The sequence below is a fragment of the Capricornis sumatraensis genome, chromosome 4, assembly GCF_032405125.1.
Source record: "Capricornis sumatraensis isolate serow.1 chromosome 4, serow.2, whole genome shotgun sequence".
Lineage (NCBI taxonomy): Eukaryota > Metazoa > Chordata > Mammalia > Artiodactyla > Bovidae > Capricornis > Capricornis sumatraensis.
In genome coordinates this window covers 88,424,646-88,496,486 of record NC_091072.1, presented here as the reverse complement: position 1 = coordinate 88,496,486, position 71,841 = coordinate 88,424,646, and the positions used below count along the sequence as shown (strand labels likewise).

General features: G+C 39.5%; 3 protein-coding genes and 1 non-coding gene across 4 annotated transcripts; 2 read left to right on the top strand and 2 right to left on the bottom strand.

Annotated features, from left to right (window-relative positions):
- Positions 1-12,522: 12,522 nt before the first annotated feature.
- Positions 12,523-24,662, top strand: FRS2 (fibroblast growth factor receptor substrate 2). Its single transcript, XM_068971649.1, has 6 exons — positions 12,523-12,591; positions 18,805-18,896; positions 20,490-20,676; positions 21,920-22,078; positions 22,427-22,590; positions 23,712-24,662. Exons 2-6 carry the CDS (start codon positions 18,831-18,833, stop codon positions 24,660-24,662), a joined length of 1,527 nt encoding a protein of 508 aa, XP_068827750.1. The 5' UTR covers positions 12,523-12,591; positions 18,805-18,830.
- On the bottom strand, positions 19,214-19,341 carry LOC138079414 (small nucleolar RNA SNORA25). The gene has a single exon (XR_011144886.1). It is a non-coding gene; the product is annotated as a small nucleolar RNA SNORA25 (small nucleolar RNA).
- Positions 24,663-38,097: 13,435 nt separating the features above from the next.
- On the top strand, positions 38,098-54,025 carry CCT2 (chaperonin containing TCP1 subunit 2). The gene is made up of 16 exons (XM_068970296.1): positions 38,098-38,162; positions 38,877-38,951; positions 39,056-39,121; positions 39,850-39,961; positions 40,770-40,846; positions 40,973-41,085; positions 41,902-42,104; positions 43,670-43,770; positions 43,972-44,099; positions 44,427-44,530; positions 47,055-47,174; positions 47,542-47,670; positions 47,854-47,957; positions 48,256-48,355; positions 49,198-49,339; positions 53,378-54,025. The coding sequence occupies exons 1-16, from the start codon at positions 38,160-38,162 to the stop codon at positions 53,406-53,408; spliced, it is 1,608 nt and encodes a 535-aa protein (XP_068826397.1). The 5' UTR covers positions 38,098-38,159; the 3' UTR covers positions 53,409-54,025.
- Positions 54,026-59,181: 5,156 nt separating this feature from the next.
- On the bottom strand, positions 59,182-60,021 carry LRRC10 (leucine rich repeat containing 10). The gene has a single exon (XM_068969796.1). The coding sequence runs from the start codon at positions 60,019-60,021 to the stop codon at positions 59,182-59,184; it is 840 nt and encodes a 279-aa protein (XP_068825897.1).
- Positions 60,022-71,841: the final 11,820 nt, after the last annotated feature.

Here is a 71,841-nt window from a genome sequence, read left to right as displayed (position 1 = left end):
AGTCTAAAATACATAGCATGTGATAAGTCACTAACAACAAAACATAAAGTGAGAAATGCACGTTAGAATAATGTGTACTATAACCACATTTATTTAAAAATGTATTCTAATAGCAACTGGCAAATTTCAGCAATGCAAAACTGCAGTTACTTTTTACTAATCTAATAGTATGCACTCTTCTTAATTTGGATTGCCCTTGCCCTAGCAAACTCCTATCTCTCTTCTGGGACTTGACTTAGTGGCTCCATGATCACTTCTGCCTTTCCTTCTGCTCTGAGTTAAATGTTCACATGGCACAGTTGCATGGATCTGTAACTCTGCCCTGTATTCCTTTCCTTGTCTGCCTCCCTAACTAAATAGTATATTTCTTAGAATCAGGGAATACGTATATCATCTTTATTTCCTTAACATTTAACTTGGTGCCTGGCAAAGAGAATTGGTGCTCAGAAAATACTTGTTTGATGCTTTATTGTATAGATGGAAAAGTGAACTCATTTTTATTGATAGCTGTTTACAATCATTTTTATTTACTAAGTAACTTCTTGTTACCTTAATTAAAAAAACTATGTCTAAAGAAATAAATGTTTCTTTATTAATATTTTAGATTTATCCTTAGTAAAATCAGTCTCTGGCTGTTCAAATATGTATAGGCATGTACTTCATCTTTTTTGACAGTCCTGGTTTTACTTGTCTCTTACAGAGAAGACTGAAATGAGAGGAATCTGATTTAAGTTGCAATACAAGGAATTTAGATTAAACATAGGAGTTTCCAGAAAATAAAGTACTAGATATTGAAGTGATTTTTAAGTAATGTAATTGACTCTTTTGAGAGTTAGAAAAGGGAATGGTTCACCAGCATTTCCCTTAGTAGAATAAAAAACCTGAAGAAAATTTAGAGTTATGCAGATACAACCATATTCATGTATAGATACTTAAAAATACTTGAGAACTTTTTTGTTTTACTGTATACATGTATATTTTAAAATTTCAGCTAACCAAGGAAACTGTGTTGGATGTATCCTTACTTTTTACAGAATGGCTCTGGTTTAGTGACTAGCAGAATGTACTGAGAATCTCCTTTCTTAACTTTTTTTAAAAAATTTCTCTTTATTAATGTAAATTTAAAAAAAATCCTTAACAATGTTAAGAATAAACAGATAACTAAGGTATATCAGTACAGAAAAAAAGAGGGACTTCCCTGGTGGTCCAGTGGCAAAGTCTTTGTGCTCCCAAATGCAGGGGGCCCAGGTTCAACTAGAACCCACCTGTGACAAGTAAAAGATCCCACACACTGCAGCTAAGACCCAGCACAGCCAAATAAGTAAATAGATATTAAAAGAAATAAAAATGATAACAAAAAAAGACCTACCCAGTAGTTTAAAAACAGTCAACCAGACCACCGACACAAAGAATACGGTTTTTTAATGCTGTTCTGATTGTCTTAATGTAATTATCAATAAATAAGACAGTTAGCTGTGCCCAAAATACAGTTATATTGTTATGCTTCTAACTATAGATATTCTGTCATGGCTGTACTTGAACATAACTACTGCAGTAAAAGCCAAGTTCACCTTCCATGCTAGTGAACCTAAAGAGCAAATATATCTTGCTGAGCAACAAATGTATAATCATGCTAATGAATAGAGTTCAGTGTTCTCTTTCCCTGTCATTCTGCAAGAATTTATATTGAAATCATTTAAGACAGCTTTACTAGTTATTACTGTAACTTCTGTTACAAGGATGGTGCTTAAATTCTGGGCTTTTGTGTCTACAGTGCAAAAGGCTCCTTTGTGATATGAGACAGGATTTTACATGTAGTGGTGATGTAATAATGACTGTCTTTTTAAGCACTGTATATTTTTCTAATGTCTTTATAGCCAGAATTTATTTGGTTTTCAAAATTACTTTGTGAAATAGGTGTCCTAATCTTATGAATAAGAAATTTTAGGCATAGAAATTTTGACTGAGTGCCAAAGGCATACAATATTGTGTTATAATAAATTATTATTATTATTTCAGAAGCTATCATTTACTACACGCTTACTATATGCTGAGCTCTATTTTAAGCTATTTACATATATTAATTAGAACCTGGACTTTGTAGTTAGATCTGGCTTCAATTCTGGCCTTTCCTCTTATCAGTTGTTAACCTTGGCAAAGCCACCTAGCCTCTTCAAGCCTTGGTTTCCTTATTTGCTTCACAGAAATAATGGCAGTACCTACCTCACAGGGTGGTCCTATGGATTGAGATAATCCAAGTGAATCTATGTCTGGTATAAAGTCAGTCAGTCAGTCGGTTCAGTCGCTCAGTCATGTCCGACTCTTTGTGACCCCATGAATTGCAGCACAACAGGCCTCCCTGTCCATCACCAACTCCCGGAATTCACCCAAACTCGTGTCCATCAAGTTGGTGATGCCATCCAGCCATCTCATCCTCTGTCGTCCTCTTCTCCTCCTGGCCCCAATCCCTCCCAGCATCAGAATCTTTTCCAATGAGTCAACTCTTCGCATGAGGTGGCCAAAGTATTGGAGTTTCAGCTTTAGCGTCATTCCTTCCAAAGAAATCCCAGGGCTGATCTCCTTCAGAATGGACTGGTCGTATCTCCTTGCAGTCCAAGGGACTCTCAAGAGTCTTCTCCAACACCACAGTTCAAAAACATCAATTCTTCAGTGCTCAGCCTTCTTCACAGTCCAACTCTCACATCCATACATGACCACTGGAAAAACCATAACCTTGACTAGATGGACCTTTGTTGGCAAAGTAATGTCTCTGCTTTTTAATATGGTGTCTAGGTTGGTCATAACTTTCCTTCCAAGGAGTAGGTGTCTTTTAATTTCATGGCTGCAGTCACCATCTGCAGTGATTTTGGAGCCCCAAAAAATAGTCTGACACTGTTTCCACTGTTTCCTAATATATTTGCCATGGAGTAATGAGTCCCTTCTAAAGGAGATCAGTCCTGGATGTTCTTTGGAAGGACTGATGCTAAAGCTGAAACTCCAGTACTTTGGCCACTTCATGCAAAGAGTTGACTCATTGGAAAAGACTCTGATGCTGGGAGGGATTGGGGCCAGGAGGAGAAGGGGCCGACAGAGGATGAGATGGCTGGATGGCATCACCAACTCAATGGACGTGAGTTTGGGTGAACTCCGGGAGTTGGTGATGGACAGGGAAGCCTGGTGTGCTGCCATTCATGGGGTCACAAAGAGTTGGACATGACTGAGCGACTGAATTGAACTGAATGGGACCAGATGCCATGATCTTAGGTTTTGAATGTTGAGCTTTAGGCCAACTTTTTCAATCTCCTCTTTCACTTTCATCAAGAGGCTTTTTAGTTCCTCTTCACTTTCTGCCATAAGGGTGGTGTCATCTGCATATCTGAGGTTATTGATATTTCTCCCAGCAATCTTGATTCCAGCTTGTGCTTCTTCCAGCCCAGTGTTTCTCATGATGTACTCTGCATAGAAGTTAAATAAGCAGGGTGACAATATACAGCCTCGACGTACTCCTTTTCCTATTTGGAACCAGTCCGTTGTTCCATGTCGAGTTCTAACTGTTGCTTCCTGACCTGCATACAGGTTTCTCAAGAGGCAGATCAGGTGGTCTGGTATTCCCATCTCTTTCAGAATTTTCCACAGTTTCTTCTTATCCACACAGTCAAAGGCTTTGGCATAGTCAATAAAGCAGAAATAGATGTTTTTCTGGAACTCTCTTGCTTTTTGCATGATCCAGTGGGCTTTGGCAATTTGATCTCTGGTTCCTCTGCCTTTTCTGAAACCAGCTTGAACATCTGGAAGTTCACGGTTCACATATTGCTGAAGCCTGGCTTGGAGAATTTTGAGCATTACTTTACTGGCGTGTGAGATGAGTGCAATTGTGCAGTAGTTTGAGCATTTTTTGGCACTGCCTTTCTTTGGAATTGGAATGAAAACTGACCTTTTCCAGTCCCGTTGCCACTGCTGAGTTGTCCAAATTTACTGGCATATTGAGTGCAGCACTTTCACAGCATCATCTTTCAGGATTTGAAATAGCTCAACTGGAATTCCATCACTTCCACTAGCTTTGTTCATAGTGATGCTTTCAAAGGCCTCCTTGACTTCACATTCCAGGATGTCTGGCTCTAGGTGAGGTATAAAGTAGGGGCTTTAAAACCAGTTTATTTAAAAAGCATGTTAGTGGACTGTATTTAGTGTAACTTTTAGCTCTTTGATAATTTTTCTGGTAAAATCATTGTATTCCCCTTGAGTATATGTGTGTGTGTGTGTGTGTACATAAACACATATAGAACTATTCTATAGAAAAATATCCATGTTACAAGATTATAGCTCTGTTTAGTAGCTAAACTACTTACTACCTCCCAATCACCTTTCAGTTCTAAGCCTTCTGCTAGTCAGAAGAAACCAAAGAAGATATCTGTGGCATCCACGTTCCAAAGTCAAAGGCAAGATACCCTCTGTCTACTCAGTGTGTTCATTCCAGGAGTGCTATGTTATATCACTTGTTTGGAACTCAGAATGTATTTTTTTTATAGGGTGCTTCCCAGGTGGCGCCCTTTGTAAAGAACCCACCTGCCAGTGCAGGAGACATAAGAGACATGGGTTCAATTCCTGAGTTGGGAAGATCCCCTGGAGGAGGGCATGGCAACCACTCTAGTATTCTTGCCTGGAGAATTCAACAGACAAAGGAGCCTGGCGGGCTACAGTAGTCCATAGGGTTGGGAAGGGTTGGACACAACTGAAGCAACTTAGCACAGTGCACAGCACAGCACATCCTTTTATATGAGGCACATAAAGTCACTTAATTCCTGATATGCTGCACATTTGCACTGAAAAGCATTACAAAAGCAAGCAAAAAAGTCACAATATTTGGCACTGCTAGTAAAGTAATTTAAAACACTGAAGCTAAATAATATTGATCCCCAAGAAGAGCCCTAGGGAGGATTCTGGGAAGCTAGAGTAGGAAGCATCAGGAATCTGTCTCCCCACCTAGATAGGAGAATCTGATGCAACTGTTTTGGAACTATGGAACCATTGAAGGCTGCCAAGAAAAGGCTCAGATGTAAAATTGTAGCCATCCTCTTTTGCCACCTTTGTGCAGCTTTTCATACAGCTTTCGGAAACAGAGTAGGCTAAAAGTGCCCTCTTCTCCAAATATCAGCAATCTGTAATTAGGTCAGAGATTGTTGCTTCTAGTCACAGAGGTGTAGACAAAGGTGAGCATCTGCTGTTGTTGCACATACCTCATTGTTGCAAGCCCCTCCCCCACCTCCTAAAGTGATATCCAGAAAATTTACAGGAGTGGCACCCTTAAAAAATCTAACAATCCCATTCCTGGACATATATCCAGAGAAAACTACATCAAAAAGATACATGCACCTCAATGTTCATAGCAGCACTGTTTACTATAACCAAGATGTGGAAGCAGCCTAAATATCCATTGACAGATGAATGGATAAAGAAGATGTCGTGTGTATATATACAGTGGAATACTGTTAGCCATAAAAGGAATGAAATAATACCATTTGCAGCATCATGAAATTCTGGAGCTGAAAAGTACAGTAACTAAAATGGAAACTTTAGTATAAGAATTCAAAGGCAGACTCGAGCAGGCTGAACAAAGATTTAAGATTCCCAAGGAAAACATTAGAAAAAAACAAACAGCCTGAGAGACCTATGGGACACTGTCAGACAGACCAATGTACATTCTGTGGAAGTCCTAAAAAGAAAGGAGCAGAGAGAACATTTGAAGAAATAATGATTGAAAACTTCCCAAAGTTGATAAAAGACATGAACATAAACATCCAAGGAGCTCATTTCACTCCAAGAAAGATTAAAAGAGACATAGAACAAGACACATTATAATCAACCTTCCAAAAGACAAAGGCCAGAAATCTTGAAAACAGTGGGAAGAAGACAAGTCACATACTACAAGGGATTCTCGATAAGATTAGTAGCAGATAGCTCATCAGAAACTATGGAGGCCAGACAGGAATGGGCTGATATATTCACAGGGTGCCAAAAGAAAAGTCTACCCATCAAAAATCCTGTTACCTAGCAAAACTGTCCTTCAAAAGTGAGTGAGAAATTAGGATATTCCCAAATAAACAAAAGCTGAGGAAGTTCATTACCTCTAGACTTGCCTTGCAAGAAATGCAGAAGAAAGTTCAGCCAGGTGAAACAAAATGACCCTGGACAGCAACTTGAAGTTGTAAGGAGAGATAGAAATCTCAATGAAGGTAAATACAGAGGGAATTATAAAAGCTACTTCTATTGTAACAAAGATTTATAACTATACTTTTTATTTTCTACATGATTTAAAAGTTAATACATTTAAAGGAAAAAATTATTAGCCTAAAAGCTCATATTGTTTTATCTTTGGTTTGTAATTATTTTCTACGTAATTTAAGAGATCAGTGCATTTAATTATTAGTTTACATTTTGGGGCACATGGTGTATAAAGATGTAATTTTGTGACATCAGAACTGAAAGAAGTGGGGATCGAGTTGTAATGGAGTAGAGTCTTTGTATGTTATTGAAGTTAAACTGGTGTAGAACTGTTATTCCTTTAGTATGTTAAATGTAGTCCCCATGGTCACCACAAAGAAAATAACTATAGAATTTACACAAAAGGAACTGAGAAAGGAATTTAAACATTTTACTACAGCTTAACGCATATAGAAAGCAAACAGTAATATGATAGAAGTAATACCTGGTGGCTCAGCAGTAATGAATCCAGCTGCCAGTCCAGGAGCCACGAGTTTGCTCCCTGGGTTGGGTAGAGCCCCTGGAAAAGAAAATGGTTACCCACTCCAGTATTCTTGCCTGGGAAATCCCACGCACAGAGGAGCGTGGCAGGCTACAGTCCACAGGTTCGCAAAAGAGTCTTGGACACAACATAGTGACTAAACAGCAACAATAACAAAGCTCTCCTTATCAGTATTAAAAGACAGATTGGCAGAATGGATGAAAACATGATCCAACTATACTCTGTCTATAAGAGACTCATGTGAGATTTAGTGACAAAAAATGCAAAAATGGAAAAGATATACATGCATTTAGTAACCAAAAGGAGGGCAGGTGTGGCTGTATTAGTATGAAACAAAGTAGACTTTAAATTTTAAAAGGTTACAAGAGACAAACATATTACATAGTGATAAAATGTTCAGTAGGGCAAGAATAGTGGAACATTTTCCAGGGTAGACTGGGATATTAGGCCACAAATTAAGTCTCAAAAGATTTTCAAAGATAAATATGCAAAGTATCATCTTCAATTAGAAAAGGATGATGTTAGAAACCAGTGACAGAAAGAAAGCTGGAAAATTCACAAAATTGTGGAAATTAAACAACATACTTTTAAACAACAAATCAAAGAAGAAGTCACAAAGGGAATTAGAAAATATTTAGAGGCAAAAGAAGATGAAAACACAACATGCCAACACTTAACAGGACACAATGGAAGCAGTACTAAGGGGGGTTTGGGTAGTTATAAATGCTTATGTTAAAATATAAAAAGATCTATAGCTTTATAGCTTAAGGAGATAGAAAAAGGGTAAACTAAAAGCAAAAATAGCAGAAGGAAGGAAATAATAAAGATTAAAGGAGAGAGAAATGAGATAGAGAATAGAAAAACAAAGTCTGTGAACCAAAAGTTTGATTTTTGAAAACATCAACAAAATAGACAAGTTTTTGGCTGGATGGGCTAAGAAAAAAGGAAGAAAGACTCAGATTACTAAAACCAGAAGTGAAACTGGGGACATCACATCAATTCTACTGAAATAAAAAGGTTATAAGAGAGTAATATGAACAGTTGTATGCCAACAAATTGAAGAAACTAGATGAACAGGACAAATTCCTAGAAATAGAAATCCTACAAGGCTAAATCACAAAGAAATAGAAAATCTGAATAGACCTATAAGGTAAGGAGATTGAATCAATAATAATAAAAAAAGTCTCTCACGTAGAAAAGCCCTGGTTTCACCAGTGAAGTCTACCAGTTAAAGAACTACTGTCAGTCCTCAAACTTTTCCGAAATATTGAAGAGGAGAGAACACTTTGCAATTCATTCTGTGAGGCCAGCATTACCCTGATAACAATTCCAGATGAAGATGTTACAGGAAAACTACAGGCCAGTATCTCTTATAAACATTGAGAAATGTCCAAGATGCTAGGAAACTAAATTCAGTCACATAATAAAAAGATTATATACCTTGTCAGAGTGGGATTTATTCTTGGAATGCAAGGATAGTACAACATAATGCATCACATTAAGAGAATGAAGGGGGAAAAAATATCATCTCAATTAATGCAAAGAAAGCACTTGACAAAATTCAGCACCTTTTCATATAAAAGCATTCAAAAAACTAGGAATAGAAGGAAACCACCTCAACATAATGAAAGCTATATATGAAAAATCCACAGCGGACATCATTCTCAATAGTAAAAGACAGAAAGCTTTTCCCTCAAGATCAGGAAGTAGGCAGTGATGCCCACTCTCATGACTTTTATTTAACATAGTATTGGAAGTTCTAGCCAGAGCAGAATCATCCAAGTTGAGAGAAAAGAAGTAAAACAATCTTTGTTTGCAGGTGAGATGATCTTATATGTGGAAAACCCTAAAGATTCCACACAAAAAGTACTTTCAGAAATAATAAATGAATCCAGGGTACAAAGTCAACATGTAAACATTAGTTGCATTTCTATACATTTGCAGTGAATAATCTAAAAAATTACAAAAACAGTTCTTTTTACAGTGGCATCAAAAGAAATAGGATACTCAGGAATTAGCCAAGGAGATAGAACACACACAAAACTACAGAATACTGCTTATAGAGGACATAAAAACACATTCCATATTCATGGATTAGAAGACACAATATTGTTAAAACATTAGTCCCATCTAAAGAGATTTACAGATTCAGTGCAATCCCTGTCAAAATTCCAATGATCCCCCTCCCCGCCAAATAGGAAAGCCTATCCTGAAATTCATATGGAATCTTGGAATCCTGGATAGCCAAAACAACCTTAAAACTGGATGACTCACACTTCTTGATTTCTAAACTTACTACAAAGCCACATAGTAAAAAAAGTGTGGTACTGGCATAAATACAGACATAGACCAGTGGAATAGAATAGAGAACCCAGAAAGAAACCCTCACATGTCTGGCCAAATAAGTTTTGAAAAGCGTACTAAGACCATTCAGTGGGGAAGCAAGTCTTCAACAAATGCTTCTGGGACAATTGGATATCCACATGCAAAAGAATGAACTTGGACCTTTACCTAACACCTATACAAACATTAAGTCAAACTGGATCAAAGACCTAAATGTAAGACATAAAACAATGAGATTCTTAGAAGACAACATAGGGGCAGAAGCTTCATGACGTTGGTTTCAGCAGTGCTTTCCTGGATATGACACCAAAAGCATGGGCACCAAAGCAAAAGTAGACAGACTGGACTTAATGAGAAATAAATTTGTTAACCTCAAACAATATGTAACAGGGTGAAAAGGACAGCCCAAAGAATGTGAGAAGATATTTGCAAATCATATATTTCATAAGGGATTAATATCCTGAATATATAGAGAACTAACACTAAAAGTCAACAAAAAGAACAGACAGCCTGTTTAAAAAATGTTCAAAGGACTTGAATAGACATTTCTCTAAAGAAGATACACTGTGGAGAGCAGCATGGAAGTTTCTCAAAAAAGTAAAAATAGAACTACTATATGATCCAGCAGTACCACTTGTGGGTATGTATCCAAAATAATTGAAAGCAGGGTCTTGAAGAGATATTTGTGCATCCATGTTCATAGCACCATTATTCACAATAGCCAGATGGTAGATAAATGTCCACAAATGGATGAATTAGCAAGTTTTTATTCAGTGGAATATTATTCAGTCTTGGAAAGGAATTCTGGGCAGAAGATCTAAACAGACATTTCTCCAAAGAAGACATACAGATGACCAAGAGGCATGTGAAAAGATGTTCAGTATTGCTCATTATTAAAGAAATGCAAATCAGAACTACAGTGAGTTATCACTTCACACAAGCCAGAATGGCTATCATCAAAAAATCCACAAACAGTGAATGCTAGAGGTTGTGGAGGGAAGGGAACCCTCCTACACTGTTGCTAGGAATGTAAATTGGTACAGCTACTATGGAGAACAGTATGGAGGTTCCTTAAAAAACTAAAAGTAGAACTACTTGTGACCTAGCAGTCCCACTACTGGACACATACCATGAGAAAATAATTCAGAAAGATACATGCATCCCAGTGTTCATTGCAGCACTGTGAACAATAGCCAGGACATAGAAGCAGCCTAAATGTCCATTGACAGAGCAATGGATGAAGATGCGGTACCTATACACAATGGAGTATTACTCAGCCATTAAAAAGAATGAAATGATGCCATTTGCAGCAACGTGGGTGGACCTCGAGATTGTTGTACTGAGTGAAGACAGAGAAATATTGTATGACATCCCTGACATATGTGATCCAAAAAGAAATGATATAAATGAACTTAGTTACAAAACAGAAACAGACTCACAGACTTAGAGAATGAACTTATGGTTGCTGGGAGGAAGGGATGGTTAAGGAGTTTGGGATGGACTTGTACACCCTGGTGTATTTAAAATGGGTAACCAGTAAGGACCTACTGTATAGCACAAAGTACTCTGCTCAGTGGTGTGTGGCAGCCTGGATGGGAGGGGAGTTTGGGGGAGCAAGAATGCATGTATATGTGTAGCTTGGGTACTTTTTCAGTTTACCTGAAACTATCATAGCATTGTTAATTGGCTATACCTCAATGCAAAATAAGTTTTTTTAAAAAAGGAAAGGAACTCTGACACATATTACAGCATGGATGAACCATGAAGACATGATGCTAAGTGAGATAAGGCAGGCACAAAAAGATAATACTGTACAATCTCATGTCATGTCAATGGATGTGAGTTTGAGCAAACTCCGGAGATAGTGAAGGACAGGTATAGCCTGGAGTGCTGCACTCTGTGGGCTCACAAAGAGTCGGACATGACTGAGCGACTAAACTGAACTGTAGTCTTACATGATGTGTTCAGTCAAACTCATGAAAACAGAAGGTAGAATGGTGGTTGCTAGTGTTTGGGTGGAGGGGAAAGGAGTTGTTTTTTAATGGGTGTAGAGTTTCAAGAGTTCTTGAGATTGGTTTTACAGTAGTGAATATATTTAACACTACTAAACTGTACCCTTAAAAATGGGTAAGATGGTAAATTTTATGTTATGTGTATTTTCCCACAATTTAAAAAATTAGAAATAAAAGAAAAAAGATCTGAAGGTGAGAATGTAAATTTTCCAGAGTTTCTCACAGAGGATTTTTAATATTATCAAGAGCTTTATAGATTTGCACACTGGTTCTTTTGTATGTTTAACTTCCTTTTAGAACTTAGGACTTTTCCTTGATATTGGAATACATCTCTTAATCATGTTCACTATGAATAAACTCTTTTCAGGATAGGGGTTGCGGGATGCTTATGAGTGGATCAAGTAAAAAGGGAGAGTTTTTTTTTTTTTCTTAGTTAATTGGCTAAAATCTCTTACAGAGCTGGACAAACATCACATAAGAGGAATGATTTATGGTAGAATTAGCTGGACAGTTTTATAAGCTAGAGGTAAAGCATGATGTATGTTACTTCTGGAGGGGAGAAAAAACTGCTAAGGAAAAGATAGTTAGTTGCTGCCCACCCTAATGTAGGGTGTAGCAGCAGCTCACAGGTGGTGAGCAAACTCCTACCTGAACCACTAATTTTATGTATAGGTTAGAAGTCCAGCATGAAAAATTTTGTTTGTGTGTGGGTTCATGGTTTTGGTAATGTTCATTTTGGGTATCAGTCATATTTGTTAATATATAGATTAAAATGAGGCTTTGTAAAACCCCTAACATAATGCCTAAAATAGTATAGCTATTCAGTAAATGCTAGTGCTCATGTTTGAATTTGATTTTTTTCATGTGTTGTAAAAAGTGAATAAATTAACCAGAATTTTTTCAAAAGTTACATTGTAATCTCTTGAAACTCTAGATTGTGGTTTATTGCTATAATTTATGTCATTATCCTGAGGCTCTATGGCATGCCTGTTGATACTGTTTTCTGATGACTGACTCTTCTGATTTTATTCTGGGGGCTCTTGTGGATTAGGAGGATACAGAGCGTGGATTCTAGAGTCAGCTCTGGGAGGAGGAGTGACAGTGAGGTTTAAGAGAAGTGTGACTGGAGATGGAGAATTAGCCTGCCATTGGCTAAAATGGACTTTTAGAGCTACTGCATTTTTACTTTTCTTTCGAAAGGCTGTTAATTGGTACCATGTAGACATTATGTTAATTTTTAAAATACATTTTAATAAAAATTTAGACTTTTTAGTTTGTTTAAATAGATTAACAGAACTAACATTGCTGCAAGAAGTCTCATAAGAAAAACTGTCTTTAAAGAAATAACAATTTCTTGACTTTTTCTTATTAATTTTAGGTTAAGTCAGCAAACAAAGAAAACATGGTGTTTTGAAGTATGATTAAACTCCTGATGCTGCAGCAGAGGCTAAGAATATTAATGGCCAGATCTAGGTAAGTTGAAGTTTACTTTTTAAAAAATCATTAAGTCCACAAATTGTATTTTTTTGAACTGGAGATTTTAATAATGGTATTTTGAATGCAATTATTTTGCCTCCTGATACCACTTTGGGCTTCTCTGGTAGCTCAGATGGTAAAGAATCAGCCTGCAATGCAGGAGACCTGGGTTCAGTCCCTGGGTCAAGAAGATCCCCAGGAGAAAAGAATGGTAATTCACTCCCATTCTTCCCTGGAGAATGCCATGGGCAGAGGAGCCTGGTGGGCTACAATCCATGGGCGCGCAGAGAGTCAGACACAACTGAGTGATTAAAAACTACGTTGTTACCTCCCAGACCTCAAAATAAGGATAATTGACTTTAGGAAGACCGTGTTCACTAATTTAAACGTCTGGCACAGTTGTTGCAATGTTGGTCTTCCCAAACAGAGGCTACCTTTAGAGGGAATATAGTACATCTATTTGCGTTTTTGTGGAGTTATAAACTTGAATGAGTTTATGAGATCATGTAGTTTCTCATCAAGTGTTTATAGTATTCATGCATATTAGTAGGTCTTAGGTAACTCAGATTGTCTCCAAGTATTAATGTGATTGTCATAGATGTAGTGTCTTGTTTTTACCCCTGCCTGGGAGTTTGTGCTTCAGGAGGAGGAGTCAGAGATGTGGGTGAAAACTCTGCATTAAAAAAAGTCTCCTTCTGTGTTGGAAGATTGACCAGAACGGCCTGTCCAGCTTTTTCAGACTGTCACTCATACTAAGCGTATTTTTTAACCATACTGAGGTCTCCTGTTCCTTTTTGCCTCCCTCTGTTTTCTCCTGTTTCATCAGCCCTCTTCTTTCATTGCTTCTTTCCTGAGCAGACCTGTTGGCCCATCACTTCAAACCCGTATATTGCCAATATCCTTTCATTTATTTGTCCTCTTGCCCTCTGACCCGGGTCAGTTCAACTGTCTACCCTCTGGACTGCTGAGCACAGCTAGAAAAATAATATAATTTTACTCTCCAGCTTCTGCTCACTCTCAGCATAGCCTGCTTAATAATCCTGCTGTTTTTCTTGTGTAGCTTCTCAGTGAAAAATCCTACCCTTCTCCTCAAGTCCCTCATTCTGCAAACTTGCCTTCTATTTTACAAAAGAAATGTAAGATGATGGATATTATCTGTTTCAGCTTCTCTGATATGTTCCACTCATCTTTCTTTTCTTTCCTCTCTCCTCAGAGGGCTTCCTTGATGGCTCAGCTGGTAAAGAATCTGCCAGCAATGCGGGAGACCTGGGTTCAGTCCCTGAGTTGGGAAGATCCCCTGGAGGAGGGAACGGCTACCCACTCCAGTATTCTGGCCTGGGGAATTCCAAGGACTGCATAGTCCATGGGGTCACCAAGAGTTGGACATGACTGAGTGACTTTCAGTTTCACATCTACTCTGAGCACAAGGCATTCCTTCTCCTCTGGGCACACTTTTGAGTCTGGGTCCCAGAACTCAGCTCTAGTCTCGTCTCCCTGCTTGTCTTGATCCGTCTTCTGGCGGATTCCTTTGGTGTTTCCTATATTCTTTAAACTTTACTGACATACTGATTACAAATCTGCATAAACCTGTGTCATCTTAAAACAATAAATAACTCAAGAAATGTATTTTCTTTTGAAACCATGTCCAACCATACCCTGTCACTTGAGGCTTTCCTTTCTCACTGTGTTCTTAAAAGAGCCTTTTCTGTTTTCTGGAGGACTACTCATCTTCCATTTGCTCACTGCATAATGGCTTCTGCCTCTACCTAATACTCCATCACGGAGAGGATCCTCCTTCTTTACACTTTCTTTTTTCAGTTTGTACCATTCTGATTGTTTTTCTTCTCCTTCACTTGTTTTTCTCTAGTGTTTACACATTTGTGTTCCCCAGAATTTCAGCTTCAGCAGACTGCTCTTTATTCTGTTCTCGACCAGGATCTTCTGTTTTATAGTTTCAAATACCATGTGCCCCAATATTTTACCTCTTCCCTCAAGCCCATTCTGATGTACTTAACTCTATTACATGTCTCCATTCGGTGGTTCTCTGGGAATTGCAGTTTAACATGTCTAAAACTGAACTAACCACCATCACTTTCTCTTGAAGACCTGAAAAGATTTTTCCTATTTCAGGTAATGGAACCAGCACCCTTTATCTTCACTGAAAACTGCCTCTTACTTCCTGTATCCCTAGCTGGACACTTGGTGCTGCTGACTTGGTTCCCTAATACTTTTAAGATCCGTCATTCTCATCTTTGCTACTGTTGCTGCTCCCTTTTAAGTCCTTGGCGTATTTCAGCTTTCAGTGGTCTCTAACTGGCTTTCCCTTCCTCTGAGCTAACTCCCACTTAAAATTTTACCTTGCAGATGGAGGTATCTGAAATGCAATTCTGACTGCTTCACTTTCTGCTTAAAATGCTTAAGTGGCTTTCCATCATGTGCAAGATGAAATTCATACTCTTTGCAATGGCATACAAGGATTTCGTGTCACATGTTAGGCTTTTCAGTAATTATGTTTGCACTGAACTGAAACACTCAATGTAGATAGAGTCCCCGAGTAGATTGTACCACCATTCATACATCCCTGACAGAATCAGAGGTGCTGCCTGAAGATGTCAAGTGGAAGAATGGTTTTTCTACTCTTTTTGAGAAATAGTTGAAAACTATTCATTTGAAACCTTTTTATTCAAGCAAAAGCCACACTGTAGTAATCATTTAGCTCTTTGTATTCTTGAGTTAGTGGTGAGTATGGATAAGCAATTTCAAGAAGACTTTTGTATTTTTGTTTCTGTCATCTCTCTGCTTTAAAATTTTTTGAAAAATATTCTTTTGGCCTCCTCATAATTTATTAAACACTTACTAAATTTTTTTTTTTGCTGTGCTGTCTGGCATGTGGGTTCTTTGTTCTCTAACTAAGGATTGAACCCATGCCCCCTGCAGTGGAAGTATGACTGCCAGGGAAGTCCCAAACACGTAGTGATTTGATTTTTAAAAATTAGACTTTTATGAAATAATTATCTGCTACGTCAAACAGTATGCTTAGCGCCCTAGAAAATTCAGAAAACAAGGTTCCTCTCTTCTTGGAGATCACAGTGAAGTGGCCGGTGAGACAGCTAACCATTACAGTAGAATATGATAAGTGCCGTGATGGAGTCATGTCCCTCTGACTGCAGGAGCGTTGGAGACCGGTGAGCTTCAGGTTCGGTAGTTGGCATCCCAGACCCCTAGGTGGTTGTTCAGGGTGTGTAGTTTGGCTCCTGCTTGTAGTTGAGCTTACCCTGCACTCTAGTTGTACTGGATCCCTCGCTCGCTCCTGAGTATAGCACCGCTGATCACGACTTTTATCTTTGCACCTACTTTTTTATCTAGTGCCTATTTCTGTGTTCTGCCTAGCACACTGTTTCTGCTCACCTTTTAAAGTCCAGCTCAAATGCTGCTTCCTTCCCTTCCTAATCCAGAAAGTTAGTTGCTTCTTTCTGTGTCCACAGAACTCTTCTTATAATAATAAAAGGTTTATCATAATGCATTATTTGTTGACAGCTCTGTCTTTGCCTTTAGACTCATTACTCTTGAGAGGTACACGATTGACAGTCATCTTTACACCATGATACTTAGCTGGCATATTAGTTACAAGATACCAAATATGAGTCTTTTTCTTTTTCCTTTATGTAACAAGATTTTTTATTATATCATCACACATAAATATTTTATATAAATTTATATAAATATATTAACTTTTAATTGAAGTATAATTGATTTACAATGTTGTGTTAGTTTTGGTGTACAGCAAAGTGACTCAGTTTATATATATGTAAGTATTATATAAATATTTATTTATATATATATATTCTTTTTCAGGTTCTTTTCCTTATATAGGTTATTACAAGATAATGAATATAGTTCTGTTCTATACAGTAGGACCTTGTTTCATCTATTTATATATTATATATAGTAATTTGTATCTGCTAATTCCAAACCTCCTCTAACTTATCCCTCCCTCCACCCCATTTGCCCTTTGGTAACCATAAGTTTGTTTTCTATGTATGTGAGCCTATTTCTATTTTGTAAATAAGTTGATTTGTGTCACATTTTAGTTTCCACATATAAGTGATATGTCATGCGTTCCTTACCTCTCTCTGTCTGACTTACTTCACTTAGTAAGTAAGTGATCTCTAGGTCCGTCCATGTTGCTGCAGATGGCCAGGTTTCATTCTTTTTTATGGCTGAGTAGTATTCCATTGTACAATTCGGGAGACCTGGGTTTGATCCCTGGGTTGGGAACATTCCCTGGAGAAGGGAACGGCTACCCACTCAAGTATTCTGGCCTGGAGAATTCCATGGACTGTATAGTCCTTGGGGTTGCAAAGAGTTGGACACGACTGAGCACCTTTCACTATAAGGTGTATATACCATATCTGGATCCATTCATCATTAAATGAACATTAAGCATGCTTCCATGTCTTGGCTGTTGTAAATAGTGCTGTTATGATTATTGGGGTGCATGTATCTTTTCACATCTTGATCCATTCATCATTAAATGGACGTTAAGCATGCTTCCATGTCTTGGCTGTTGTAAATAGTGCTGTTATGATTATTGGGGTACATGTATCTTTTCAAATTGGAGTTTTCTCTAGATATTTTTGCCCAGGAGTAGGATTGCTGGATCATGTGGCAATTCTGTTTTTCGTTTTTTGTGTTTTTTGTTTTTTTTTTAAGAACTTCCATACTGTTTTTCATAGTAGCTTCTAACTTATATTCCCACCAACAGTGTAGTAGGAGTCCCTTTTCTCCACACCTTCTTTTTAATGATGGCCATTCTGACTAGTGTGAGGACACCACGAAATATGAGTCTTAACTTTACTATTTTATTTATCACTTCTTTTGGTTTATACACTTTTGGTTTCTATCACTTCTTTTGGTTTTTACTTTTTTTAAATTGGTTTAATCTTTATACCTGCCAGCATTCTTTATCTTCCTTTAGTGCAGTTCATTTAGCTTACAAGAGACTTAGAGCGGCTGCTGTGTGCTAGTTATTATGTAAGGCACAGGGAAAGCAGGAATGAATAAAGGAGCTCAAAGTGGAGGGAAGAAGATTGATAAGTAAACAGTCCATCACAATTTCTACTAAGTAAACAGTGTGAAAGAGGCTGTGATACTGGGAAGCTCAGGGTGCTTGGGGATACATAAGGAATATAACTTGCCCAGTTGATTGGAGTCAGAAAAGGCTTCCTGAAGGCACTGTCTTCTGAGTTGAATCTTGAGGAAGGAGCAGCATGGAAACAAGACGCTCTAGGGAAACTGTTTGGTATGACTGGGTGCGGCTTGAAGCAGAGAGGAGTGAGAGGTTAGACTGGATTTGTAGACAAGGACCATAATGTAAAGGACTTTTTGAGCTTTTGCATTTTTTTTTTCCTGAAGGTAGTAAAGATCTGCTGAAGAATTCTAGACAAGCTTTAATCAGATTTGTGTTTTTAATGTTTAGTAACTTCTTATGCTTCCTTCCCTTTCCGTTTTTTCAAATACTTTCACATCCATTCTGATTCTTTCCCTTGTTTATAAGTGAAGTTTCCTTTGTTCAGTTGGAGTGTTCTTGAACACTTAATGGAACTATAACCACTTATCTCTTACCCTCTGTGGGAAAGGATTAGATAGACACATTTAGAGTTTTGCCAGTATTCTCTGTGTTACTGTTTCAGTTGTCTTTCTCTCTTAATGAACTATTCCAGATTTGTTTTTGTGTCTTATTAACCAGTTTTGTCTGGAGGGATCCATAAAGAATATTACAGTGTATAGTATGAATCAGAATACTTGCCAAGCCAGAAGTCTGTCACCTTTTGGGAAATTTATTAATGAAGATAGACATGAAATCCTAGTAAGCCATAAAGGGTTAATTCCATGAATGACTTAAGTATAATAGTGTTATGTATGAAACCTTAAATTGGTTTCTCTTAGATAGTTTTAAAATAGGCAGACTTTTGCAAACTAAATTTGAGGCTTCTGTGAAGTCTGCCTAACAAAATTACTCTTGCTGATGCTGAGTGAAATTCTCCAGCTAGTTGTGTGAAGTCTAGCTCTAGCCATTTACCTTCCTGGGCTTAATTTTCCTCATTAAAATAATACAGGACTAATGTTAGGTGATTTCTAGAGTCTTTTTCTGTTTTGTGATTTGTATATCTTATACTAATAATCTTTTGCAAATTATCTTTCATGTAGTGCTCACATGGTCTTCTGAAGAAGCCATGGGTAGCTGTTGTAGCTGTCCAGATAAAGACACTGTCCCAGATAACCATCGGAACAAGTTTAAGGTCAGTAAAAACCGGATGAGTTGTAGCTCTTGCTGCCTACCTGGATGCTCTTCTTTTACTTCACTTAACACATCTTATTTCCTCACTGGTATCTTCAGACTCTTTATTTTCCTTTTTGTCTAGTCTGCCTTTTCTTGTTTTAACCAACAAGGACAACATTTTTTACTGACAGTGTGAAATCCTCTTTTCTTTTGGTCTTCTATATCCAATTAGAACCACACAATTCTGATAATACTCTCCTTTTTTTTCCCCTAACTTGGAAGACATTTACATTTATTACCTTCCTATATCATCAGTCATGGATATGAGTGGCTAAATCTTGTATCTCCGTCAGGAAAACAACAGCACTATTGAGTGACTGTTACACACTCTGGAGAACTCAATCTTTGGTCACAGTGATAAGAGCCCCTGGATTTGGTCCCATCAGCCCTCTTTGAAATGACCTGATAATATTGTCTTTAAAACGCCATTTTATAGGTGCCTCTTCAGTCCTGTCACTAGTTCCCAGTCATTATTTAATGCCTGGATAATTTCGTAACTAAACTCTACCTCCAGTCACCTCTGTGATCTATCCTGCAGTTGACATCAGATTTATCTTCCTCTTTCATTATTCTAAAACTTCAGTGGTGTTGTTACTTAGACACTAAGTGCTCCATTCCTTACTCATCCACAGCCATTAATGCCTCTCATATTCTGACCTCAGTCTGCTATAAATCAGCCTCTGGATCACATAAATCTTGGTGTAAATCACAACCTTCTTGCTTCATAGCTTTGTGACCTTTGACAAGTTACACTGTCACCAAGTCTTTGTTCATTTGTATGCAATGGAAACAATAGTATTACCTGCAGTTTAGGATTGGAATTAAATGACAAAATAGAAGTAAAGCACTTTGCCCAACCCAGGAGTATAGTAAATTCTCCCTAAGTGTTATCTGTTCTTTAAAGTCTCTGGCCATTTTCTGAAACTCAGCAGTGCAAGGCCTTCCCTGACAAGAACTCAGTGCCAGTCCTGTCTTGATCTCTCTGAAATGTACCTTGTCTCTGCTGTAGCACCGTATCTTTAGGATGTGCCCCCTAAGTCCTGACCCACCAAATCACCCTCTTTATTTCCTTCTTGCCTGGGAAATCCCGTGGACAGAGGACCCTGGTGGGCTATTTATCCATGGGGCTGCAAAGAGTTAGACACAGCTTAGTGACAGAGCATGCATGCGTGCAAACTTATTTATACCCAGAACCCAGCTAAAGTCCCTTTTCTTCATATGTGAAGGCTTTTCTAACAACCCTTGGCTACAGTTCCTGCATTTTGCAGGGTCTATTGTACTCAGTTGTTAGGTTAGTTAAGCATTTAGAGTTCTGTGATATTGACTTTTTCTTTGTGTATCTTACCTCCTCAGTGGGAATGTGAGTTCTTTGGGGATATGAACCAGGTATTGCCCTGCTACGTAATCCATGCCATATAAAAACATTGGTTGTTGAATGAAATAACAATAACTGAACCAATCAGCAACAGTACATTTTCCTGAAATTAGTGAAATATGTTCATGACTGTCAAAAGGAAGCATTAAGTTAGCACTAATTAAACCTTTTTTTTAGGTCATTAATGTGGATGATGATGGAAATGAGTTGGGTTCTGGCATAATGGAACTTACAGACACAGAACTGATTTTATACACTCGCAAACGTGACTCGGTAAAATGGCACTACCTCTGCCTCCGACGCTATGGTTATGATTCGAATCTCTTTTCTTTTGAAAGTGGTCGAAGGTGTCAAACTGGACAAGGTAGGTAGAGCGCTTATTTTTTTCTCCAAACATCATCATATTTGAATATCATTCTGTAACTCAATTATTTTATATATGTTTAAATTGAACTGTTTTACTTTTATGCTGAATGAAAAAAAATCCTCAAGTGGATTATTTAAAAAGGAGATATAGTACTCTATGTATTCACTTATCAAGCATTTATTAAGCATGTTTTCTATATCTAGAATTTTGGCTCATATTAACTTTAAGATTTGATAAGTAAATGAATTAGTCCCAGTAAATTGCTTCTGTCTTTACTGTTACAACACTTCTCTGGTGGCTTAGATGGTAAAGCGTCTGCTTACAATGTGGGAGACCCAGGTTCTATCTCTGGGTTGGGAAGATCCTCTGGAGAAGGAAATGGCAACCCACTTCAGTACTCCTGCTTGGAAAATCCCATGGATGGATTTTCACGTGGTAGGCTACAGTCCATGGGGTCACAAAGAGTTGGACACGACTGAGCGACTTCGCTTTCACTTCACTTTTACTGTTACAGGGCTTCGCTGGTGGCTCAGACAGGAAAGAATCTGCCTGTGATGTGGGAGACCTGAGTTCGATCCCTGGATAGGGAATATCCCCTGAAGGAGGGCATGGCAGCCCACTCCAGTATTCTTGCCTGAAAAATCCCATGGATGGAGGAGCCTGACAGGCTAGTCCATGGGGTTGCAAAAGAGTCTGACATGACTGAGTGACTTTCACTTTTACTGTTACGACTTGGGGGAAAGAACTTAAACTTAGGAGTTAAGCAGAACATAGTTTTATTTTTTTGCCACTTACTTCTTAAAAGTCCTTGGACAAGTTGGGGAACCTCTTGCATCAAATTCCTTCTGTATCAGAGTGGAATGGTAATCCAATAATTAAACAAGGTAACAATTGTAATCCACAGAGCAAGCGTCTATCAAATGGTGGATTCCTGTGGTAATGACAGGTTAGACTCCCCCAGCTGTTAGAAAGCAGACTAGAGCAAGTGTGCAAATCTTGTTTTTGCCTTCCTTATTTTGAGCCATCACCCATGGGCAAATGAAAATTATTCTGTGAACTTTCTTTTGGGCTTGTGTTTTGAAACAGGGAATATAATTAACTTATCAGACATTTATTTGAAAGGCCTTTCTTGCTGTTGGTACACAGAATGCTTCCTTTATAATTTTGTTCTTTGACAGGTGCTCCTTTGTCTTTTTTAGATGTCGTGACCGTGTTTTTTTCCTCTGGTATATATTTGTAGGAATCTTTGCCTTTAAGTGTGCTCGTGCAGAAGAATTATTTAATATGTTACAAGAGATTATGCAGAATAATAGTATAAATGTAGTGGAGGAACCCGTGGTTGAAAGGAATAACCATCAGACAGAATTGGAAGTCCCTAGGACACCTCGAACACCTACAAGTAAGTGTCCATTTCCCCCTCTTCTATTATAAGCTATAGACTATGGATATTTAATCTATACCATGTTAGAAATTACCATTGGCTAACATAAATATAGTGATTGTGAGTTTTGAAAAACTGTTAGCTATAATTATAAACATTTTAAATATGAAAACACAAAGTGTTTAATATTATTTTAAATGTGAGTGGAAAGTTAAAAGTGGAGGGAGGTTCTGTTTTGCTCTAGTTTCTTGTGTATCTTACCAGAAACACCTCCTTAAACCTCTTAGTTCTGATTGTATCCTCATTCACTTTTTTCTCTGTGCCCTACCCATACATCCTTTCTGAAACCAATAAACGCAAACTCAGCTCCAGGGTTTGCTGCTCAGAACTTACCCAATGGATATCCCCGATATCCCTCGTTCGGAGATGCTTCATCCCATCCTTCCAGCAGACATCCTTCCGTGGGAAGTGCCCGCCTACCCTCAGTAGGTGAAGAGTCTACACATCCTTTGCTGGTGGCCGAGGAACAAGTAAGCATGTCCTGCTGTCCAGTGGTATTGTATGGGGTTAGAGTATTATTATCGTGCTAACACTTGAATGTTTCAGTCAATTTGAATTTTAGTTGTCACTTTTGTATATGACCTTTGTAGTGAAGATTCAGAGGACAAAGCATATATTTGCTGACATACACCCAAATATGTATAGGTGTTGAGGGAAACTTAGCATTACAGTTAAGTTTGTGGGTCCACAGGAGAGGTGCATCTATAGATGAAGACAGACAAAACTAATGGTCAGTTCTCTTAAAATAACCTCAAAGGAAAACTTTTTATATTACAGTTTTTGTAAATAGTGCACTACTAGCAGTAAGGCAGATTTTGTCAGTGTTTTTAACAGAGCAATTTAATATTCCCAACTGGTCTGTTTTCATTTTAGGAATGGTGTACCTGGTTGAACATTGTCTGTATTAATTAGCTGTACTTATCTTTTGTCAACAGTATGACTGTTTATCGTTACAGAAATTTTCACTGTTTAAAAATACATTTCTTTGTATTTATTACTTGTTAAATGAGTTCTTACTATAACTAAATATCCCTCCTTTAGAATTTTATTTTTTGTTTTTCAGATTTTATGTAAAGACTTCTATATTATCTCCCCCAAATACCATGAGCTTTTCTAAGTAGTGATAATTTCCTACTAGGTGGAACCTATTTTATATCTATGTATCTTATAGAACTCTTATTAAATCTAATAAGGTTTATCTCTTTATATAGTCAGATGATCTATAAATAATGATAAATTTCTCTCTTCCTTTTTAATACTTGTTATTTCCTATTTCTAAATCAGGTTTTAATGCACTGATAGAATTTCTAGAACATCAAAGTAATAATCCCTGTCTGTTCCTGACTTTTTATAGAATGCTTATGTTTCACCATCACATCTATTTTAAAGTAGTTATTCTTTTATCAAGCTAGGAAGATATTTCTACATTTCTCCCACCTCCTCCCAACCTTTTTATTAGTAAAAAACAGGTGCAAAAGCTTTGAAGAATATACTTAGAAAGTTAATAAAATTAATTGACATAGTCAGGCAGATTTTTTGTTCTTTTTTCTTTTCTTTTAAACAAGCTACTCAGTTTCCTGTTTTGTTTTAGGTACATACCTATGTCAATACTACAGGTGTGCAAGAAGAACGGAAAAACCGCACAAGTGTGCATGTCCCATTGGAGGCAAGAGTTTCTAATGCTGAAAGCAACACACCGAAAGAAGAGTCAAGTAATATTGAGGACAGGGACCCTCAGATTCTTCTTGAACCTGAAGGAGTCAAATTTGTCTTAGGACCAACACCAGTTCAAAAGCAATTAATGGAAAAAGAGAAACTGGAACAACTTGGAAGAGATCAAATCAGTGGAAGTGGTGCAAATAACACAGAATGGGACACTGGCTATGACAGTGATGAGCGAAGAGATGCGCCCTCTGTTAACAAACTGGTGTATGAAAATCTAAATGGCCTATCTCTCCCCAGTGCCTCGGGCTTCAGGAGAGGTCGTCTGCCGTCCACCAGTACCTCAGATACCCAGAATATCAACAACTCAGCTCAGAGAAGAACTGCATTGTTAAACTACGAAAATCTACCATCTTTGCCTCCTGTTTGGGAAGCCCGCAAGCTAAGTAGGGATGAAGATGACAACTTAGGACCAAAGACCCCATCTCTGAATGGCTACCATAATAATCTAGATCCAATGCATAACTATGTAAATACAGAGAATGTAACAGTGCCGGCAAGCGCTCACAAAATAGAGCATTCAAGGCGTCGGGACTGTACGCCGACAGTCTTTAACTTTGATATCAGACGCCCAAGTTTAGAACACAGGCAGCTCAATTACATACAGGTTGACTTGGAAGGTGGCAGTGACTCTGACAACCCTCAGACTCCAAAAACGCCTACCACTCCCCTTCCACAGACCCCTACCAGGCGCACAGAGCTGTATGCTGTGATAGACATCGAGAGAACTGCTGCTATGTCCAATTTGCAGAAAGCACTGCCGCGAGATGATGGTACATCTAGGAAAACGAGACACAATAGTACTGATCTGCCCATGTGAGCCCTGGAAAGCATTTACGTTATTTGCACCTTTGTGAAGTTTTTTTTTTTAAAAAAATGAAGACACAAGTGCTTCATTTTTATTTCTGAACACTAACTCCTTTTGTAGACTGATAGAAAAAATTTTTTCTGAATATTTCATGTGCTTCTTTAAAGGGAATTAATGTAGAGCAGGTACTCATAAAAGAACACTGATTTCATTATATACTACTCATTACTGTACAGCAGCATTCCCATTTTCACAGTGCCTATTTAAAATGAGAGTTGAAGTGAGTGACATGCTGGTCGACTTTTATCAAGATTCTGAACTCATGTATATCATTCATGTGTAAGTCATGGTTGGCATTTAAAACGGAGCCTCTTGATAACGTTCATTGCTAACAGATAACTGTAGCTTTGAAAGTACTATTTGTAGATTCACTATTCATGGTATGTGGCCTCCAGCATGTAACATGAGGAATCCTTTATTTTATTAATTGTAGGCTTTTTGACTTGAGCCAAAACATATGTAATGGAAATAGAAGTACCACACCTCCTATGTACCAGTCAGTTCCTTTGCCTTCAGCATTTCTAGAAAGTGGTGTGCCGTTGGTGTGTTGAAAGCCAAGAAAGAGATGAGATTTTGTTTCGTCATCTCATGATGTCCTTTGAAGGGCATGTCCAAGTATCTTAAGCAGAATTATAAATAGGCTCAAGAATCAGTCTCAGGTCACTTTATCCAAAAACATTTGAAAAATCTGAACCATGATCTCGAAAGTTTCTCTCCTACAGATTATTTACAGTAACATTGTTCTCTGGAGGCACTTGTGCCATTAGATACCATTCACCTTCAGTTTTTCCTTTGGTGTTTGGGATGTCTAACTTTGTCGCTTCGTGTCTTTTTCAATTTAAAATGTTTGAGTTTGTATATAGTTTTTGAAATTGGTATGTGTTCATTGTTCTTTAGTTTGCATTTTTGTCCATTTGTGGTTTTGAAGGTTCATTTGGAACTTAACTGTTATTCTATAACAGGGTTGCCCTTGTCCAGTATTTATTTATATGCTGTTTACTTTTCATGTTGATAAAAGCATTCTCTCAATTTTAAATTTCACTTGTGTCCATAGGTGATCTCTTAAGCAGCTGAGAAGAGAGAAAAAAAAAAAAAGGAAGTACTTTTAACATGCAAAGTTCCCTAAAGGTACTGTGTTTTCTCTGTGGGCACTCTCCCAGCACTTTAGCAGTGATTTCCTCAGTCACATGGCTGCAATTATACTTTGCCCACTGTATTGCTCCTCAGCTCTACTGTCCTTTCACTCATAGCTGATCTTGGATTATCCCTTGATTTTAATAGAGTGTTAAGATTATTGCCAGCATAGCAGGTACAGTGGAAGTCTTACAGCAGTGAGATTGTGTCATAATTTAGGATTGAAAATGAAGTTTATATAAACTGATTATAGAGTCCATATGTCTAGCTCTTGGAAAGTCAAGAATTTTCCAGTTTCCCAAATCCTAGAGAAACGAGAAGGTAGAGTGGAAAGAAGGTTGGATAATCTTGCAAAATATGTCATTATTTCCTCTAAACATGAGGAAGTTTCTGAGATTATGATCTGGATTTATCAGATGTAATTAAGGTTAATTTAGCATGAAAAAGTTTCAGTCATATAGCATCCAACCTGTCCCATAAATGACCTAATTATAGGACAGTGGGTGGATTAGCAAAATAATAGGGTGGGACCATTATAAAGAAAATAAATTATTAAAGGTGTCTTTATCATTTTCAGTGCCATTGGTTTATGTGCATAGCAGAATTTTTTTTTTCCTGTGAATTTGGTGCTTATTAAAGTGTTCACTGTTCTCTAAAAAGAGTACAGTGGTATAGGTGTGCAGCTTCCATTTTCATGTATTGTTCCATTCATGCTTGCTTCTGAGTAGATTGCTAATTGTGCCAAATTTATGTGATGATCTTTGTAATGCGGAATAAGAATTAAGATGGAACCAGTGCATATGGTTTTCTTGGAAACAAGCAGTCAAGACAGAACGTTAACCTCCAAACGAAAGGGCTGACCTATTTACTTATTTTGGAGGTTGGGTACTTTTTTTTTCTTTCTTTCTCTCAGCCTTTTCATTTTTCCTTCCTTTTCATTTTTCCTTCCAGATTCTGATTACTTTTTATATCTTTTAAGCAACTATAATATAACCATTGCAGTTTATGCTTTAAATACTGTGTGCTTTAAAATTGAAAATGGGACCAGTTTGTCTGTTAAGAATTTGATTTTTAGGTACTATGAGTATTAGGGAAGATGTATACAACTGGTATTAATTTCTAGATATCTCTGGAAATCCCCTGTGTCCCTATTTAATAAAAAGTAATGTAGAACACTACTTGTCCTTTGCTGTAGTCTAGTAATGGGCATTAAGCTCTGTCCTGGAAGAATGTACCAATTACTCGGTACATTTTAGAATGAGATATTTTATTGGGATAGAATTGTGGCCATATGTTTCAGACTTTCTGAGACAGACCTAGTTTTAGATACTCTGTTCTGTTGATAGATCATGTGATCCCACTTTCTGGCTTTTGAAATATAATCATTGATCATTTGTTTTCTCCCTAATGGAATCCTCTTTTATCTGTATGGATCATAGCAGCTTTTATCCCAGACCAGGGTTGGAAACTGATATGGGTATTACATGTGTTTCTCTCTCAGTGTATTTTATTTCCCAGGTTTATCTTCCTTTAAAAATGAAAATATGGTGCCTTCCCTCCCTCCAGGAAGATTGGCAAATAGTTCCTTTTATTTACTGCTGCTGTGGAGTGATGAGACATGCACTTTACTTTTGAAGACTCAGCAAAAAGCTTTTCACTTCTCAGTATATCCAGAATAGATCACATTTGGGACTAAAGAAAATTTGCCAAGCAATCTTTGTTTTTATAGATATTAATGTTGACCCCACAGTTCAATAAGTCAAGCTAGTGTTTATCACACCCCCTCCCAGAATATCTGTGGCACAACATATAAAAATGTACCTCAATAATGTTCTATTAAAAATGGGACAGGGGCCTTATGTTTTCATAATTTCCCAATAATGTGCCACCATATTTTTGCCTCAAGGTAAAGGTTTTAGCAGGCTAAAAAATACATCCCATTTCCCCTTGTGCTGTTCCTAACCCATAATGTCCAAGTGTTTGTGCAATGTGTAGTGTGTGTGTGTATAAATATATATGTATATTCACATATGCATATATATATGTATATCTCCTTGAAACAGACATACCATCAGAGACAACATTCAGAAGTAACTAATGTATTGGCATCTTTTTCTTATCTCTGATATGTGAGGTATATGGTACTAAATTACCTTTTCCCTGATGTTTGCCAAATTTGAATAAAGGCATTGGTACGAAATCACAGAATGTATAGAAAATGTTTTTGGCTTGAAAAACTAACAAATATTTTATGACATACCATAATATACTCTGCCCAAACCAGCACCCTGTCTTTGCTTTTCTTTACATCCCTCTTCCCCATCCCTGCTTCCTCGTGTTTTTGGTATAAAAATTCTTTTGTAGCATCATTACAATTGCAATTCTATGACAATTGGATAATAATAGCATGGAAACGGACTGGTATTAATAGTACAGTAGTCACCAGTGTGCCACATTTGCATTAGTAAGTGCAAAATATACATTTTATAAAGGACAAATTTTGTGTTATGTTTTTATTTTCATTACATTGTATAGTATTGTAAGATTATTGTATGTCCTAATTTGCATTATAAATGTTTTTTTCCTACGTAAAGGCATAAATATAGCAACTTTGTATAAAGGTAGCTTATTAGATTTTTGATTTTGTATTTTATAAAAAAAATTGTCTAACAGTGGGACTACCATTGCCAAATTGTACATGAAATATGAATTTTACCCCTTATGGTTAATTTCATTTCTAAACATTCCATATTTCTCTAATAAAACATAAGTGATACTGTACTATGCATAAATGGTATTTTAATGCTGTTTCATATCAGCATTTTTAAATTTTGGTTTGCATTTTTAATATTGGCAAAATTTACCACTGTTGATTAAACCTTGTTGTATATGTAACAACATCTTTTGCCCTCCCCACCCTTGTTCTCTATTTCTCCCTGTCAGTGCCAACTTCATACATTTTGTAGCATGGCAATAAAATATAACTTTTACACTGAGGCCAAGTGTGGCTTTTTGGAGGATATGGAGATGGGAGGACTGCCCTCTAGTTATGCTTTGCATATGACTTTCTGCCACATAAACCATGTTTCCAGGCATGAGGAAATTATCTCGTATATGATGTGAACATGCTTTTAAAGACAAGTGTGAATGTTGCCTTTAAGCTTAATTTTTGTCCTTAACTAATTTTTTACCTTTGGGAAAGTCAGAGTTCTGGAAGTACAATCAAACCTTTATTAACTGGAGTACTTAAAGAATGAGCTAATAACTGAATTTAGTTCAACAAGGGCTAAGCAACACATTTTTAAAATCCTTATTTATTGTAGAGTATTAGTATACTATCCTAAAAATTATATGTAAAATATGGTTTCACCTTAGATGATTTAGGATCTTGCAATGCCTTACTGTTGTCATTCTGGCATAAATTCCCATGACGAGGTACTCAAGTTGATACTGGAAGCTGAGCTTGACTATACAACTAACATTAAGCATTCATGAAAAACTGCTTTGTTTAATAAAATCTGATCAGAGTTCTTATGGTTACTTTCCCCTATTGCCGAAAGTAGACTGCAATAAAACCCCAATAAAAGTTTGGTTGGATACCTGTTTAAAGTTTCACTGTATTTATACTTCACACGTTTCTTGAGACTTTATGATAAGAGGTTTTATTTCTTAGTCTCATATCACCACCTCCATTTTCAAAGTGAACATACAGTGGGTCAAGGATTATGTTTCAAAGTGAAATGAAATTTTGAGTATTTGCCAGACTCTCAAGAACTTTTATCTTCTTGGTCATTCAAACTAGTATTTCTTAGGCCGGGATTCCAAACCTGTTGTCACCTAGTGGCACTGCAAAGCATATTTGGGTACAACTCAAGATGTAGATCATTTAAATAGTAAAGGGAATAGGCAGGTCCACAAATGATCAGGTGCTTACTATGTACCAGACACTATGGAGCACACAGATCGGTTTAAGATGTGACAGAGACCACATCTTACTTAGGTATCTTGGGTATTCTCAGAGATTAAAAACTTTTTTGGATTATTTCTGTATTTTTCCTTTGAGTTCCTCTGAAGATAATAACTGTTCACATGTTCTTGTTTAATGAATAAGCACAAACTAGGCCCTCTGTTAGTAATGAAGATAGTTAATTCTTGTTCTCAAAAGAATCTATAGTTTAGAACAGCCCTTCTAACTGGGGGCAGTGCCCTTCCTCTCCCCAGAGAAATAAACCCTAAGATATAAATTATATATAAAGGACTACAATCTCTGATACCTCTACAATAATACTAGCTATATACCTTAGGAGAATTGAAAAAAAAATTTTCCAATTCTTAATTTGTGATACAGGCATGTACAAAGGAAAGGCATCTAACTCAGCCTGAGAATGAAGGTTTTTAAGAAAATTTTGAAGAAGGTAATCCCTGAGGTGTTTGATGAGAGTTTTTACAGATTAGGGCAGGGTGGAGAGGATATCTTGTGTGTGTTTTAGTCACTCAGTTGTATCCAACTCTGCGACCCCATGGACTGCACAGCCCACCAGGCTCTTCTGTTCATGGGATTCTCCAGGCAAGGATACTGAAGTGGGTTGTCATTTCCTTCTCCAAGGATATCTTAGGGAGAAGAAATACCCAGTGCAAAGCCATGGAAGTATAAAAAGATCACAGTGTTCAGTGATGGCAAAGATTCCATTTGCTTGGAGCATAGAGTGCAAAGGCAGGTTTGTGGGCATAGAGAAGGGAGAAATTAGAGACATCCCATAGATTTAGAATGCAAGAGTTTTTGTTTTATTCTAAGTCAGGTGAGAGAATTTGGAGGATTTTAAACACTGGAGAAACAACATTTTATAAAAAGGACTCTGACATCAACATAGAGGATACAGTAGAGGACATGACATTTTAATAATGGAGGGAGACTAAAGTGGAGGTAAAACTGGGTAAATGCTTTTTCAAAGGTATTTTTAAAGGAGTTTTGAGGTTATCTGCTGCTCTGCAACAAGCCACCTTAAAACTGAGTGGCTTAAAGCAACAAATCATGTTATTCTCACATTGCTACAGATCAGAGTAGGCAGGCATATGGAACTCACCCCAAATTACAAAACTAATACATGGAAGGGTTGAAACCCAAACCTATGCATCCTGGTTCCTGAAACTTGAGTGTTCAGCCCCTGGAGGTACAAGGGTGACACCAAATAACACAGTAAAGGAGGAAAAGTAAAAACACACGTGCAATGGAGAAAGGACAAATTGCTGGGAGTCCCCATGTTAGTGGGCTGCTTCTGGCTGTCTCTGGCCTCCACTCCACAGGTGGCAAAGCCTGCCTCCTAGTCCCCATCCAAAAGCCCCTGACTAAATTTCTCCTCCCCAGCACCCCCTCCAGAGACCAGCAGGGAAGGAGCCCTGGGTTCTCCATCACCCATAGTCTGAGGCTTGCCTGCCAGAGGGCATAACAATCTGTATTTCCACATACGTGATTTCGCCCATAATAAAAACAGCTGTTTTCAATATTGTGCAGGTATCTTACCTTCTTGTATTGTAATTCTTCTCATTCCAGTGTGTGATTTGAAATATTCTGGTAGAGGTGCATTTCCTGAAAGAAAAGCAAACTTTTCCACAAAGAACACAAAACTCGGTCGATTTAAAATAATTTGTCCAATCTGACCATCCCTTTTCATGATGGACCTTGGAAAGAGTGTAAACTGGGGTCAGCAGCCTTTTTTCTGTAAAACAGTAGATAGTGAATGTTTTAGGCTTTATGGGCTACACATTTGTCACGACTGCTCTTTCCATTGTATAACTGTTTGTGTTGTTCAGTATAAAAATGAATTTGCTTGTGTTACAACCAAGCTTTATGGACATCAAAATATAAATTTCATATAATTTTAATGCATCACAACAGTTTTTATGTTTCTAATCATTTAAAAAGGTAAAAACCACTCAACTCTCTGGTCATATAAAATCAGGTGGCAGGTTGTATCTGGCTCCCAATGGTTTCTCAATCCCTGGGGTAAACTAACCCTCTTAGCATGCATCTCAAAGGTACAAAAGATTAAAAATTGAAAGCAGCTATCAATGTTAACAATTACCAAAATACAAGAACTTGATAAGAGATCAGCCAAAGGGAGAAAAAGGTATCAGATGCAAAGCTAAACATTATTTTTAAGCACAAAAATTGTGTTTTAAATGTCCTAGGGGGTCAGCTTAGAGAGAGTATAAAATTATTCTTAATAAATGGGAATATTTGGGATTTATTTTGCTCTCTACCAAGCCATTATGTAAAAGGATATTAGTCATCTCTACAGCTGTGTGTTGTGTGGAGGGGGGAATGAGTGAAAGGCAAAACCTCCTGAAAGTGAGCAAGCAGGACAAAATAAATGTCTCCATCAGAGCTCACAAGACCTCGTCCCGGACCATCCAAATAAAAACAGCATTTGGACTTCCATGGTGATCCAGTGGTTAATCTGCCTGCCAATGCTGGGGACATGAGTTCAATTCCTAGTCCAGGAACATTTCACGTGCTGGGGAGCAACTACTACTGAGCTAATGAGTTCTATAGTCCATGCTCTGCAACAAGAGGAGCCATGGCAATGAGAAGCCTGCACATGCAACTCCTTGCACACAACAATGAAGACCCAGTGTGGCCAAAACTAATTAAAAAAACAGCATTTTATAATTTAATGAAATGAGGTCATCTTACTCAATAATGTTTAAAATAGCAATAAAATATTATTTAGAAAGATGATGGTAAATTTTTTAAAAAGCTTAAAAGGTTGAAAGTGGTTGCTTCTGGGGAGAGGAATCAATGCTGATGGTGAATTACGTTTTCCATTATTAGTTACAGAGCCTAAGCTTGCTCTGCTTGCAGGCCAGTGAATCTGGTAATGAGGCTGTTGGGGCAAGGAATAATGACTTTTAATTGGAAAGCTAGCAAACCAAGAAGGAGACAGACGTGTGTCTCAAAAAACCATCTTCCCTGAGTCCAAATTCAGGCTTTTTTGATACAGAGGAAGGGGAGGGGATGGTGTGTGCCGCAATGCCAGTGGCAGAGCAAGACCACCACTACCAGTTGCTCTAACAGCCCAGCACCTGCCCTGCCCCATTACAATTCCCTACTGCCAGTGTCCATTCCATAATCTTGTAGGGCAAAGGGGGCAATGATCTTTCTTGCTGCTTCCTACCAAATGGGGGAGATGGGGTGATTGTGAAATGGAATTGATGAGTTTCAGGTTGGGAATATTTCTTAAAATTTTTAGTAAGCGATAGTTGTTTTTCTGAAACTACAATTATTAGAATCTGATGAGATTCCTTCTACAATGAAATTTTAATCTCAGTACTTACCCTTTTTGAAGAGCAACTTTAAGTGTTCACAAACCCACTACTCTCAAGGTCTCTTAGGAGTTGTGTCATTTTCTAATGACAGTGGGGCTGCTTTAACCTGAGTGTGATGAGTTCACAGCTTTACTGCAGCTAACTTGACAGATGAGCGCCTGGTAGGTAAGATCACTTGTGGTCCTGTCCACTTCACCATCAGCTGGTATTCAGGCCCCTGTACTCTCCAGGTTTTAAGGAGGACTCGGTCTCCAGCCTGGAAAGGATGTAAGGCTATCGCAGCTGGATAGGCAGACCTGCTGGAAGCAAACTCATAAACAGTAGTAGTACAGTGCCCAGAGTTTTAACATAATTGGCAACTGCTAGATCTTGCAAAGCATTTACAGATTCTCATGCCTGGGCAGACACCTGAAATGGCCTACTATACAATATTTCAAAGGGGCTTAATTTAAGCCTGCTTCTGGGAGCCGTTCTGAAAAAGCCCATCCTGAAAAAGTATCCACAGATACTAGCAGGTATTTCCTACAGTTTGAGGCATTTGAGTTGAGTTTGCCAGATCTCAGTGGGGCAGGTTCCTCTGTGTTGGGTTCCCATCTGGGGAGGTCTGACAGCAGTCTTTGGGTTATTTTTAGCACAAATCATGCAATTTTGAGTGATTACTGGATGGTCCTTTGTAGGTTATGCCTCATGTATTTTTGATTTTTGAATCCATTGTAAGGAGGCATCTCTCCCATAATGCTTATTATTATGAATGCGCTGCAGCACAGTATCCAAGAGGGCCTCAGGAGTTAAAATAATTCCTTGAGCATGACATTTCCACCCAGATGAGGTATGATCAAGAGTGAACCCCTGCTCTTTGGCCCTCTCCTTGTCCTTTTGTGAATACATTGGTTGGTATTTTGATAAATCAATCTGTGGGAGAAGTGATGCTATCATGGCAATGGATGGAGGGATATTCCCGAGTTTGAATGAACACCCTGAGACTTCTGCTTTGTCTCTCATGGACATACAATTTGAAAGGTTTCTTTAACTCTGGTAGTCCCAAACCCAGGGCTGAGACATGCTTTGTTTTCATTGTTTCAAAGGCTTTTCAGCACCGTGTAATCCAAGTAGGGGCTCAAAATCCTGTCCCTTTAAAGCCTCATAGAAGGGTTTTACTGCGAGTCCATAGTTAGGTATCCAAATCTGACAGACTCCTGCCATTCCCAGAAATCTTCTCAGCTATCTGTGAGTCTTGCCCTGCAACTGCCTGTTTTCTATCAGGCAAAAGACTTCACTGTCCTTGGGAAAGGACAAAACCTAGGTATGTGAATTGTTGCTTACATACTTGGGCCTTTTTCTAGGAAAACATATCCACAATTCCAGATAATTCAGGGTTCTTACGGTATTTTGTAGACAACTTATTATATGTAGGGCTTGCTATGAGCAAATCATCCACATATTGGTGTAAGAGTCCTTCATCCAACATGAAGTTTCTAAGGTCCCTAGCTAGCATTTTTCCAAACAAGGCAGAAGAAGTCTTAAATCCGTAAGGCAGGACTGTCCAACAATACTGTTGGACTACCTGTGTTTTGGGGTCCTGCCCTGAGTTCTAGGTCAAAAGCAAACAGCTGCTGTGATTCTCCTGCAATAGGATTGCAAAACAAAAAAGCATCTTATAAGTCCAAAACAGAACCAGCTGTATTCTCCTGGAATTGTTGTAAGCAGGGTGTATAGGTTAGGTACTACAGGGTGCAAATCTTGGACTATTTCATTAACAGCCCTCAAGTCTTGGACAAAGCAATACTTTACTCAATTTGGCTTTTCGACCAGGAGGATAGGTATGTTATCCAGGAACCTGGAAGGTTTAATCAGTCCTGTTTTCAAAAACTTTTTGAGAACTGGCTGAATTCCCTTTTGGGCCACTTGTCTCAGGGGGTATTGTTTTAGATTAGGTATCCCAGAGCCCCTTTTTACCAGGACTTCTACTGGCCGTGGACTTGAATTGGCCATGTGTGTTTTAGTCTTCCCTGGGGTGCCATCAGCCCACAACTTCTTTTATTGTTTTCCTGCTTATTAGCCTGGTGCAATCTTCTCCCCAGTGTCCTTCCTCCCTACAGTAAGTGCACTGTTTCTTCCCTGATGGTGGCTCACCTCTCTTTGGGTTACTGGCCTTTCAGGAATCCAATGCTGCTGTCAAAAAAGTAGCGTTCCATCCTGCATTCTCTTGCTTCTGCTGTTGTGCCCTGTTTTTGAACACTTTAAAAGCAACATCTACCAATTAAGAAGGGTTCATTCCAAATGTATCATCTAACTTCAGTAGTTTTCTTCTTATATCTGGGGCACTTTGCCCAACAAATGTCATATCTACCATTCTCTTATTGCTGGGGCCCTCAGGTTCTGCCTCAGTGAGTGTCTATAAGCTTGATAAATTCTTTCTAAAAAACATGGATGGATCCTCACTGGAGTTTTGGTGTATCTCCTGAATTTTGTTTAAGCTCCTTTGCCTAGGTATTCCCTTTCAAAGACCCGCTAAGGTACACTTCCTACAATGCTCCAGGTGTGGTGGCATATCTCCATTATTAGGATCCTAGTCAGGCTCAGCACTAGGAGCTGCCAGATTTGCTTCTGCAGTTACATCCAGGAATCTGCTAGATGATGCTGGTGTGCTTCCTCCCTAGTGTCAATGATCATCCATCCTCCTCTCATCCCCAGAAAGCATCTTATTCAGGAATGTAAATATATGCCCAAGAGGGATGGTGAGTGGCAAAGACAGAAGGGAGAAGTTCAGTCACATGGTGGAGGGGCAGTCTTTCGGTAAGTAGGGTTATGGCTTTTCCAATTAAACAAATCTGAAGTTGAGACTGGATTGTGCATCCATAGAAACCCAGCTGGTTGGTCATTTGCATTAAGGCCTCCTACAGGATGTCAGCACAAGGGAAACTGCCCTGATCCAAAAGTGACTCCCTGTAAGGTCTTAGACCAAACCACGGTCAGCCCTGTGTCCCAGGGCTTAAGGTAGAAACTTCTAATTGATCCCCACAAGCAGGGGAAACAGGAGCAGGTGAATATGCTGGTGACATGGGCTGTGTTGGTATAGCCTGCTTGGCCAGTGGGAGAGATGGGTTGGCTGGAGGGGGTTTTAAGTTTTGAAATAACATATTCTCACTCTCATTTTCTCTCTTATAGAATAGGTTTTCACTTGGTTTTCCTTTTAGACTGCTGTACAATAAAGCAGCAGCCATCTGACACCTTGTCCTCCTGATTCAAAAGCATAAATGCTTCTACATATGGAATCTCTTCATTTTTACCTGGTCTTTCACAAAAGAACTCTAATTGCAAGATCTTATAATAATTAAGTGAGCCATTCAAGGGCAATAGCTCACCTGATCCTAACATATAATGGGACCACACACTACTACAATAGAATATCATCTCTTTCTTAGTTACAGACCCACAGCTATATTTCATACATTTATTTAAGATATGCCCCAAATGGATTTCCTGAGGGACAGAGTATTTCCCATGTTTATAAGTTCAAGAACAACAAAGCAAAAAAGCACAAGCAAATTTCAATACCAAAAGTACAAACGGATTCCATCATGAATGAATGCAAACAAACTGGTTCACAAATCTATGAGTCCAACAACAATCCCCCTCTGCAACAGGGCACCTCAATCACATGCAAAACAAAACGGCTTTTCCCTTAAGGGAAAAGCCCAAATTGAAAGTAGGGAATGTTCCCAGTTTTATACAGGAGAGCAACTTACAACTTACTATATGGAGCTTGTTGTGTGCTCAGTTGCTCAGTCGCTCAGTCGTGTCCGACTCTTTGCGACCCCATGGACTGTAGCCTGCCAGGCTCCTCTGTCCATGGGATTTTCCAGGCAAGAATACTGGAGTGGGATGCCATTTCCTTTTCCAGGATAGCTTCTTGACCCAGGGATCGAACCCGTGACTCTTAGATCTACGGTCATTAGCAGGTGGGTTCTTTACCACTAGTGCCACCTGAGAAGCCCTTTCCCAAATGTGGATTCTTTCCTCCAACTGCCAAGCGCAGGGGCAGCTGGCAATACTTCAGGGAATTCTGAAGGCAAAATCCTCAGGAAGAGTGGTTCAGGAAGCTGCTAGGGCCTAACCTAAAATTCCCAAACTGGAGCCAGCTGGCCACAACAAACAAGGTTCCTGGCTGGCATTGCCAAAATTTACCAGCCCAGGTTTACTCTGTTTGCTGCTGCTGCTGCTGAGCCGCTTCAGTCGTGTCCGACTCTCTGCGACCCCATAGACGGCAGCCCACCAGGCTCCCCAGTCCCTGGGATTCTCCAGGCAAGAACGCTGGAGTGGCTGTTTGCTCCACAACAGGCCAATAAATCAGGAGATGAGTTGTTCAGGCAAAGAATAATGACTTTGATTGGGAAGCTAGCAGACCAAGAAGATGACAGACTAGTATCTCAAAAGACCATCTTCCCTCAGTCCTAGTTTAGGCTCCATTTATACAGAGGATAAGGGGAGAGAAAGAGACCTATGGTAACAGCCACATGCCTGTCCGGCCCCTATTACATTAGTATATATCGCTTTAAATTCTGTATATGCAGTACCTTAAAGCAACATTTTTTTAAAGGTTAAATTTAGGAGAAAACCTGCGAGAAAACTCCGTTGCTATGGCAACCCCCACAGCGCAACTTCTTTTCCATGTTTTCGGGTTCTTCTCTCAAACCTCTGGGCCGCAGGCAAGATGTCCAGCCCTCCCCTTCCTGTTTCCCAGTAGGTGCCAACGCAGAAAGCAAGGCCCCAGTCAAGGCCCCGCCTCTCCAGTGTGACGGGCAGTCTTTCCGACCCTCAAAATGCTGCCCCCTCCCATCCCCGTGAGGGCGGTGCCGGGACGTGAAGCGCGCCTGTGGAGGCTCCGCCCCTTGCGGCAGAGCGTGTGGCGTCACTTCCGGCCTCTCTTCCCTCCGGTCACGGGCGCGAGCTGTGAGGGGATAGCGTGTGTGCGAACTCCTCGGAACCATGGTGAGTCTCGCCCCATAGGCCCTGCCCGAGACCCCCTGACCCCCGCCGCCCTCTGCTGTCCTCCGCCGTCCGCTGCCCCATCTGTATCCCAGCGTGGCTGTGCCTGTACCCCGGGTCCGCCGCACATGGCACAGGCCGCGGCGTGTGGTCTGCCCCTGGCCAGCGAGTGAGGCCCTCCCTGTGAGCCAGGAGGAAGGGTGGGCCTGAAGGCTGGCATTTGTTCTGACTCGGTCTCTGGATAGGCCCAGAACCTCGAAACCTAGGACTAACTCTAAGCTGAGAAATTTCTAGTGCACCGGGCGGGTCGGCGAGCCGGGCCCCTCCCTCCCTCTCAGGGCGGAGCCTGGAGCGGCAGAGGGCGGTGATGGAAGCGAGGCTGCCGCGTTCTCTCCCCCTCCTGGCGGCAGCCTTATTTTTAGTTTAAAATCATTTTTGCGGTCTTTGGTCCTCCCATGCTTAGAGTCCGTATCTTCGGTGTGGAATTTTTTTCGCGGAGCGCTTAAGATATCCAAAACAGGAATGTCACCTGAGTCGCTCCTTTCACTTTAAATAAATGAATGCCTAATCATGGAGTGCTTCATTTGTTTAAAAAGGAACATTCTTCTTTAAATTCATGTTCTCTTAGGTATCTACTTCTAAGTCTAGTGAAACTCATCTACGTATGTATGTTAAAGAATACTGGTATTCAGACTGGTTCTTGGTTTTCAATTTTAGGCGTCCCTTTCCCTTGCACCTGTTAATATCTTCAAGGCTGGAGCTGATGAAGAGAGAGCAGAGACAGCTCGCCTGGTAAGCCTTTTCCTCGTTCTCACAAAGATAGAAGAGTGGTTTTTTGTTTGTTTTACGATTTTAAGACTGAAGTTTATTTTGGTCATCTCTGATTTTTATTCCAGTCTTCTTTTATTGGTGCCATTGCTATTGGAGACTTGGTAAAGAGCACGTTGGGACCCAAGGGCATGGTAAGAAAAACAGGGAATTTTAGTATTTTACTGTCGTTTTAGAGCCCTTGGGAATACAAAAACTTGTGGGTGCTTTTTCATATTTAAAACTTAACTGTTAATTATAAAAATTCAGACATAGGTACATTCTCCTTACTGAAAATCAAGACCGTATCCCTAGGACTAAGGTCTCCTTCTGATCACTATCCCTAATGCCACTCCCTTCCCCAGTGATAACCACTGATAACCTTTGGATATAAATCTAATGGCTGTCTTTATTTTTATGTGGATGTACAGGTATCATGAATTATAAGATACCAGTTTATATATTCTCCTCATGACGTTTTGTCTCATCAAAGATAGGATTGGTGTGTACTTCTGTAGCTTCCGCTTTTTTAGGTTTTTTTCAGTATAACTAGATATACTCCCTCTGTTCTGTCAAATACTCTTCTGCATCTTGCTTATTTTATCATTTGTATTTATTATTGTATTATGAGGTACACTTAGTTTTTCTCCTACAGTATTCAAACAGCCTTGTTAATGTCTATCTCTTCTAGTGACTCTAGGACTAGAGAAGGGTAGGACATCAAGGTTTGCTTCGGGAGTGGGTATATACAGTGAAACAATTTGGAGTCTGCCATATAACCCTTCAGAGTATTTGCACAGTAGCAATCCGAGATTACTGATTAATCCATGCATCATTCCAGATGTACTTCCGTCTTAACCTGAAGCAAATATGTTCCTTTTAGGACAAAATTCTGTTAAGCAGTGGACGAGATGCATCTCTTATGGTAACCAATGATGGTGCAACTATTTTAAAAAACATTGGTGTGGACAACCCAGCTGCTAAAGTTTTAGTTGGTGAGTCTTAGGATGACATTTATTAACATTTGGAAACACTTTTTAAACAGACTGTGTTGACTGACTGTCCTTTTGATTAATTGATGTCTACTTTTTTATTGATAATTATCATTATTAAAATACAAACTCCTAGATGTGGTACATACACATGATGGAATACTACTCAACCATAAAAAGAATGAAATAATGCCTTTTGCAGCAACATGGATGAACCTAGAGCTTATCAAACTAAGTGAAGTAGGTTAGAGAAGGACAAATACCATATGATATCACTTATTTGTGGAATATGACAGTAATGAACATATCTATGAAATAAGAACAGACTCAGATACACAGACAAACTTGTGGTTACCAGAAGGGAAGGGAGAGGTGAGAGAAGGAAGGATTGGGAGTTTGGGATTAGCAGATGCAAATTATATTGTATATAGAATGGATAAACAACAAGGCCCTAATATTTGGCCCAGGGAACTATATTCAGTATCCTCTGATAAGCTGTAACTGAAAATAATATGAAAAAAGAATATATGTACAACTGAATCACTTTGTTGTGTAATAAAAACATTTTAAGTTAACTACAGTAAAATTTTTTAAATAGAATCTTGGAATGTGATGTACTTATTGATGGTGAAACTACTGTATTTCAGACTGAAGAGTTCCAAAGAATTTGTTAGGTGAGGACACCTAGATAAGTAAGATTTAGACTGGTAGTGAGTATGTTTGGAGAATTAGATAAGGTACCAACAAGTATTAATAATTTAAAAAGCAGAATCACATATAAGTGAGTTATTAACTAGCTTTTTCCCGCTAGATATGTCAAGGGTTCAAGATGATGAAGTTGGTGATGGCACTACATCTGTTACTGTTCTCGCAGCAGAATTGCTAAGGGTAAGAATATCTGAGTAACTTCAACTTCATCTCACTGGATATTTTTTCCTACTCTGGTGTTGAGTGTCATAAATCAGATTCTTTCTTATTACAAATTTGCTATTGATGTGTGTTTTCTCTATTTAGGAAGCAGAATCCTTAATTGCAAAAAAGATACATCCACAGACCATTATTGCGGGTTGGAGAGAAGCCACAAAGGCAGCAAGACAGGCTCTATTGAATTCTGCAGTCGACCATGGGTTGGTATACCACGTATTAAACATTTAATACTCTTTTCAAAATATACTTAGTTCAGGAAGTCTAGAGAGCAGTGGAAAGCACACATGGACATGGTTCTGTTACCTCATCCTGCTTCAACAGCAACCAGAAAAGCCCCACATTACCCACCAGTGGTAGTCAATAAAGTTAAAACTTGGGGTTCTGGCTTGTTGCATATATAATCACAATAAAGTAGTATCATTATATAGAAGATTTTTTAGCCGCTTTAACCTAGTTGAATAGCAAGCACAATTTTTAGGTGTTGGTGTACTTTATTAATTTTAGTAGAGGTATATGCATTTGATATGTGACTACTGTAATTTACTTATCTGTAATTGGAGATTTTGAGTTTTGACAATTTTTTATAATTTTGTGACAAAGTCATTACTTAAAAATGTAGTATAGTTTTTGGGTCCTTTGTTTACCTTACAAGTAGTTCTCTAGGAAAAAATCATTAATTACAGATCCACTGGCTGTATAACTGTCTCTTTCCCCATGTTCTTGAAATTTTTGGTTGCTTGTGTCTCTGCTTTGGTAGTTTGCCAGCTTGGTGGGGAAAATAGTATCTGTTTATGTTTCTTGATTACTGATAGGGTTTAATTTTTTTCTGTGACTAAAGAACCCTGACTGGAAAAAAAAAAAAAACCCTGATGCTTGAGGTAACAGTATCTATTGGCAAACACTATTTGGATAAATTTTGGAAAAGTAAAACAAGGTTGATAACTCTGGAGAAACATTTTAAGACCTGACATGAGTTTTTTTGCTTGTTTTTTTTTGTTTGTTTGTTTGTATTTTAGTTCCGATGAAGTTAAGTTCCGTCAAGATTTAATGAACATTGCAGGAACAACACTATCCTCAAAACTTCTTACTCATCATAAAGACCACTTTACTAAGTTAGCTGTGGAAGCTGTTCTCAGACTAAAAGGCTCTGGTAACCTGGAGGCAATTCATGTCATCAAAAAGCTAGGAGGAAGTCTGGCAGATTCCTATTTAGATGAAGGTATGTATATATTCTATATGGGAAAAGACGTGTTGAAAGCTAAATACTGAGTGAATCCTCATTTATTTAGTCAGGACTAGTGATACTTGACAAAGTGAGAAAACTTGACTTTAAGGGAACAAATCATGTTGCAGTGATTTTTGTCATCTTAATCCACTTGCTATATTGACAGTGTACTTGACCTACTCATACTATCCCAGCATTTCTTTGATAACCTCTAGGTTTTAGTTTATACTATGAAGTAAGTTACAGTTTCTAATAAAGAGACTTAGTTTTCTTCTACTTAAAGTCAGCTATTGTCAAATGGTGTGTTTCTTAGGATTGCAAGTGTTCTTTAGGAAGGGTTTAGGTAGGTCATGTTAATTGGTTGACAGATGTTGAAGATATAGTTTCTGGTGTTCTTGAAGAGTGATAAAAGTCTTAGTATTTTTATGCTATGTCCTTAATAAATAGTAGGTTTTGTTCTTACAGTATGTTCCCAGTGCATTTACTTCACAAAGGGACCTGTAGAAAGTGTAGGCATTCTATAGAGAAGGGGGAAAAAAGGAATAAATTATGCTTTATAGTTTCTGCTTTACTAGTCAGTAATTTGGAGTCTGGGTTTTGTTGCAAAAATTCATGTTGTCTCTCTTTCACAGGTGTAACAATTCTGAAAATACTCTAGGTTGAATTTATAGGCAAGGGCTGTATAGCATTTCTAATAGAATTTGGTGGTAGAGAAAGAATTAAGGCAAGAATAGTGACCATTGAATGTCTGCTCTGTGCCAGGCATTCTAATAGGAATTGTACTCAAAATTTCATTTCTTTATCATGATTTTGAGCCATTGAGTGAGAATTAAGCTCAGCTGAATAGAGCAGAAAACCCAAGGTGTGATAAATGAATTAAAAGATAAAAGATGTATCTAAAGGAAGCCTGGAGAGATACACAGTACTCAATTTGTATGATTGTTTCAGGCCCCTTGCTTAGTAATGACATCTCTGCTACTATGATATTCCTGTTTATAGATGAGTAGTTAGGGTTGGGAGTTTGGTCCAAGCTTGTATACATAGCCCATAAGCAGCATGAGCACAAAGGGGACAGGTTTGTCTGACTGCTCTCCATGGTGTTTCATGTTATCACAGCCTTTTTAAAAAGTTCAGTAGTCTCTATCTGAATCTTAAGAACTTGTTTTGTTTTAGTTTTAAGCTAATGAAAGTGGATTAATAACTTTGCATTGCAACTCACACACCTGCAAATGTAGTATGTATTTGAGATAAAAGATTCAAAAATAGCATTTTTTTAATTAGCTCATTTTTATTGAAGTATACAAGTTGTACAAAAAAATGGTCTGTTTAGTTTTCATATTTCTACTGGGCCTCATGTTTTCTTTTTTTGCATGTTATTTTTTAAATGATCTGCTAAATTAATTTTTATGGTCACTGATGTGGAATGCAATTTAGGTTCTAGGAGCTTGATGAATTGGACTAGAAATGCATTCTTTGTAAGAGTAATTTGATAAAACATATTACTTTAAAAGATTCATTAATACAGCCTTGAAGTATTTAATAAAATTCTGTTTTAACAGGCTTTCTGTTGGATAAAAAAATTGGTGTAAATCAACCAAAGCGAATTGAAAATGCTAAAATCCTTATTGCAAATACTGGTATGGATACAGACAAAATTAAGGTACATTAATTACATTTCCTGGATTTCTGATTGTTAGCTGCTGTAAACTTGGGTTGGGAATCAGTTGCACATGTATGTATTTATATTGTATGCGTGTGTTCACAGTGCACACGGTTTTGTTGTGTTTACATTAAAAAGTTTTAAGTATGCTATGAAACTTAAGGAAAGTGATGCTATTTTTTATGCTTTCCTTTGTTTTAGATATTTGGTTCCCGGGTGAGAGTTGATTCTACAGCAAAGGTTGCTGAAATAGAACACGCAGAAAAGGAAAAAATGAAGGAGAAAGTTGAACGTATTCTTAAGCATGGGATAAATTGCTTTATTAACAGGTCTGTTTGTATTTATGCTAACAATATAATGGTCCAAGAAAGGGCCTTATTTTTCTGGAATGATTTAAGAAAATTCTTATAGAATTTAGTTGGTTGTTATTTAGGAAGTGGTTTTTTTTCCCCAAAATATAAATAAGATTATACAGCAAGCTAAATCATTTAATATACTTTATGAAACCTTTTCTCTATCAATGATAGCAGTTTTCTGATTTGCATTTCTTTGCTTGCTGGCGAGGTTAAAATGTTTTCATGTTTTTCTTAGTTTAATGTATTTTATCCTGTGAAGTAACAATTTTGAACAATGTTTTTTCATATTTTTATTTACAGGCAACTAATTTATAATTATCCTGAACAACTCTTTGGTGCTGCTGGTGTTATGGCTATTGAGCATGCAGATTTTGCAGGCGTGGAACGCCTCGCTCTTGTTACAGGTAGGAAAAAAAGACGTTAACTTCTAACAAATAATCACTCTTGGATTTATTGAGAATTAGTGTATGTAACTCATTTCTAAAAGTACAAAGAAAGTACTTTGTACCTGAAAAAGGTACCTTAAAGTGCCCTTAAGGTGCCTAGAATCTAAACAGCTATTCGGAATCTTTGATATCTTTAGTTACATTAGTTTTTAACATATCAAATGCCAGCTTCACTGTAGGTTTAGATTTATTTTTGCTGTGTTGTTTTAAAGGTACTATATCTTTTTCTCACAAACAACACAGGACCACTGTTCTAAACATAGTCTAAATAAACTGAACCTTAAAAAAAGGAGTCTTGAGTTTTACTTAGTTTAGTCATTTAATTCTAGTGCTAAGTGAGTAGTATTCACTTTGTGCCTGGTGTGGTACTCTCTGTTCACTCTATGTGCCTGGTGAATAGTACTGTATTGAACATTTAACTATATGCCAGACAGTGGGTCAAATGCTTAAACATTATTTTTGTTAATTTTTTAAAATTTATGTTGAATAAGTGAAACAGTCCAGGAGTGTATGATGAAAAGTTAGTTTACTCCAGTATCGTTCAATACAGGTATGGGTTTTACAGTCACAGTGTAGACTAAAAAGTGCATTTACAGATATGTTTACATCAAAATGACATACAGTGCAGGTATTCACTTTTTTAGTAGTGGTAACTGCTAAGTAGTCCTTGAAAACTAAGTATAACAACATTTATCCTGTTTCAAGAGCTTGACAATGACTAGATTGGAAAGTTGGTTTGTGATCTGGCAGTGAGAATTCCAAGAATGGGGTTTAGATGTAAAGCTACTAGGAACACCATATTCAGTTTGGAACTGCTATTTGTATTAGACAAAATTATACTAAGTAGATGGTAGGATTGGACTTACTTCAAAATAACATCTTTAGCCATTTTCAGTAATTTGAGAAGCATAGTCTTCTGACCTAAAAAGAGACGTTTTACTTGGAGGTGGGTGTACCTGCTTTAGAAGTTATTGCATATTTAATACTTACGGTGATAAATCTTATGATGCTCATATGAATTACTTAATGCAACAAAATTAAAGATATAAGAAATATGAATGGTAGCACATTCATGGTATAAGTTGTTATCACAAGGACTTGATAAACGTGAAATTGCCACATACATTCAGAAGATTTACTGCTTCAACACCAGCTGTATGGCTGTGAGGTAGACTCCATGGTGGCTTCCATCCTTAGTAAACTCATCTGTTGTCAAGATGTGTGAAATTGGGTCTTGCAAATGGTCTTTAAATATTTTGTAAGCAGGTGTACATGAGTGAGTGAGTGTAGGATCAGTGACAATTCTCATAAGCCAAATTGGTCTCATTTGGGGCATATGCTATCCCAAACATCTATTGTGTCTCATGTCTAGAACCTAGAGCTGTCTCTGAAATTTGCCAACCAAAAATAAGAGCTTCAGCTATACAAGTGAGTACAAATTAGTAGAGTTGGGAAGACCAGAGTCCTTTTTATAAAGTTAATTGTACAATAGAAATAAAGCATGAATTATTTAGCTGATTTATCAGTAAGGTGTAGGAAAAGGGGGTTGGGTTGATGATTGGGGGTATCTATTAAGAGAAAGAGTAAAGAGCTAGAGAAAAGGGTTCTGTTTGATTTATTTATTTTATTGGCTGCCTCACCAGCAAGTGAAATCTTAGTTTCCAGACCATGAATCGAACCCGTGCCCCCTTAAGTGGAAGTGCAGAGTCTTCACTGCATCACCAGGAAAGTCTGAGAAAAGGATTTTAAAATGGAAACCTAACTTTAGCTTAATTAAGAACCAGGAAAGGAAATGTTTATAGCATGGAAGGTGGAGGGAAGATAGGAATAAAAGGAAGAACTAAGGAAGAAAATGAATTTGCTCTTTTGCCTTCTCATTAAGTTTGCTCTGGAAATCTTCAGTATACATTTCCCCCTTCTCTAGGCCTTACATTACAGGAGCTTTCTGACACCTCAGTTATTGTAATAATTCACAGTTATCAAGTGCTCACTATTTGAAGCAGTTCTTAATGTCAGTGACCTGTTGATATAATATTAGCCAAATATTTTCATGTTTGGTGATACTAGATCATAGAATACTAGTGTTCTAGACTGAATTCAGAAGAAAGTCTGAATTTGTTGATAAATTCAGCCTTAAAGGTAAATGTCAAAATCTCAGTTAAGGTGGAATTATATAACGTGCATAGAGGCCTGAAGCCTGTATTGTTTGTATTTGAATTTCAGTTTCATATTTGTTTGAACTATGTAACCATAGATGAAAACGAAACATTTCCTTGCCTCAGTCTTACCGTTTCTAAATGGAGTGATAAATGAAGCCTGTCTTCTAAGGGTTTTTGTGAAGATTAAATAATTTAGTTTGTATAAAGTGTTTCAGAGTGCTTGGCATATAATAAGCAGTCAATATGTTTTCTGTTCATTTTTGCTTGTAAGAAAGTGGAAATTTCAAACCTATTGTGCACTTAATTAATATTTTTGTTCATAGGTGGTGAAATTGCCTCTACCTTTGACCATCCAGAACTAGTGAAGCTTGGAAGTTGCAAACTTATTGAGGAAGTCATGATTGGAGAAGACAAACTCATTCACTTTTCTGGGGTAGCCCTTGGTGGGTGCTCATGTAGATTCTGGTTTGGTTCTTAAACCTTTTGTAGGCTCTGTTGAAGTGAAAGAAACAGTTACTATAGTTATTAGAATATATGTCTTAATTCTTAAAAAACGTGTATGCTAATTTCAGTCTGTTGAGGGTAGCCTGTTAACCTTGTTTTTGTGAGCAATGCATATTCAATATAATTGTTTTAGATAATTTAGAACTGCTAGGAATGTGGATTGTTAGCAAAGAGAATGTGCAGCAATAAACGACATACCAGCTTTCAAAACTAGATAATATAACCTAAATAATAGAAGGCAAATTTTTATGTTTTACAACTTGAATTCATTGTGACATGGAAACATCATTTTCTTTTTAATTTTAGGTGAGGCTTGCACCATTGTTCTGCGTGGTGCCACTCAGCAAATTTTAGATGAAGCAGAAAGATCTTTGCATGATGCTCTTTGTGTTCTTGCCCAAACTGTGAAAGATTCTAGAACAGTTTATGGAGGAGGTAAGCATTTGAAAAATATTGAACATATTTTATTTATTGAAGTGTAGTAGTGGCTTTTGACTTCTAATGCTTCTTACTTCGTATTGCCTGTGCACTTTATTTTTAATAGATCTTGAAGTCTTACTTAGTGTCTTGGAGGCAGCTGAGTGTAATGATTTCTGTTCTTGGAATTGTAATCTGTAGGCTGTTCTGAGATGCTGATGGCTCATGCCGTGACACAGCTTGCCAGTAGAACACCAGGCAAAGAAGCTGTTGCAATGGAGTCTTATGCTAAAGCACTGAGAATGGTAAGTTAATGAAAAAGGGAGCCCTGAATTTAAATTTTGTAGATATTGATGGTTTTTAAGTGAATACATTCTTTTATCTTGGACAGAAAATGTTTCCTTTCTTGGCTTTAAGAAAAGAATAGTTCACACTGCTTAAGTTTGATTTTGGAGTTCATAAACCTCTTTATGAGCAGCACTTAAGAGGAAACAGATTTTGCATTATTTCTAAATGTACAGTTTCAGAAAACTTTTCTTCTAGTTGGTAAGTGAACTTTCTGTTGGTAGAGTAGATAGTTACCATGTCCTCTTTACTTTGTAGTTGCCAACTATCATAGCTGACAATGCGGGCTATGACAGTGCAGACCTGGTGGCACAGCTCCGAGCTGCCCATAGTGAAGGCAAAACAACTGCTGGACTGGGTAAGAAGTTAATTAGAATCTCGTGGGAGTTCTTAAGAGTAGCTCTTTACCAAGTTCTTTTTTTAATGTGAATTTTCATAACAACCATGTAAAAGATTCCTGTGACCCTTGCCTTCATAACCATTATGTTGTTTAGTTGCTATGTTGTGTCTGACTCTTTTTGACTCTATGGACTGCAACTCATCAGGCTCCTCTGTCAATGGGATTTCCTAGGCAAGAAGACTGGAGTGGGTTGCCATTCTCTTCTCCGAGGATCTTCCAACCCAGGGATCAAACCCGTGTCTCCTGCATTGGCAGGCAGATTCTTTACTATTGAGCCACCAGGAGGAAAAGTGGCCTAAAAAAGACTTCAGATTGAAAATTTTCCCAATAAAATGTTCTAGGACATAAAAGGAATATTTTTAAGGGTAGATAATCCTGTCACTTTACAAAAGAGAGTTAAAGAATAATGATCTTACAGAAGATGAAGGGGGAGTCTAATAAGAGAAGTAGGTGACTTAAATTCTCCTTCAGTTCTTTAGACTCCATGGTGTAGTCAGTGATGAACAAATTTTCTTCAGTTTTATAGGTAAAGATAGGTGATGTGTTGCATATAAATTTTCTATTATTTGACAGTTACCCTTCATTAATACAGATGATCAGTAGTTGATCTTCTGATTTTCTAAAAGGTTTTCCTTGAGTGATAGTCTGATGAGAATACTCTAATTAAATTGAATAGTTGGCTTTGTAATTTTATTTTATTTTTTTACAAGTCAGGTTTAATTTTATTAATATGTTCTGTTATTAGATATGTTTTGATACTTTAGTTAAGACTAGTTATTTATCTAGTGAATGTTTCTCAGATATGAAGGAAGGTACCATTGGAGATATGTCGATACTGGGTATAACAGAAAGTTTCCAAGTAAAGCGACAAGTTCTTTTAAGTGCAGCTGAAGCAGCAGAGGTGATTCTGCGTGTGGACAACATCATCAAGGCAGCACCAAGGTATTGTAACACTTTAAAAAACATCTCTTAGGAAAAATTAACATGGAAACAACAGCTATATTTTTGTTAATTGTAGTTGATGGGAAGTGGAGCCATTTTGTCTAGATAGCAGTATTTTGCAAGTTACTTAAAATATGTGATCACAACTCTTAGATTTAAGCCAGAAAAGCTTAGTGGGGAGAAGGGTATGGGTAACACAGGGTAGCCCTCAAGATTGAAAGGGCACAAAAGAGCACGCTTGGGAAAGTCTAAAACCAGAGAGCTTATGGGTAGGGAGGTAGTAGTAAGAAATGATGTCTGTTTACCAGGATGAGTTGGCTCCAGTCATTTTATGTCTAGGTACACTTTTCTATATATATATATATTCTTCAGCACATAGTGTGCAGAGTTCCTTACATGTTCCTATTCCAGTTCAGTCGCTCAGTTGTGTCTGACTCTTTGCAACCCCATGGACTGCAGCATGCCAGGCTTCCCTGTCCATCACCAACTCCCAGATCTTGCTCAAACTCATGTCTGTCGAGTTGGTAATGCCGTCCAACCATCTTTTCCTCTGTCGTCCCCTTCTCCTGGCTTCAGTCTTTCCCAGCGTCAGGGTCTTTTTCAGTGAGTCAGTTCTTCATGTCAGGTGGCCAAAGTATTGAAGTTTTCAGCTTTAGCATCAGTCCTTCCAATGAATATTCAGGATTGATTTCCTTTAGGATTGACTGGTTTAATCTTGCAGTACAAAGGATTCTCAAAAGTCTTCTCCAGTACCACAGTTCAGAAGCATCAATTCTTCCACACTTAGATTTCTTTAAAGTCCAACTCTCACATACATACATGACCATTGAAAAAACCATAGCTTTGACTAGATGGACCTTTGTCAGGCAAGTAATGTCTCTTTTTTTAAGATGCTGTCTAGGTTGGTCATAGCTTTTTTCCCAAGGAACAAGTGTCTTCTAATTTCATGGCTGCAGTCACCATCTGCAGTGATTTTGGAACCCAAGAAAATAAGTCTGTCACTGTTTCCATTGTTTGCCCATCCTATTCCAGTACCATCTTTTTGGCCATTACTTGTGAGATTGTAGTTCCTTAGTCAGGGATTGAACTCAAGCTTCCTGCAGTGGAAATGCAGAGTCTTAAACTACTGGACTGCCAGGGAAATCCCTCCAGCAGCTTTTCTCAGATGAAACTCATTCACACAAAAATGATCTAGGTGGCCAGAAAAATCTTAGCATTTGAAGATTCAGTTAAAAATTTTAATTAATTAAACTAACTGCTTGTAGCTAATTAGTTAACAAAACCATTCATTTTTCTTATTAGTAGGAAGTTCAGGGAGATGGGAGGGGATGGTGGCTTGGACCGGCAGATGGAGGTGAAAGTGGTAAGAAGGGATTGATAATAAATCTATTTTAGGTGGTAGAGTCAGCAGGATTTGATGATAGGTTGGATATAAGGTCTGTGAGAAAAGGGAATTGATAATTCAAGGGTGGGCTTTTGAGGGGACAGTCTTAAGGATTTTTATTCAAAGCTCCTTAATAATTGCCACATTTCTCCAATACATTAAGCATATTTCCACTTCATGGTGAGGGGGGGAAATTCTAAATTTAGTCAGAAATATCTCAATTGTGTTTTAACATGACAATATTAAACATTTTTAGTTCAGAAATAAAACATGGAAATCCCCAGCAACTAAAATAACAGTAACAAAACAATACTGGGCCACGTCATTCAAGGTTTTTTGTTGTGGAAAATAGATGTTTCTCTTAACTGAGGTGGAGGAAGGCTTTGGGAGGAAAGATGGGGGTTGTCAGCTTTGGACATTTGGGATAATAACCTTTGAGAAAGCAATTAGTTGGATCACTGAGCTTGTAATTAGGGAAGAAATTCAACTATCGTTAAAGTTTTAGGAGTTGTTAGCCTGTACGTGGTAGTATAGAAGGTCACACTAATTGAGTTCCCAAAAGAGTGAATGTAGCTAGAGAAGGGAAAGGGTTTTTTTTTTTTCAAAGGACTGAGTGCTTGAAATTCCAGTAATAAATTTGAATTGGAACAGCCATCAAGGGTCAGTAAGAAGGATTTTATTAAACTGGATAATGGATACATGAGGATTCATTGTACAGTCTCTACTTTTATATACTTTTAAAGTTTCCCATAATTCAAAAGTCTAAGGTTGGGTTGGGGGAGTGCCCCTGAGATAGGAGGAATGTGTGTAGCAGCCAAGTAATGTATTTGGGGAGGAGGAGCAATCAGCTCCCAAGATGATGCAGATAGGTCAAGTAAGGACTGAAAATCGATCTTAAAATTGGATTTAGCAACAAAGGTTGTTGGTGTTCTTAATGGCCAGTTTCGGTGGAATGGAGAGGGCAAAAGCTTGAAGTAATTCGAGAGAGTCTGGGGAAAGAGGAATTGTATGTAGTCTGCTTTTTCAGGGAATGTTACTGTGAATGAGAACAGAGAAGTGGGATAGTAGCTAGAGGAGGTGTGGTCATTTCTGTGAAAATTGAGTGTGTTCATTTGGGAGCAGTTTCATGGGAGAGGAAGTGATGGGTGCAGAAGGGGGGCGCAGTCCGCCGGCAGCTGCTGTTGGACCTAGGCAGCAAGAGGACAGGAAGGAAGTAGGAATGTTACTAGGAAATTATGTCCCAAGTGGACGAAGTTCTTCGTGCCCCTGCAGTATTCCTTTCATTGAATTTCTCCTATGAATGGCAGCTGTCCTCTTACTGTTAGAGGAAGGAAAGAGTAGAAAATAGTGATTTGAATGTGGACAGAAAAGCTAAAATGATACTCACATCTCCCACTGTGGTGAGTGGAAAGGACTGGGCTACAAAATCTAGATTCTCTCTACTTCTAGTATTGGGAGAATAGGGTAATGAGGAGCACTCATATTTTGAAACGGAAAGTTAACGAGGGGAGGAAAAATTGACAAAATTTTCTTGAAAGCAGTGCCAACAAAGATGGGTAAATACTACATTTTTTGTTGTCTTCAAGTAGAATGATAGCAAAGGGAAACAGTTCCATAGGTAAAATTTTCTCATTTGGGGGCAAGGTCACATAGCTGCCTCAGAAGTTTTTGTAATAACTTGGCTCCCTCAACCACATTTGAAATACAAACCATAGTACCTTGTTTGAGCTGGTGTCACTGTTTTTGAAGTTTAAGTGTCTTAAAAATATTAGTCTGAGTAATTTGCAGTAAAGAAATAGGAATTTTTTTAAAACTCAGTTGTGCTTCCCAAACATACTGGACTGTGGACTTCTCTTCATACTCGTCGTTAATCTCCAGGGAATGAATTTTTCTAGTCAGTGTTTTGTGACAGATGCTTGACAACTTTTTCTTTATTGACATCCTTTGGTCATACTTCCATAAGCTGCTGAGGTTGGAAGGTTTATCTCTATATGATCCTAATATGGTTTAGTCTGGATCTGTTTTTATGCTTTTTCTGCTTCTCTTAACTGTTGTGCTTGCCTCATGAAGCAGTGTTTCCACAGTCATGAAGTAAAAAAATTTCACTAGTACACCTACCATGCCCCTTCCAGATTCACTGTATAGTTACCAGAGAATAAAAATTTAACATTAAAGATGTGAGAGGTACTGTTGACATACTTGAGTGAATTACCCAACTCCATCAGCAACTTTTTGTTTTCATTCATTTGGAATAGTGACCCAGAAGTTTTAATTTAGAAACCCCAAAGACTTGTCATTTTACAACTTCTGACTGAGAGAACCATCTTTGACTCATTTTGTAAAATTAAATAGCATAAGCTAAAAACATGAACTAACCATTTTCTGGAGAGTATATTTTTGGTAAGTAGGTTGTTTGGATGAGAAGCTGAGAACTGCTGATTACCTACCTGCAACCCGCACACTGCAGATTTTTCCTGTTCTCTTAACAATACAATAGTTAAAGGGATGTTAGTTGTGAGATAGAAACATCCTTTTTACACATTTTAAATTGGTTTTAATAAAAGTAGTACTCTAGCTGCGTTTGTATTTAATATAGGCCTTCGGTTACAGTCATGCTTTTCATTTTCACTATTGCCCTATTTTAATTCTTACAGGAAGCGTGTCCCTGATCACCACCCCTGTTAAGCATTCCTGTATGCTGTTGAGCTCTGGACCAGTTCATAGTAAAGTTGTGTTTGAAAGACTTTGACTTCCTGAAAGAAGAATATAGAACTGAAGTTTATCTGTGGCTGTTAGGTCCTTAAATTTGGACATTTAACTGACCTTCTATTTTAACATGGGTCTAATTTATTTGCTGTTTCATTTTCTATAAAATTCAGTTGATTTAAGTGTTCATTCCTCATACTGTGCATCAAAATAAAAATTTGAACAATTACTTAGTTCTTAACTGACTTAGTGATTGGTATTGTACCTGGTTTACTCTTAATGGGAGTGAATGATTATACTTGGAGTATAGAGTTGTTTTAGTTTAACTGATTGATATTACATATTTATGAAAAAATTATCTTGATTAATGTAAGGCCAAGTGAGATGTTATAAACTTTATCATTTGATTCTTAATCATACATGACATTTGTTAACCATTTTGTTTTGTGAAAGAAACATAGTACTCTTAGTTTTGTGTAGACTACAGACTCTCAAACAGGAAAAAATTTATGGTGGTTTCTGTTACTTCAAGTGTGAAAGAGTTACATTTTAAATGTTGGCTGCTGCCAGCTTTTTCAAATTACATCTGGTAATTTTGTAGGGCATGGATATGGTTAGCATATCCATTTGTCAGCATTATTGATTGTTCTGCTAGGGTTTCTTGGTTTTTTTTTTTTTTTTTTTTTTTTTGGTAAATGCATTCTAGATAGACTGTAAGTATGTGCTGAATTTGATGGTTTAAAGGTGAATATAGATTTGGAGGTTAATTCAGCAAAGTGCAAGAAATGAAACAAGAGCCCAGTAGCCCATTAGTATTCTTATATTGGGCACCTCTGCTAGAATTCTGGAGAGAGATTTTACTCACATAGAGGATCAAAAGGGTTTTCAGAGAAATACTGATAAACCAGCCTGTTTTGTTCTTGTCCAAAAATTTGTCTCAGCATTTTAACACTACTTTGTAGAAGCTATTAAAACTGGAAAATTTTGGGTTTTGTTGTGATCCTAGCTTATATCCTTCAAAATTCACATAAAGGAGACCCTTCTGAGATCATCAAAGAGACTTATACAGGTTTTTACTTTTTTCACTTTTAGAAACAATAGTACATTTTCTGCGTCATTTTTAAAATATTTGTCACACATCATAACACCGTTTTTCATCCCACAACTCAGATAGTTGGAGCAAGTTGAGCATATCATGGCCTAGAAAACGTGCAGAAGTTTCCATGGGAGAGGTAGGTGAATAAATATTTATCCTGAGGGACCAGGTAGCTTGGAGTAGGATTTTAATCTACACTGTATTGGGGCTCATTTTTTCCAAAGGTTCTAAAAAGACAGTTAAAAGTGTTAAGAGGTAGAAATCTAAGAGCTTAATTGTATATTCAAGAATACACCCATGTTTCTTTCCCTCTTTGATTCATATCCTTTGAAGACCTTAAGATTTTTTCATCATTGGCCTAGAATATCCCAAGTTCACGAATTACGAAGTTTTTAAGTTTCAGAGGTAAAGTACCAACCTAGGCCCCTCTAATTCCTGTAAGAGTTTTAGGATAGAGTTTCTTTTAACTCAGAAATAGTTATGGAAACAGTTTTTAGTTTCCACAAGACTTTTGTGACATGGAGATTTTTGGAATGTATGTTAATACTAACTGCATAGAAATTAAGTGCTTAAGATTTTAAAGTCCATTTTAGTAGCCCTCTGTTTTTCTTTGAAGAAGAATATATGTGCTGGGTATTTTACTCTTCTCAAGTCAGAATCCATTCTTTGTCTGCTTGGAGGCCATGGGGCTTATTACCCTTGCTGACTGCCTTACAACTCTGTGTAGTCTGGTTTTATATGGCCTAATTCAGGAGGCACTGGTGGGGAATGGGAGTTGGTATTTTCTTCCTGTTTTTGCTCTTTTTCTCTGGAATTTGTTGCAACCCTGGAGACCTGCCACTAGCTTACTGGGCAGCTCCTCTTTTCGTGGCTCTCAGCTCTTCCTGCATTTTGGTAACATCTGTTCCCTGTTCATTGGGCCATATGGGTGGGGACAGCTGCTGCTGTTCAGTCGCTTAGTCGTGTCTGACTATTTGCAACCCCATGAATCACAGCACGCCAGGCCTCCCTGTCCATCACCATCTCCCGGAGTTCACTCAAACTCACGTCTATCGAGTCAGTGATGCCATCCAGCCATTTCATCCTCTGTCGTCCCCTTCTCCTCCTGCCCCCAATCCCTCCCAGCATCAGTCTTTCCCAGTGAGTCAACTCTTCGCATGAGGTGGCCAAAGTACTGGAGTTTCAGCTTTAGCATCATTCCTTCCAAAGAAATGAAATCCCAGGGCTGATCTCCTTCAGAATGGACTGGTTGGATCTCCTTGCAGTCCAAGGGACTCTCAAGAGTCTTCTCAAACACCACAGTTCAAAAGCATCAATTCTTCGGCGCTCTGCCTTCACAGTCCAACTCTCACATCCATACATGACCACAGGAAAAACCATAGCCTTGACTAGACGGACCTTTGTTGGCAAAGTAATGTCTCTGCTTTTGAATATGCTATCTAGGTTGGTCATAACTTTCCAAGGTGTAACCGTCTTAATTTCATGGCTGCAGTCACCATCTGCAGTGATTTTGGAGCCCCCCAAAATAAAGTCTGACACTGTTTGCACTGTTTCCCCATCTATTTCCCATGAAGTGATGGGACCGGATGCCATGATCTTCATTTTCTGAATGTTGAGCTTTAAGCTGCTGCTAACTTAATGCTAAATACAATTACCTGTTTTACCCTAACATATGCATTTTCTTGTCAGGACTCTGAGGCGTAAATGTCAGTAGAATACTTTGTATAAAATCCTTTACTGAAGTCTGCCTTGTTTTGTGCCTACTCTAGTGTTTTAGAACATCATTAAAACAGAAATGTAAAGAGCACCTTTAATCATAGTATTATTATTAGAACATTTAAAAAAAAAACTTTTTGATTCTCAATATGAATAAAGATTTTGCATTTTAAAATTTTGAGCAGTACGTAACACCTTTCAAAGAGGTATTGACAGAACTATATGAATTACCTTACACAGGACACTGAGGATAGTGCTTTGTAAGTGTCAGTGTGTTTCCCTGTCCTGTGGCCTAGGTGCGTGGTAAAATCTCCAAAATTCAGTGATAGAACTACCAAGCACTGGGGGTTCAAAGATAAGTATCACCTGCTTCGTGTTCTCAGAAGTGGACAGACCAGAAGGGAGGAGGGGAAATCACCCTTTAAAATAGTATTAATATTCTTTCTAAGGTAGTGAGATTACAAGGGGAGTGTGTGTGTGTGTATTTTTTTTTATAGTGACAAAAGACAGTAAATTGTATAGCAGACACATACCCATGTCTTCAGTCTCATGTCTTTTGCTCTAGTGATAGAAATGGGATTAGTGCCAAGGGAAAGTCTCACATTTTCATGTATCTTAATGATTTTGCAAATTCTAGAATAACTGCAGAGTATATTCATTTAGAATCTTAAAAAATGAATCCTTAGTAATTATACCTGTGTTTTCCTATGTAGGTAAGGCATAAGTGTTTGATCACATTGCATTAGTATTTCTTATATTCATGACCAGAGATACTATTCATTGAAAAGTTACTGAGAAAGATTTTTGTTGTTGTTCTTTTGCTATTTATGGGTTATTCCTTTAAACACGGAGTTACACTGGTTGTAGGGTAAGTGTCGTGTGGCCATGGTATGACAGTAAAACAGCATATTAAGTAAACATTAGCCATAACCTGCCACACACTGTTCAATGTACTTCATACACAGTAATTTGTTTAAACTTAACAGTGCCCCCAAGAGGCAGGAACTTAACCATTTTACTGACAAGAAAACAGGCCCACAGAGAAGTAAGTGACCAGTAAATGACCAAAGTAGGATTTGATCTCAGGTAGTTTGAAGGGACATGCTTTTAACCATATTACAACCTGTGGCTTCCTTGGAAAAAGTGGGCCCCTTACTCTTAGGAAGGGGAGTGAGTGAGTGAGTGAGTGAAAGTCGCTCAGTCATGTCTGGAGTGGGTAGCCTTTCCCTTCTCCATGGGATCTTCCAACCCAGGAATTGAATCCAGGTCTTGCATTGCAGGCAGATTCTTGACGTCTGAGCCACCAGGGAAGCCCTTAAAAGCGGGTAGAGAATGTCAAAAGAAAGTCACAGCCATTATTAAGGCTGAGGTGTGATGCCGCTCAGAAGGCAGTCTTCCTGGCAGAACGTTTCTAGTATCAGCTGAGTATAGTTTAATTGCAGTCATTAGGAACAAATAAATAGACTAAATTCTAGCTTTCTAGTAGAAATCTGGACTCATTGTTAAAGGGGTTAAGTATTTGACGGTTTAGTGATTAAAAGGACAGTTTGGCCATCTAATCAATGGGTACTTTACAGACTGGAAGGTGGTGATAGGAAGAGATTATGTGAAACCATGAAACGTCCTCAGATTTAGCAAGAAATATTTGTGGAAGGAAAACAGGAAAATAGTCTTCAGTCTAATGTTTTAGAACTCAACTTTCCTGGATTAAGATGCTTTCATGGGGAGCGTGCTTTCTAAAAGCTAACGTTTTCGATATGTTTTAGTTAAGGTGACACTTGTCTGAAAGAGTTCAAGGACAAAAAGGATTGTGTTATTAAACTACCCATTGACAGCAGTTTCTGTAAAGTTGACATATTCATGGGGAGAAGAAAAGGTCATAATTACCATATTAATACTTCAAAGGCATAGCAGCTTGAATACCTAGGTTTATACATGGACCACCAAAAGATTCTATACAAAAACAAATCAGGGAAGGCAGAGATGCTGGGGCTGAAGAGGCAGACATTTCCTATATGTACACTACAACCTGCAATTTTTTCAAGCGAACAGATTTTGCACAACTTTTTACCTAATATGATTCTGGAAATGTCCCTGCATGCACAGGGATTTAATTCAACCGTGGTTCATTACTGTTAAGTAAATAGTAGGATTCTGTTCCACTGAGGCAACTAGTTACACCTTGGCTTGATTTTAATGAGACCACCCTGCCAAAGAGGTTCTGTTTTCTAGATGACTTTCAGCATTGCCAGTGACAGTAAACAGATGGGAGTGGACCTTTGGTCAGATCTTTACAAGGAAAATGAGTGAAATCAGCATGAACCACAGTCAAGTTCAAAGTGGCAGCTGGACTCCAGCAGGGGTGTCAGCAGCTACTGAATTGCAGGGGAAAAGCTTCATCTCCAGCCTTTGCAACAGTAAAGAGTTTCTGTGAATCTAACTGACTAGGTAGGCATGTCATTTTTAAGTAACCTGAATATTTTAAGTAATATTTTCATGCCCTTTATGGTCGTTCATAGTAGGTCATTCATGAAAATACACCCAGCAGAGGACTGGAGACAGGCCACCTGAATTGTTAGATGAGTTCTGTAACTTACACCTGATTTGAGAAGTGCGTGGGCCTCAAGACCAGCCAGTTCTAGAGACGGGGAGGCCAGAGTATCCAGCCTTTCTTTCCGGTGTTTCAAAATACCTGTTTGGAGAGGCTGATTTTCTTGCAAAGACGTTGTCATGCTACCTATAGCACACAGTTCCCTTTGGGAGAGATGTTCTTGGCCAAGAGTGTTTTCTTTTTGTGGGTTAGGCATTCCATCTGATGCTGTTCCATTTGCCGCTGGCAGAGATGCCCCACATGGCCCAGAGCAATCCTCTGCACTCGAATGGAGCGATCTCCAGAAGATGCTGGAGTTGTCCTTGGCTTTGACCTGCAACTGAAGCTTCTCAGGAGTTGGTAGGAAGAAGTGGAGGAGGCAAGGCAGGTAGCTGCGCCTCCTGGCTTTCCTCCCTGGCCAGTGCGTAGCGTCTGGCTTTTCTAGGGTCAGGCTCTGGGGTCTCCTCTGCCCATCTTCCCACTCGACGCACCCCTTTGGCCACCTTGGGTGCATTCCTGCAAGGATTGTGGTCGTAAATGACCAGCTTCAGGCTTGACAGGTGGGCCAGGCTGGGGAAATAGCGGATGCTGTTCCGGTCCACATCGATCACCTCCAGGAAAGGCATGTGAAGCAGCACAGGGGGGAAGTCTGTCAGCAGGTTACCCGAGAGCCAGATGGTCCTCAGCTCCCGGAGGCGCTGGAGCTGGCCTGGCAGCAGACGCAGGGCGTTGGAGCCAGCGTGCAGCGTCTTAAGGAGACTCAGCTCACAGACCACCTCCGGCAACTTGGTGAGATAATTGGCCTCGACCCACAGGGTCCGGAGATTCTGGAGCAGGCTCAGCTCCCTGGGGAGATCACAGAGTTTGTTGTTGCCCAGGTAGAGGATACAGAGCTGTTTCAAGGTACACACCACCTGTGGCAGAGCCTTGAAGTTGTTGAAATCCAGGGCCAGAATCTGCAGGTTCTGCAGCTGCCCCAGCTCTGGAGGCAGGCTGTTGAGGCGGTTGTCGCTCAGGTAGAGCTTGACCAGCTCCTGGAAGGAGCATACATGCACAGGGAAGCGGCATAGCCGGTTCCCACTCAGATCCACCATCCTGTCCAGCGGCATCTCCCGGAGGTCTCTGGCCACGTAGTTCTGGCAGCTGTCAGCAGGGATGAAGGCCACGAAGGCCCTGATGGTGTTCCCCATGGCAAGCCGCAGCCCACCAACCACAGGGCTGCTGCTTCTGCCCTGAGGCGTGTCTTCCCCTCTCATTATAACCTGGGGATTGCGTGACAAAAGCCAGTCACTTCAACAGAGAAAAGTGCTCCTGATAGCAACTTGAGTGTCCTGTGACAGCCAGGGTCCTGGAGGCGGGGTCTCACATACTTGCTTTCCGTTCTCTAAACCCCAATCCTCTTTACGTTTGTTGTTTGTTTCAAACTGAAAATAGCTTCACTGTTTTTTCTAATGATAAAACATTGGGACATTACATAAAGGTGTAAAAGAAGAAAGTAAAAAACTCCCAGTCACACCCATCAGAGATGAATACTGTAAACATTTTAGCAGATGTCCTCCAGCCTTCTTGCTACAAGTAATCAATTTGTTTTAAAAAATTTCATATACTATTTATGAGTCATTTTTTTATAAAATATGAACATATTTTTATGTTTACAGGTATCCATGTAATTATTTTAAACACCTGTAAATCATTCTATTATATGGATGCACTGTTATTTAAACAGGTTTCTTGGGCATCTTGGTTGCTTACAATGTGTCACTATTATATATATATCCTTGTACATACAGTGTGAGCAGTTATTCACTAATTTCTTTAGGAAATGTCCTTGAAGTCACTGGGTCAAAGATAGGTATCCTTAAAGGCTCTTCATTGGTGTATCTGGACTAGTGTATACACTCCACAAGTGTCCATTTTCTTATTTCTTTTTTCTTTGTTGTTGTCCAGTTGCTATGTTGTGTCTGATTCTTGTGTTACTTTATGGTCTACAGCATGTCAGGCTCCTCTGTCCATGGGATTTCCCAGGTAAGAATACTGGAGTGGGTTGCTATAGTTTTCCACACTTAGACAATTTATCTTCGACAAAAGACAAGTAGAAAAGCAGCAGAAAGAGAAGAACCAGCCTTCTAAAGCTTAAGTAAACGAGGATGTATTCCAGCAGTGCACCTGTATCGGAGTGGCTCATCAAAGGTTTGTGCTTCCTTCCGCAGAATGAAGCTGTGGGAAATAGCTGTCCATCTGGGACATTTCCTAGCACTAGTCTAGGGCAGTTAGGCTAATTTTGGCCAATGGAATGACCAGAAGTGATACAAAATATTTCTAGGCCTGGTTTATTTAAAACGAACCTCAACTTTCTCTGTACTCTTTCTGCATCGAACACCCAGGGTGACCCTAGAAGCCACGAGTATGTGGGATTCACATGGTAAAGTTCTGGGTGTCCTGGATCTCTGCCTCCCACATACACTTCCACCAGTGGGTTTAGGTAAATGAGAAACTTTCAGTTATGTTAGGGCATCAAGAGCTAGGGGCTTATCTCTTACATTATCCCAAAGAATAGAGCAATCTATAAATCTATATATACTGATATGCAAAGATATTTATGATAAAGGCAAAAAAAACCAGAAGTTTTTTAACCATCCCATCTGCAAAAAAATATGCATATATTCTTGCTTATGCACAAAGTATCTGTAAGACATAACAGTGATTACCTCTAGGGAAGGGAATCTGAAGGTTTGGGGTGATAGGAATGCTGACTCTTCCATTTACACCTCTTGTACTGTTTGATTTTTTAAAAACTAAATACATCTACTACTTCCAAAAACTGTATTCCAAAAGAAATGGATTGCTTCCATTTCCAAAAGAAAGGAGTTGTTTCCATTTATAACAGCCTGCTTGCTCTCTATAGAGTGTTAGGGTTTGCGGGAAGAGCTGACACACCATTTAACTTCCTGCATGGGCTTCCCAGCTGGCTCAGTGGTAAAGAATCCACCTGCCAATTCAGGAGATGTGGGTTCAATTCCTGGGTTGGGAAGATCTGCTGGAGAAGGAAATGGCTACCCACTCCAATATACTTGTCTGGGGAATCCCATAAACAGAGGAGCCTGATGGGCTACAGTCCATGGGGTTGCAAAAGAGTCGAACATGACTTTGTGACTAAACAGCAACAACAAATGCCTTTCCTGCTAAATCGCTTATAACAGATTAACTGAGCAGTAGAGGCACATCCCATGGGAATGGCCATTGTACAGAGCTATTTGGTGACGTAGCATCGCTACTCACCATCTTTCTTCTCAGTCGAGACTAAAGCCGGTGTCCTTGGACTCTACACGTTGAATGTCAAGAGCTCTTATCTTAGGCCCTCTCCTTGCTTTGATGACTTGCCCTGTAATAACTAGCCTCTCAACAGGTACTGGGCTTTGGCTCTATATTTAGCATGGTCAGTGGTGACCACAAATGGTCATAAAGCTGCTGCCCTTATATTGACAGGGATAATAATGACTGCTGCCCACTATTAGTTGGTGCTTACATATATTGTCTCTTCTCACAACCTCTGCCAGGTAAAGACTTTTTACCTCAATTTTCAGATGAGAAAACTCAGGTTTAAGATGAGTCTCATTGAGCACCTATTGTGTTTAGATGCAGGGAATCTAGTAGCTAATAGATAAGACCCTGATCTCACAGAGTGTACAGTTCTATCAGAGTGGAGTTAAGTCACACCAGCTGACAAACTGCCCTTACACACACTTCCACTCAGCACTTCAGTGCCAGCCCCTAAATATGAGCAGGTAGCTAAGGATAACCGCACACGAGACAAGCCTTCTACATGAAAGATGGAGACTGAAATAAACAGATAAAAGAAACCAACAAACAAAAACAATGGCGAGAGCAGAAGAAAATCTTAACTAATTTTCTGCAGTGTTTTCAGAGAGTTAGCTCTAACACTTGTGTGCTGGGTACAGCATTATTAGCTCATTTAATTCTTACAGCAACCCTAAAATGTAGGCAGTTGTAAGAGAACAGAACATACATATGTATTGGTTTCTACCCCTGCTTTCTGGTACAGAGCTGCTAAAGCCCTTATAAATTCCCTTCCTGTGTGATAAGACCGCAAGGAGCATCTTTTATTTATTTATTTTTGGCCGTGCTAGGTCTTCGTTTCTCCTCAGGCTTTTCTCCGGTTGTGGAAGCGGGCAGTACTCTCTAGTTGCACACTGCAAGCTGCTCACTGCGGTGGTTTCTCCTGTTGTGGAGCACGGGCTCTAGCACATGCGGGCTTCAGTAGCAGCAGTAGGAGGAATCAGTAGTTGCAGCTCCCGGGCTCTAGAGCACAGACTCAATAGTTGTGGCACACGGGCTTAGTTGCTCTGAGGCACATGGGATCTTCCCGGATCAAGGATTGATCCTACATTGGCAGGGGATTCTTTACACTGATCCACCAGGGAAGCCCACGAGGAGCACCTCTTGTTCTAATATTTGGTCTTTGAACCCATCCAGACACAGGGTTCCTAAAACTTTCGTGAAGTCCTAAGTGATAAGAACACTGGGAACATAGTCGTTCTAACGAGGAACTCTGGATGGGATCCTGGGTGGCTGCTGGATAGGGGCTGGTCACTGGAAAAACCTCGTCACGATTGGAAGCTTGGAATGTTCATCCCCACTCCTTCATCTTCCAGAGAAGGCAGAGACGCTGGAGATGGAATTAGTGATGGATCATGCCTATGTGAGGAAATTCTTCATAAAATCCAGGGATTAAGGGGCTCAGGGAGCTTCCAGGTGGGTGAAAACGTCCATACCGGGAGGATGACACACCCCACCTCCATGAGGATAGAAGATCCTGTGCTCAGGACTCTTCCAAACCTTGCCCTATGTGTGTCTTCATCTGATTATTCATTCTTTGTCATATTCTTTAACAAACTGGTAAACCTAAGTGTTTCCCAGAGTTCTATGAGCTGCTGGCAGAAGGGTGCATTGCTGTGCCAGGGGAATGCAGTGTGGAGCGTCCTCAAAGAGCCTCTGGGAAACGGCCAGCGTTGAATATCTGCCATAACAGAAGGCAAGTTTCTGCCAAAGGAGAATTATTGGGTTGGCCAAAAAGTTCACTCGGGTCTTTCTGTACCATCTTCTGGAAAACTCCAATGGAATTTTTGGCCAACCCAACAAAACTGTACCCGGAGTGAAGGAAATCACTTCACCCTCCTGCTGGGCCCAACCGCTAGCAGGTCAAGGGGTAGGGGAGGGGGAGGAGAAGGGGAAGTGGAGTCAAAAGAGAAAGAAAAGACATGTACCATCTATCTCCAGTGCCAGCTCCTTTTTCTTTGGTGGTCCCCAAGCCACAGGCCAGGCCACAGATGGGCAGAAATAAGTGTTAAACTGGATGAGATATTAAAGTGTTGATACAGACTTGGCTAAACATTTCAGTATATCAAAGTGTCAAGAAAGCTGTAGGATCTGCTCAAGATGCAGTCTGGAGATTGGGATAGGAATATGCACGGTGTGTGTGAAAAAAGAATATGGCTAATCTTTACTACACTCTACTGGATTCCTTCACTACATCTAGCAGATTCAGCCCCCATGATAAACTGGTATGAAATGATCAAAGTGGCCCCTAGCAAAACAGCCTGAATCAAAAGGACAATACATTCTTGGGCACAAATATACACATCTCGTAGAAAAGACCATCCATGTTGCCAAAGACATGCAAACGACTCTTGAAAACAGAAAACAGAAATTGCTTTGTGTTCCAGTAATTCGTTTTGAGGTGCAGCTGGCATTTCCTTTGTTAGAACTCACGGGAACCATGGTGCTGGATGCTGAGAAGTCCAAAACCAGGGTCCTGGGCCTTCATGAAGAGTGGTCCAGAAGCAAGCTCATCCCTTTCAAGCCTGAAACCAAGTGCAAACTCATGTCTGACCATGTGCACCTGTTGGCTTTCACTCCAGACTCCTCCACTGAGGTGTCTGCACAAAAATTTGGTCCAGAACTAACTGATGTTGGGTCTTCAGATACTTCAAGTTTCAGTTCTAGTATGAGGGTTCTTAATTTTAATGCAGTAGAAACCGTCTTTGGATGATTCAGTGAACAGGAATTTCTGACAAGGTGTTAGGATGTGCTCACAGGCTCCCTGAGTATCCTGAGGGGCCTGGCTTGGATGCTGCAGCCGGAATCATGTCCTAACTCAGTGCAGAACTGGCACTCCTGGGCTCAATCCCTCTGCTTCTCCCTTTGACTCTCTGGTGCTGAATGCAACCCCTAAACATGAATGTTGCCTCCTCCCTCTCCCTCCCTTTCCTGCCCTGGAAGGAATTTTTCATAGGCCCTGCTTCTTTGCATCACTGGCAGTTGAATCTGATGGAGAGATTTCATTGGCCACATGCCCACACTAACCTAAGGGAGGCTAGGGTTGAGGTTTTGGATTCTGTGATGGAGAGTGGCTTTTTTCCACCACCATGATTCATAAGGTGAGAAATTCCCCAAACACAGGAAGGTGAGTTGTATGCTGTTTGTTGTTGTTCAGTCATCCAGTTCTGTCCAACACTGTGACCCCATGGACTGCAGCACCCCAGGCCTCCCTGTCCCTCACCAGTCCCTAGAATTTGCCCAAGTTCATGTTCATTGCATCGGTGATGCTGTCCAGCCATCTCATCATCTGACGCCCTCTTCTCCTTCCTCCCTCAATCTTTCCTAGCAACAGGGACTTTTCCAATGAGTCCTCTGTTCCCATCAGATGACCAAAATACTGGAGCTTCAGCTTCATCATCAGTCCTTCCAGTGAATATTCAGGGTTGATCTCTCTTAAGATTGATGGGTTTGATTTTATTGCTGTCCAAGAGACTTTCAGGAGTCTTCTCCAGCACCACAGTTTGAAGGCATCAATTCTTTGGCATTTGCCTTCTTTACGGTCCAGCTCTCACAACCGACTGGGAAGAGTTGTGTACTGACAGCTGAAAGAAATCACAAATATCCATCACAACTAGCCTGTGCTCAGACACCCTCTAATGGCTGTTTGACCGTGTATAATTAATTTTTCTCCCTATATCTACATGACTATTTCTTCCTATATGATTAATTTTTCTTCCCGTATCTGCACGAGCAGTTTCTTAAAGTAGACAATTAACATGGAATATATGAGGATTTCCCAGAGCTGGAACATGACTCATTTCCTAAACAATTGTGTAATGTTAGAAGAATTTGAATGGAAGGATTATAATCTTAAACCCTTCAAAGAAACATTCAATGTGACAGCTGATCAGCAGATAACAATACTACTTACTCAGGAAAATGTATGTCAGTTAAACAATGGATAAATGCTATTTCCATCAGTTACTAGTAAACACTGAAATGAAATGAAAACAATCTACCAAAACAGGACTCCTACTAGCTAGTATTTGGTTAGCCTGGTTCTGTTATGTACTTAAAAGTAAAAAAGAAAAGTTTTCATAGTACTATAACCTGTAATTTAGATTTATGATTCAGATTTCTATGGCCTTATTTTAGTGTATGACATGGCAGTAGAGAGTGGAGTTTAGAATTAAAAGCAAATGTTTCATCATTAAAGAGACTTTGTACAGTTTGAAGCTGGATTCTGTTTGTTTTCTTTCCGTGTATGTGTGTGCACACGTGTGTGTGTGTGTGTGTGTGCGTGTGCTGTGTTCAGTCATGTCTGATTCTTTGCAACCCCATGGACTGTAGCCCACCAGGCTCTTCTGTCCATGAAATTTTCTAGGCAAGAATACTGAAGTGGGTTGCCATTTCCTGTTCCAGGGGATCTTCCCGATCCAGGGATAGAATCTGTGTCTCCTGCCTTGGCAGGTAGATTCTTCTTTTTTAAAAAAAAAAAAAAATTGTATTTATTTTATTTTTGGCTGGGCTGTGCCTTCCTTGCTGCACAGGCTTTTCTCCAGTTGCAGCGAGCGGGTACTACACTAGCTGCGGTGTGCAGACTTCTCATTGCTGTGGCTTCTCGAACACAGGCTCCAGGCGCGAGGGCAACTTCAGTCGTTATGGCACACAGGCTCAGCAGCTGCAGCTCCGGGCTCTGGAGCACAGGCTCAGAAGTTGTGGCACGTGGGCTTAGTTGCTCCCCAGCATGTGGGATCTTCCTGGATCAAGGATTGAACCCACATCTTCTGCACTGGCAGGTAGATTCTTTACTGCTGAGCCACCTGGGAAGCCCTCTGGCAATTATTTATTTATTTCCAAAACCTTTCTTTACTTTTATTTGCCCCACAAGTCATGTGGGATCTTGGTTCCATCACCAGAAATTGAACTGGCACCCCCTGCATTGGAAGCTCAGAGGCTTAATCACTGGACCACCAGAGAAGTCCTTGGATTCTGTTATTTATTAGTTTGGAAGCTTTGGGCAAAGTTTTCTGTGCCTTGGGCTCCTCATCTGTAAAACTGGAATCATCTCAGGCTCCACCTCATTGAGTTACTGTGTAATGTACTTATTATCTATATAAATGCATATATAGGCATATGCTATTTGCTGTATGCAATCAAGTTCAAGGTAACCTGGGACCCTGTTTTGACTTGGTGTTGTATCATAGAAATCCCCAAATAATGAATGAAATCCAAGTTAGATCTTTATCACAGGCACTCAGGAAGCTGACAGAGGAGAGATCCCTTTCGTGGTGCCCAGCAAATTCTTCTGAGACTCTCTCTGCCAGCCTTTTCCTCTCACCCAAAACAGGGCCCCGAAAGCCCTCTCCCTGAGCACTGCCTCTGCACCATCCCAGGGGACTCCTGGAGAATGGGGAGGTGGCACAGCAGCCCTGCCCCAGCTTCCTGCCATTGTCTTCCTAGCCCTACCCTGTCACTGGCTGTCTTGTCTCCCTTTCTTCTTGCTCTCTCTGCAGCCATTCTTTTTCTCCCCCCCAGTAGCTATCAGCAGCCCTTGGGGGCTCTTTCCAGATTGCATTTTCTCAACATGCACAGTTAAAACCTAAAGCAGACAGGAAACCTCATGTGGGCACTTCCAGGGGCATCCCAGATGGGGAAGACCAGGCAGGTCTGCACATCTCTGTGCTTGTGTGGTTCTTGTTGCTCTACAGAAGCCCCATTCACCCTCCCCTCTTCTACTGGGTTCCGGCACCAGGGTTCACCACTTCCCAGGGCAGAAAGGATCCCATCCTTCTTACTGGCAGAGCAGATAGGCAGCCCCTCCTCTTCCCACTGTCCGGCTCTGGGAGTTGAAACCATTTAACCCTTTCGAGTGAATTTCATCTGTCTTCCAGGTTTGTCCTGCCCTTGTTATTGAACTGGACTCTGGTTGGCTTGCCCTCCACACAACAAAGCGAGTCTACCTATACTAGGGTATGGTGAAGGAAAGTAAGTGCTGATTGCAGGGCCGAGCAAGGAGAATGGAGCCCGTACTCACAATACCCCAACTTCCTGATGGCTTTCTGGGAAGGGTTTTTAAAGATGGTGTTTGTGTTGAGGGCTGCAGAGGTCATGGCTTACTTTGGTTGGTTGGTGGTGAAGTAATAGGGTGATGTTTTGAGAATCTTAGTCATTAATCTTCTGGTTCCATGTTTGTGCTCACCATGTATTCACTATCCTCCACGTGTGTGGGGGGGTCTTAGTTCTTGCAGAACAAGTCAAAGTACTCATCACATTGTTATGTTTATTGGAGAGAAGGAACTAGGTCTTTGTTTCATCTCTGTTTCCCTCACTTCCCTGACAAGTAACTGCTTGTGTCTGCTCTTTGGAAGTCAGGAAACACCTAGAAGACTAAAAGTTTTTCTATAAACAATAAATAGGACATGGAAGGTCTGGATCGATTTCAATCACCCCTTTTTTTTGATACCCCTGAATCCTCACAGAAACAGGTGTGAGACAAGAGAGGGGATAAAATTTTGAATAGAGAGGTTAGTCATAAACTCATCAGGGGAACTCAGTTTGGGGGGAACTTTGTGTCACTCTCACTTTTCATGCATTTGTATCAGGTTTAAAGTGGGTAAAATGTCCCTCAGGAAGCAATGTGGATTCATTCAGTTCAGTTCAATCTCTCAGTCTTGTCCGACTCTTTGCGACCCCATGAATCGCAGCACACCAGGCCTCCCTGTCCATCACCATCTCCCGGAGTTCACTCATACTCATGTCCACTGAGTCAGTGATGCCATAGAGCCATCTCATCCTCTGTCATCCCCTTCTCCTTCTGCCCCCAATCCCTCCAGCATCAGAGTCTTTTCCAATGAGTCAACTCTTCGCATGAGGTGGCCAAAGTACTGGAGTTTCAGCTTCAGCATCATTCCTTCCAAAGAACACCCAGGACTATTCTCCTTCAGAATGGACTGGTTGGATCTCCTTGCAATCCAAGGGACTCTCAGGAGTCTTCTCCAACACCACAGTTCAAAAGCATCAATTCTTCGGCGCTCAGCTTTCTTCACAGTCCAACTCTCACACCCATACATGACCACAGGAAAAACCATAGCCTTGACTATACAGACCTTTGTTGGCAAAGTAATGTCTCTGCTTTTGAATATGCTATCTAGGTTGGTCATAACTTTCCTTCCAAGGAGTAAGCGTCTTTTAATTTCATGGCTGCAATCACCATCTGCAGTGATTTTGGAGCACCCCAAAATAAAGTCTGACACTGTTTGCACTGTTTCCCCATCTATTTCCCATGAAGTGATGGGACCAGATGCCATGATCTTCGTTTTCTGAATGTTGAGCTTTAAGCCAGCTTTTTCACTCTCCTCTTTCACTTTCATCAAGAGGCTTTTTAGTTCCTCTTCACTTTCTGCCATAAGGGTGGTGTCATCTGCATATCTGAGGTTATTGATATTTCTCCCGGCAATCTTGATTCCAGCTTGTGCTTCTTCCAGTCCAGCGTTTCTCATGATGTACTCTGCATATAAATTAAATAAGCAGGGTGACAATATACAGCCTTGAAGTGCTCCTTTTCCTATTTGGAACCAGTCTGTTGTTCATGTCCAGTTCCTGACCTGCATATAGGTTTCTCAAGAGGCAGGTCAGGTGGTCTGGTATTCCCATCTCTCTCAGAATTTTCCAGTTTCTTGTGATCCACACAGTCAAAGGCTTTGGCATAGTCAATAAAGCAGAAATAGATGTTTTTCTGGAACTCTTTTGCTTTTTCTATGATCCAGCAGATGTTGGCAATTTGATCTCTGGTTCCTCTGCCTTTTCTAAAACCAGCTTGAGCATCTGGAAGTTCATGGTTCACGTCTTGCTGAAGCCTGGCTTGGAGAATTTTGAGCATTACTTTACTAGCTTGTGAGATGTGCGGTAGTTTGAGCATTCTTTGGCATTGCCTTTTTTTGGGATTGGAATGAAAACTAACCTTTTCCATTCCTGTGGCCACTGCTGAGTTTTCCAAATTTACTGGCATATTGAGTGCAACACTTTCACAGCATCATCTTTCAGAATTTGAAATAGCCCAACTGGATTTCCATCACCTCCACTAGCTTCGTTTGTAGTGATGCTTTCTAATGCCCACTTGACTTCACATTTTGGGATGTCTGTCTCTAGGGGAGTGATCACACCATTGTGATTATCTTGGTCGTGACGATCTTTTTTGTACAATGTGGATTATGGATTAATTATTATTATTAATTATGGATTATTATTACCATGATTGGATTATTGACCCACCGTATGTTGTTGATATGTTGACAGGCAGAGGGACAGCCTGCCGATTCAATGGCATTTCACAGATCCACAGCACACTCTTCCGAAAGTCACTGGGAGAACTGCAACCTCTGGCCACAGATGTCTGTGAATATCTAGAACACAACATGTGAGAATCAGTGTTCGCCAATCACTCCAGAGGGCTTTGTGCAGGTTTATCTCCAAGAACTTGTGGATGTTCATGGCTCAGTTCAGCCAAGTTGATGATAAAAGTCAGAAAAAGGATGTCTGGAGGGTGGACTGAGTGTCAGAGGGCAAGTGAGAGATGGGGAGAGACATCTGCTCCCAGCTGTGCCCGTCTTCTGGGAGGTTCCCCAAGGCTCCGTGCTCACATCTCCTCCATTGCTTCTGGGATTGAGAACTTGAGGATTCCAGAAAATGGCACAGATCAATTCATCTCTGTTCTTCATCTGCTCCCCTTGTCCACTGGGCCCTCCCTGGCCCCGCTCCACCAATTTCCCACTTGTCTGCAGTACCCCATCCTTGTGGGGTCATCCAAGTATCGCCACTCCCCACTGCCTTGTCTGGGCACAGACTCCTCAGCCAGAATCTGGCCCCTGTGCATCTCTCCGGCCCCTTCGTGGGGGCTGTCCTCCTGTCCCGACTCGAATGTGCCAGCACCTCCCTTCCCCACCCGCTCCCGCATCCCCTGGTGAGGGCCTACATGTGCAGCCCCCTGGGTTAGGAATGCTTATTCGTGCTGTCCCATCCTACATGACATTTCCTGACCTTTCAGACTGGGTTGCTGATTTTATAACGTGCTGCCAGTCCTTCAGTGTGTAAACATTTGTTGACTGCCCATTTCTCTGCATGCACTGGACTTTAATCACCATGAGGGCAGAGATCTGCTGGGACTTACTCCCTGGTGGATCCGGCTGTCTCTACCTCAGTGCCTGGCAACCGGAACATCCTCAGCTAGCAAAAATCAATGAGCTAATGATAACTGCCTAGTGAAGGAGGCATTGACTTGCACACAGAAAAAAAATATTTTAATGCTAAAGTGAAAGTGAAAGTCACTCAGTCGTGTCCAACTCTTTGCAACTCCATGGACTATACAGTCCATGGAATTCTCCAGGCCAGAATACTGTAGTGGGTAGCTTGTTCCCTTCTCCAGGAGATCTTCCCAACCCAGGGTCTCCTGCATTGCAGGAAGATTCTTTACCAGTTGAGCTGCGGGGAAGGCCCTAATGATAAAGATGGCACCAAAGATAAGAAAAGAGCACAGATTTAATTTATCTCATTAGTACTGCAATAGACAGTAACTTCTGTAAAAACCTGGAGTTTTGTATATATGATTGTACTTATAATGAATTAATAATGTGATATATAGTTTGTAAACATATAATTTCAGTATAAAAGTA

Coding starts and splice junctions, on each gene's coding strand:
- FRS2 (XM_068971649.1), top strand. CDS start 18,831: ATGGGTAGCTGTTGTAGCTGTCCAGATAAAGACACTGTCCCAGATAAC. Junction 20,677..21,919: donor AAGGTGTCAAACTGGACAAG/GTAGGTAGAGCG, acceptor ATATATTTGTAG/GAATCTTTGCCTTTAAGTGT. Junction 22,079..22,426: donor GACACCTCGAACACCTACAA/GTAAGTGTCCAT, acceptor ACGCAAACTCAG/CTCCAGGGTTTGCTGCTCAG.
- CCT2 (XM_068970296.1), top strand. Junction 38,952..39,055: donor GAGCAGAGACAGCTCGCCTG/GTAAGCCTTTTC, acceptor TTTTTATTCCAG/TCTTCTTTTATTGGTGCCAT. Junction 44,531..47,054: donor ACGCCTCGCTCTTGTTACAG/GTAGGAAAAAAA, acceptor TTTTGTTCATAG/GTGGTGAAATTGCCTCTACC.
- LRRC10 (XM_068969796.1), bottom strand. CDS start 60,021: ATGGGGAACACCATCAGGGCCTTCGTGGCCTTCATCCCTGCTGACAGC.